We start from the raw sequence: 72,089 nt of genomic DNA on the forward strand, positions 1-72,089 counted from the left end.
CCCTCAGAGCTACCCATTGTTGTTCTACTGTATTTCTTTCCCCCATTCCTGTCAATTGTTCCCTTATGCTCTCCCTGAAACTCAGTACAACCTCTGGTTTAGTCAGTTTATCCATGTCCCATGTCCTTAAATTCACACCTTTTTGCAGTTTCTTCAGTTTTAATCTGCAGTTCATAACCAACAGATTGTGGTCAGAGGCCACATCTGCCCCTGGAAATGTCTTACAGTTTAAAACCTGGTTCCTAAATCTCTGTCTTACCATTATGTAAATCTGATACCTTCTAGTATCTCCAGGAGTCTTCCATGTATACAACCTCCTTTTATAATTCTTGAACTAAGTGTTAGCTATGATTAAGTTATGCTCTGTGCAAAATTCTACCAGGCAGGTTCCTCTCATTTCTTAGCCCTAATCCATATTCACCTACTATGCTTCCTTCTCTTCCTTTTCCTACTGTTGAATTCCAGTCACCCATGACTATTAAATTTTTGTCTCCTTTCACTACCTGAATAATTTCTTTTATCTCATCATACATTTCATCAGTTTCTTCATCATCTGCAGAGCTAGTTGGCATATAAACTTGTACTACTGTAGTAGTTGTGGGCTTCGTATCTATCTTGGCCACATTAATGAGTTCACTATGCTGTTTGTAGTAGCTTACCCACATTCCTACTTTCTTGTTCACTGTGAAACCTACTCCTGCATTACCCCTATTTGATTTTGTATTTATAACCCTGTATTCACTGTGACCAGAAGTCTTGTTCCTCCTGCCACTGAACTTCACTAATTCCCATTATATCTAACTTTCACCTATCCATTTCCCTTTTTAAATTTTCTAACCTACCTGCCTGATTAAGGGATCTGACATTCCATGCTCTGATCCATAGAATGCCAGTTTTCTTTCTGCTGATAACGTCGTCCTGAATACTCCCCGCCCGGAGATCCGATGGGGGGCTATTTTACCTCCGGAATATTTTAACCAAGAGGACGCCATCATCATTTAACCATACAGTAAAGCTGCACGCCCTCGGGAAAAATTACGGCTGTAGTTTACCCCTGCTTTCAGCCGTTCGCTGTACCAGCACAGCAAGGCCATTTTGGTTAGTGTTACAAGGCCAGATCAGTCCATCATCCAGACTATTGCTCCTGAAACTACTGAAAAGGCTGCTGCCCCTCTTCAGGAACCACACATTTGTCTGGCCTCTCAACAGGTACCCCTCCGTTGTGGTTGCACCTCCGATACGGCCATCCGTATCGCTGAGGCATGCAAGCCTCCCCACTAACGGCAAGGTCCATGGTTCATGGATGTATGAAGGAATAATATGACTTACTACTGCACGTGTTATATATTGTTTCAAGAAAGTGTATAGCTTTTCGCGAAGTACTGAGAATACAACTATGACCAGTGAATCTGCTGCTCAGATGTTACGTTGCCTTCGTTTCTTCAGCAACTTGTACACCAGTAATCTCTAGGTTTTTAGATAAAGATTGGTTGTATGAGGGAACTTTGAATGGTTAGTTATACATTTTATGGCAGGACAGGTAATTTTCCCTGAATACTGCATTACACTTTAAAGTGACACAGATACATGGCACTATTTTTCAGCAGTCCCAATGTGTCCCATTTGAGAACCACCATGTTATTGTCATTGGAAGATTGTTTTACCCAAGACGAATTTCCAGCTTGCTGAAAACGTGGAACTCTTATTATGCAAGATCTGGATTTCCAATCACCATTACCCCATTAAGCAGCCTTCATTAAATTGTTATTCTATTAAAAAGTGTTTCACTACGGTTGGACACAGCATTGCATTAGGTCCATATACTGCCACACTTTCGTGATATGTGTGCAATCTATGTTTTGCACACAAGAACCATACCACCCCACGTTCAACTTTGGAGTGTGTATACACAGTTGCCACACCATGACAATTGAAAATGGTGGTCTATTATCTGTACTGCAGCATAACTGCCTCTGCTGGAAACCTTGAGAATATGTCTTCTGACAATGTATCACTTTTTTGCACAATTGTCCACTGTGGGACAATATGGGTAATATACTTCTTGCAAACAAAATTAGTTTGACAGATAAATGACTGATGAGTAGTAGAACAGACACTCCAATATTTTAATATTTTATTTGGTTTTAGCTGTGATACTTCTCTGGCAAGAAAATTAGTAGCAAGAAACATGCTTGAAGATTACAAAAGATATATGACAAAAATTTGCAGGGATGGGGATTCAAAGACAGTTACTAGAGAGATCTCTGTATATAGATTCAAACAGAAACAGATTTGTTGTTCAGTGAATTTGGAAAAGTTAAGTATGGCGATGACAAGCTTTACATGTTACATCTCAACACGGTGACTGCCATGAGGCCACCAGTGTACATAGCAACATACTGCACTGTGTTTAATGTGTAGTGCAGTACTGGGCATTACTCTGTATTTTTTTATTCAGCTGATGTCTGTGTACAGGAAATCAGCTACAGTATCTTGATTAACATTATGAACTTTTTGTGCAACACTACAGACCATCCAAAGATACACTGTACTGTACTACACAGAATGGAACATGCAGTTGCAAATGGACACAGTGTCAGTTGTGAACTTCGTGTTCACCAGCAGCTTCAGACCAGTCAATGTGTTAATATTTATTTTATTCCTTTTACATTCCCATTTTCATTCTTTTGAAACTAAAAAATGAATGACAACTTTTCAAATAATTCAGAAGGCAAATGAAATTTTCTGATGTACGAGTATTGTGACAATGTCGATTAGTACTACATTTACATCGTAATTCTAGCAATTGTCTGCTATAACAATACGAAATGTAATCAGTTTATCCTCACTTGTGGGTCTATTACATTTCAGGTATAGCCGTCACTGCATTAGTGGTGTCTGAACTGCACCTTGCATGTCACATTCACAAGGGTTTTACTACTTTAAATAATAATAATAATAATTAAGAAATTAAAAATGCAAGTCCTCTTATGAGTTACCTTGACACATCATTGCATAATAATGAGATGAAATAGGTAGCAGTTATTTTCTGGTATATATTAACAATATATATTGTCCTATCATCAGATTTTTCTGCCCAGAACAGAAAAATGAAGCAGTAAGATTTCTTAAATTAAGGAAAAAACTAATCGCTTTGTATTGACAGTTACACAAGTTATATGAAAACTAGAATGAAAACTACAATTAATACTTCAATTGCCACCAGCCACAGGAGAACTGCGTGATTGATGCCGTGTGGCCACTGGTGCCTACAGCAGAACCTCACACCTAAAGCCTTGGGCCAAGCCTGTCTGAGGAAACAACCACCACTAAGCATTTGGCAATAAACATGTTAAAGAGTTATTAGATAGTTTCTCACTATCAATTTAACTTACATGTGGTATGAACAGAGTATCGCATAAATGAAGCATTTAAGGTTCAAATAATTTTGGCAAATTAGTTGGTTAAAAGCCATATGAAGTAAGTGTGAATAAGTGAGGGAATCAGTTTTTCGTAGCTCAGATCAAAAATAACACTGAATGCCCTGTACAAGAGTTTAATGTTAAATGCACAGAAGAAGCACATTAATGTCAGTTGGAATATACATGAAAGCAATGAACACGTTCATAAAACATTAATGAAAGACTGCATAACAAAAGTGAGTTAATATTTAAGCCATTTCAACTGAATGGCTACGTCTGATGCACACGGAAAACCCCTGTGAACCACAATTACTATTTTCCGTTGCGCTTAGCTCTCTGTGACACATCGGTCAAAATTGTAGTTAATCAACTGACATTGACACCACCTAACACCTAGAAGAGCAGTAAAAACCAAAAGTTTACCGACAATTTGCTGAACGAATTACAAGATACCAATTTTGACTTCAGAGACAATGAAGTGGAGGAATCTTGAGAAATAGGAAGTTTTCATTGTGATGATAGTGTGGAAACAGAACTTCCTAATATGTTTCTTGACAATGCAAAATCATGTCACCAAACATGCAGTGTCATTTGTTTGCAACACAAGAACATTTACTTACTCATCCTATTAGCAATACACTTAAATTTCTTCAGTCTACTAGTTACTGATGACATACTTCAGTTTGCAGATTATGAAACTGAAGACAGTGCTGTTAACACAGTTCTGATCATAAATAGAAAGAACTGGTCCAGAAATTTTAACTGGAAACCTTTTTGTTGCTAAAAATCTACCCACAGAACACCCAGAAACAGATGACTGCTTTTACAAAAAGCAACTTAAACTAAAATACTTTAACAACAGAATGTGTAAAGTGCATTAGCCAATAAGAGCAAATAAATGTTTAGAAAATATGACAAACTTTGAAGGTAAGAGATGAGGTACTGGCTGAAATAAACTGAGGACAGGTCATAAGTTGTGCTTGGATAGCTCAGTCAGTACACCACTTGCCCACAACAGGCAAAGGTTCCAGGTTAGTGTCCCAGTCTGGTGCACAGTTCATCTGCCGGCAGGTTTCAAAAGACATAAAAATGAACAAGCTGAACAATCCAGACTGTTTAGCAAATAACCATGCTGTGTTTAAGGATGGGCTTCACAATATGGGTTCAAAATATCTCAATGAAAAGGTTTTGCATTTTTTGGAACAGAAGCTGGATTTTGACCAACATGTTTGCGTGGGTGATTATATAACAGGAGGAATAAGTCATGAAGCTGTATCAGCAAAACTGGAAAAAGGAAATATGATTTCAAATTAACAAAGTGTGATGATTAGAAAAATGGACAGCTACACAAAGAGGTCAATTACCTTTTCCACGTAAGTGCGAAATTCATGCCAGCAAATACTCTCAAAACTTTCAAGTGACAAACAATACATGTATGTTGGATTGACAGATAGGACTAATTGCTGTTGAATTTTGAAAGACCATCTGCTGTCCTAATAAATTCTCTCTCTTGATAATTTACACACTACCTTTCAATTTGCATTACCTCTACAATTAATGCTTGGTGAGTGAAAGAGTGCTATATGAATACAGAATAAGAATTATGAAGTCACTACTTTCTCCAACAAATTCCAAGACGTACAAGAGACACTATAGGGAAGCACATGCAAAGATAGAAACAAACTGGGAAAAAAGAACCAGGTCATTAGCAACAGGAACATACTGACACTATATGAGTGCAGGTCTGCCAAACAATCCTGTATTCTGCTTGAACTGCTGTGTTAATATTCATGTTTACTGAGCACCCACCAAAATATCTACAGTGTGGGCAAGTTACGATGTGCAGTTTCAGAGGTAGGTAGCAAAAAAGGAGATCAGTAAGTTCCATTTACCATGGCACTGTGGAAGGGAGTGGTGTAATAGCAGTCATCAGTGCCATGTCAAACTAGGAAATCACACTGTTGTAAGCACTTGCAGCCAAATAATTTTTAATGGGACAGACTTGAGATTTTTTAGATGACAGATGCGAAAGAACAGTAAAAAACTGCAACAACAGTTAACAAGAATCAGATGTGTGTGTGTACATGTATTACTGTACATTATTCAAAAATATAAAGTATGACAGTTGTGGCAGTGATATCCATACAAAAGTTTGCTATTATTTGTAGCTGTCATTTGTTTTTCCTAAGTTACACCATTTCTGCTGAACCAGCACTTGGATGCAACTGGACAGAATTTTGCTTGTCACTCTGGGATCTCTCAGCATACCACAGCTCATTAACTTATCTGCATTCGGTGAAGTAATATGCATATTACAATCAGTTATTTTATTCAGGCTTACTGTACAGGGTACAGTACCATAATGATTGTATTTCTGATTATCTTTAGAGCGGCATGTTTGGAGGAAGAGCAATATGATCGCTGAAAACTATGAACTTCGAGTCTAATGGAGGAAAATAGTAATAGAAAGCAAGTGGATACTGCCAAGAAATTAGGAATCAAATTATATCGTAGCGGAGACAAAGGAAACTAAAGACAGTGCAAGTGTTCAGGATTTCTGCTAATAAGCAGACATGCATTCAGGGTGGAAAATATGAAGACTGATTATTGCAGTGGTTCAGCCAACAGAGCAGAAGGCATTCGTATTAATGACCAATTGCTTTGTGAAGAAGCAACTGAATTGGCAGTCCTTAGCATAGGAAATTTTAATGCATCAGGTTGGCTGCATCAATTTAAGGTTAGATATGGTTAGTTGTCAGAATGTGTGTGGCAAAAGCGCAAGTGTCGAATCGATGACAGTTAATTGGAAAAAAAACCACCTGAAAAAAACTCTCTCATTGTGGATGAGAAAGGCCTCTTTTACAATGTAATGCCTGACTGCACAATGGCATTCAAAGGTGAGAACTGCCAAGGAGGAGAAAGTAAATAATGCCAACAGTTCTGTTATACAGTAACAGTGAAGGTAGTGAAAAACTCCCAATTAAGGTCAGAAAATTTGCCAAGCAGCATTTTAAAAATTTCATGTTTCCCCACAAAGTATGCTAATAAGAAATTGTGTTGTGAAAATTGGTGCAGCAGGCCCGAACATTTTGTTCTTTGTAGATTGGTGTGCAGTACACCCTCCCCTGCTTCCTATTTGAGAAAAGTGACACTATAATTCTTTCCAAGAAATTGTATGAATGAGCTCCAGCCAATTTATCTTTGAGTAATATGTAATTTTAAGATGCATTATTGTAAAATGCTTGTACAGCATGCCATCAAGTGTGTGAACAATGAAATAAATAAATGAAAATAAGCATTTTATGGGTAAAATTTTTACTTGTCATTATCGTACTATAGGGGCCAAAGAACACCTTCGAGAAATAATTATTGAATTTGTTTCGTCTGAAAGACAATGCACAACACAGCTTGATGGCTCAGAGTTTCATATGTTACTCTTTGCAACCGTTTCTGAAAAGCTGGATTTGGAAATTAAGTACACAATCATAATGGAAATGTTACTGATTGTACTTCACCTAATGACGAAGACTGAAACCGACTTTACGAGCATGCTCTGTTAGAGGATTACATCAATGTTGACAAAAACCTCATCACTACAGAGGTCATGGCTACTTCAGGGAGTTCAGGGTGCATTGCAGGACTGAAAGAAGATACTAGCGATAAAGTCAACATAACACCCCCATCATTCCACCATGATGAAGCATATTTGTTAGAATTAAACAATTTGTGACACCAATGTTTCTGACGATGTAATGACGGGTACCCATTTTTGCGGTACAGTGTACTCTAGTCATGGCAAAGATAAAACAAACAAAAATTACACGCTTTATGAAATGTTTTACTTACACACACACACACACACACACACACACACACACACACACACACACACACACACACAGTTTTTTAATGTCTAAACGAAAAAGTAAGTTTTACTGTACTTGTCCCTTACAGGTCAAAATTGAAAAAGTTTAGGATCCCTGCAGAAAACTCAACATCCCTTTCACACTTTTCTATTACCTGAAACTTGTTCACAACAACCTTTATTGACTCCTAGAGAGCAGTAGAAGAGAGGTTACCAAACTTACCAAACACTGGTGTCAGTGAAGAAACAAATTTAAAGAAATTTGCTTCAAGTAGAACCGTAAGAAGCCACAAATGCTACAAAGTCTGAAATGGTAAAACATTTCCAAGCCAACACTGTATATAGGAGGTTACATTAATAGACAATGTTTCATCAAGGCACATGCGACTACTATACAAGTGCCATCCAATGATTTAACATACTAAACAAGTTCAGCTTGTGGCCGCAAGTGGGCTCATGGCATCAGGTGAGACTGTTGTGTCCATCAGAGGACTCACAGCAGTCAGTGTGTTAACCGACCCAAATTGGACTGTGAATCCATCACAAATTGATAAGAGACCAATGCTGGAAAACTAGGTACACCATCAGATTAACACTCCAGGTAATATGGTTTATTGTACAATTGAGTGTATTTCAAACTTTTTTCTAGTACAAGTGTTCCCTTCTTGTTCTGTAACTGTAAAACTTCACAACTGAGTACTTTGTACGGCAAAAGTTTCTTATATAGTGCAATGAAAGAACTGGATTTCACTAGGTTAAGTATGTACTCTGCCTAGGCTGAAAAATAGTTAAGGAACTTTACTATTTTAGTTTTCCTGGTACCAAATGTGGATGTATGTTTCACATTTCTAGAGTGGAAAATTTAGCACTATTCAAATTTTCATCTGATGTATTACATAGTTTATTTGCGTCTCCCACTTTAAAATTTAACTGAACCATTTCAGACTGCATTTCACTATGGCCATAATCCTGGTGAACAAAATTCATATAAATTTGAAATATCTGTCAATGAAATCTTTTCCGGTAATCTGCCTTACAGCCCTTTACAAAGCTTTTTTATGGCGATGTTTCCTCAAAATATCCATTATTGGCTATCATCCCAAAATTTGGTATCACAGCGATTTTCAGTATGAGTAAATCAAGGTGACATTAATGCGATATAATGAAAAACCCCACTTTTACAGCTTTCAATGGACTAGAAAAAATGGTGTAAAATACAGGAAATAATGTTTTAAGCATTACAAGTTACGTATATGACCTCCCTTGCAGTTTCACACTATGGATATATGTGTAACAGGCATCAAAATACTTGTCAGGGTATTTATTATTATCAAATAAAAACTATTAATGTAATGAACAGTAAGCTGTCTGGGAAGAAAATGTGACTTAATTGCATACATCATAATTACATTTCTGGAAAGCCTGCAACTGTCATTCATTACATAAAAATTGCACCAGTTACACATTTTTTCCATGTTTAGCATAACGTGTTTCGAGATTTTACTCTTTTTTTAAAAGTGAAAATACTTAAGTATTTTGGTGTCTGTATGTGTTGTTCAGCATCTCTTTCACTGCAGTCATCTTTTGAGGTTATTAGGTACTGCACCTCCTCAATTAGTATAGGAAAAAATGTATTCAACTTTTCAAAAAGTACTGAGTGCAGATCATATTTTAAGTAGCCTGCGACAGCCATTTAATAAACAAAATAAAATTATATATGATTTAATTGATAATACTTAGGTTTATTTAAAATGTTATAATTTTTAAAACAATTAAGAAAACAAAATAAAATTGAGTCTGCAGGTACGATCAAACCCAAATTAGTCTTACGACATTCTAGCATGCTACTGACTGAGCTATATCACTTGTACGCTGGAATACTACTACTGACCATATATGAACTGCATATATGCTACACTTAATACTCTAGAGGCCTTTTTCTCAGAATTTTCTGAAGAGCACAAAGTCTCCGCCCAAACTGAATTTCCAAGGCTGGAAGGTCCCTTGCTAGTCAAAAAACTGTTCTGGATTGGAAGACACTGAATGCTTTATTGGTTTAATGTATTTTTTGTTCAGAAGGCAATCCCAATGAGAATGTGAAAATCAACTGCATAAAGAAAAGAAAACTTCACTTAAGACTGTCATACATCAGACAAACTGTCATGTCACTAATAAATATGCACAATGCAGGAAAGCATGAAAAAAAAAAAATTAAATGACATTCAACAAAATGCTCACAGAAGCAAAGAGAAAGGAGAACAAACAAACTGACAATGTTATGAAAGCATAAATATTACAACTGCAGCAGAAAAATTCTATCGTGGTTTTTGTTTGTTCTTAGTACAACAGAACTGATAGTTGGTATTTTCACTGGGGCAACAGCGTAGTGGGTGAAAAATAGCTGGGGGATATGTAACAACAACTGGCAAGCACAGCAGCTCACCACTTGGCATCACAGTACACTGATATTAGTAGGACAGGAATTCAAGCCCACAGTTCATAAAATACAGAATTCAAGTTCACAGCATTGGCTGGCATGCATTTTAACTGTTCACACATGGTCAATAGTCATCTCTCAACTTGACCCATAGTAAGAAAAGAAAATTCTAACAAAGTTCTTTGTAGCACAAAAGAATAGTTGGGCTGTTAGAAATAATTTGAAGCTTTAATCACTGACTCAATTGAAATAATACAAATGAATCAACTATGGCAAAGTGACAAAGGTCACTGAACAGGTTCAAATTAGGTTGACCTTTTTTATATTTTTGTAACCCCAGATCTTTCCTATAAACAAATCTACTTCCACATTTGGTAAAATTAGTAGCAAAACTTTGTAGGTGTCATGGTCTGTATTTAAACAGAATTACTGAAATAAAGGCATTAGCATGAATAGTATGTCCACAATGTGAATGCTGCAAGTATTTTATCTTCATAGATGGGTAAATACAGCAGGTAAAGTATGCAACATGAATATTACGGGAATTTATCAGCAAAGTGTTTCACATTGAAACTAATGTATTCCTCATCTTACACAGCAATACTGACATCACTTCCACGTATTATTTCCCACCCTTTTGACTTTAAGGTAGATAACTACAAACACTTAGTAAAACAACCTTGCTTAAGACAATTTTTATTGTCATTTTACATCGTTGACAAAGACAACTACGCAGATACAACTATTATTCACAATATTACAAAATTGCAGGCTTTGACACTTTCTCCCCTCAATGTATTTTTGAAAATTTTACTTCACAATACTCTATAGTACATAATACATTTCTCATAAGTACAAGATCACTGGAACTGCCCTAAAATTTACTTACGAGACTGCTAATTTAAAAAATTATACTTTATAAAGAGTAAAATTCCTGTACTGCAGTTACAAAACTTATCACTTCAATACTCTTCTAGTGTTACAGCAATACTGTGGTAAAAGGAACATTGTTTCAAAATAATACAAAGTGGTCACTGTACATTAAAACATTTGACAGTGTCCAGAACAGTGCAGGAGATATTCACAGAGGCAGGACAAGTAGAAAACTGACAACTTTCACGTATCTGCTGTTGCTGTAATATGAACTGCAACAGCTAACTCAGTCCTATTACTATTATAAGAAGGAATATATTAATAAAAAAGTTTAGGAAGTACAGATTAACTTTACAGTAGTACATTGATATAAAAATATAATCTCCATGTGAAAACATTAAAATGTTATCTTCTAAGGTAGTTGTAAAAGTGAACACTTATGGCAGCTTTCGGAATGTAGCAGAATTGAGCACAACTAGTCCATGTACTCGAAATTTCAGGAATGGACCTTATTACATTATGTATGATATATTTACAACATGTGAATTCTTATTAGCAACATGGTTTACCAAATGGCAAAGCCAGACACTGTAAAATATGGGACATAAGGAACATCAAACAGCCTGACTTGCCTGGAAGTACACGTGGTACCCTTCATTTGCTAGCAATTGTTGGGAAAGTGTTATATAGTGAAACTGTTTAAAGCTCCATATTTTGGCACTTAAGACTGAAAGTATATTTTTCATCTGTATTTTAAACTGTATCAGTCTCACTGGTACATTGCTTACATTAACAACCATATATTATGTTAGTTTCAATAATTTTATTTATGCAAGCATGGTCTAAGTGCTAACAACATTGTCAGCCACTTTATTAGTACTCTCCACTGCTACTTTAAGCTTCTCACTAGTGTTCTCAGTCTTTTCTGTACTCTCACCATTTTCAACACAACTATTAACATTCTTTTTCCCTTCCTTTAATTCATTTTCAGTTTCTTTTACATTATCTGCAACGTTCTGACCTTGAGCCTCACTTATTTTATTTTCATTATTTGATGATTCAGTCTTAGTTTCAAGTATATCATCTTTTGCAGTTGACACTGCATCAAGCTTCCCTGTGCCGGCAGGGTCATTTTCCTCCTTAATAGCTATATCTTTGTTCACAGAGTTACAGTTAGCATTGTCAACCACAGGGGTGGAATCTATGGGAGCATCTTTTGTACATTTACTGCTTTCCTCATCAGCTGCTCTCTCTCTTTCAGCCTGTGTTGCTTTAGGTTTGTCATTACCATCATCTTTTACTGTACTGTTCACAGCTTCATCCTTATTTGTAGCCATGGGTTCATCATCTGTAACCATTGGTTCAGGATCTTCCGTCACCATATGTTCAGCATCACTTGATGAATTTTTTGCTCCTTCAGTGTCGGGCTTTGCTTCATCTGTTGCTACAGATTCAGCTTCATCTGTGACCATTGGTTCAGACTCATCTTTGATCACAGGTTCGGCTTTCTCAGTTGACATTCGTTCAGTGTCATCTGTGACCATTGGTTCAACATCTTCCATGGGCACATCAGTTTTGTTATCAGCTTTAATTTCAGTCACAGGTGCAACACTATTAGCCTTGACATCTGAAATAACTTTTGTAGCATTGCCACCATTCACCTCAGCCTTATCACCAGTTGGGTCCGCCTCTGTCACAGAATCTGTATTACAACTATTTGGGGCTGCCTCCATCATATTGTCCTCAGGGGTCACCTCCACTGCAGTCTCTGCCTTACCATCATCTGGGGTTGCATCCACAGCAGCCTCAACCTTAGCACTACCTGGGGTCGCCTCCGCCGCAACCTCGACATTACCAGCGTCTGGGGTTGCCTCTGCCGCAGCCTCGGCCTTACCAGCATCTGGGGTTGCCTCTGCCGCAGCCTCGGCCTTACCAGCATCTGGGGTTGCCTCTGCCGCAGCCTCGGCCTTACCAGCATCTGGGGTTGCCTCTGCCGCAGCCTCGGCCTTACCAGCATCTGGGGTTGCCTCTGCCGCAGCCTCGGCCTTACCAGCATCTGGGGTTGCCTCTGCCGCAGCCTCGGCCTTACCAGCATCTGGGGTTGCCTCTGCCGCAGCCTCGGCCTTACCAGCATCTGGGGTTGCCTCTGCCGCAGCCTCGGCCTTACCAGCATCTGGGGTTGCCTCTGCCGCAGCCTCGGCCTTACCAGCATCTGGCGTCACCTCCACCGCAGCCTTACCATCTGACGTTGCCTCTGCCGTATCCTTGGCCTTACCACCATCTGGCGTGACTTCTGCTGCAGCCTCGGCCTTAATACAATCTGGTATCACTTCTGCAGCAACCTCATCCTTACTACCAACGGGCATCACTTCTGCAGCAGCCTCATCCTTACCATCATCTGACATTGTCTTCACTGCAGTGTCAGCCTTACCACCATCTGGGATCACCTGCGTCGCAACCTCGGCCTTACCACCGGAGGATGCCTTCACTGCAGCCTTGGCATTGCCATCATCTGAGGATGCCTTCACTGCAGCCTCAGAACCATCCGAGATTGCCTGCACTGTAGGCTCAGCTTTACCACTACATGGTGTTGCCTCTGCTGTAACCTCAGCCTTACCATCATGTGGAATTGCCTCCCTTACATCCTCGGCCTTACTGTCATCTATGGCTGCTTCCATCATAGTCTCAGTTGCCTCCAAAGCAACCTCAATCTTACCTCCATCTACGGCTGCTGGAGCCTTGGTCTCAATTGAGGGCACAACTGCTTTACCTTTAACCCCATCTGTTGCTGGAGAAATATCAGTTCCTACCCCACTGACTGGTGCACTCTCCTGTGCAACTTCTTTATCTTTTTGTTCTGATTCATCCTTACTTTTGAGGTCTCCTGTGCGTGCAGGTGTCAGATCTTCTGTTTCCATTGGTTCAGTCTTATTTACTTCGGATTCAGTCTTTTTAGTGACAGGTTCAGCTTCAACAGGTTTTAGGGATTCAGTCTTACTAACTGGAGCAGATTCAGAGTTATCAGTAGTGACACATTCAGTCTTCGCACAAATGTTTTCAGTCTTTTCTGTATGTGTACATTCAGTCTTATTTGGCAGCTCAGCTGTGTTAAGTAATGTGGATTCAGTCTTTTCAGTCAGAGATTCTACCTTTGTCTTACTGTCAGTAGCATCAGATGAGAGAGATTCTGTACCATCCTTACCAGATGGATGAGGTGAGTCATCACAAATATTGCTGTCATGTTCTCCCATTTCAGTCTTATCACAAAGCTTGGCCTTATCACTGCCAGCCAATTTAATATCAGTCTTACCATCAGGAACTACAGTGTCATTACCAGTGATTGGCAAGTTCTTAGCTTCAGGACTAGGACACTTTTCCGAAGATGAACTGCTATTCTTTTTTTCATTTAATATTGCATCTTTCGAATTTGTAGAGTTATCACTATTTGTTTTTATTGGAGTATCAATATTATTAGCATCAGATTTAGAGAGACTGTCTTTAGGACATTTGGGCCCATTGGTTTCTACCTGGTTATCAATATTCACATCCAACTTATCTGCACCATTTATTTCCAATGTATCTGTATTTGTTTCATTTGACTTTTTTTGCTCCGTAATTGCAACAGTACCCTTATCAGCAAGTACCTCACTACCAGTTTTCTTAGTACTGCTAAGATCATTGTTCACATTATCTTTGTCTTTGCAGCTGGTCTGATTTGCTTCTTCAATGCTGTCACACTGTTCCACAGCTGTTTGCTTCATGGAATCTGGCTGTACTACAGCCTCAACCATCTCAGTACTACTTACCCCTTCAGCTGCTTTTGATGTTTGAGTTTTATCAGCAATTGGCTCTTCTTGCATTTCCACATCCTGCATACTAGATACATCAACTACAGCAGAATTTTCCTTTCCCTGTTCTAATGTTTCCTCTTCAGATTTCTTTCTTCTCTTCACAGATGTTTCAAATACAATGTCATCAAATGACTTTATTACTGGAAACTCAAGTTTATCTTCATCTGTAATAGGAAGGTTTCCTTCTCTGACCACAATGACAGCCTGTAAGCCTGCTGATTTTGCTGCTCTTGCTTCTGTAATGGAATGAAAGACTAATTAAAATTCTGCCCCAACAGTAGGCCCAGTACACTTCACAGTAGCAAACATACCAATTTTTATTTTTAATGTTTGTCACTGGCAGAACTTCAGGAACAAACATAACAAGTTAGAGATAAGAATGAATTTACCTTAGACCGCAATTAATGATCTTCAGTTTTTTATTGTAACACGATTGATTTTCAAGCTAATAATCTCTTCAGACATATCTGAACAGTTCCATACCCTGGAGAAGCATGTATACACTTAAGCTTTCCATCATTGATGGAAAATGCTTCAAAATTGATCATGTTACAATAAACTGTATATCATTTAATTACTTAATTGTAGTATGAACCAAATTAACTAAAATTTACCCACTGTATCTGCAAAAGCAATACATGTAATGAGCAAATACAACTTGTTACAAAATTACAAAACATGTCATCTTAACATCTAATCTGACTGACTCCTCATTAAGCCTTGAGTAAGCATGCTTTTTCTGTACACATGTTAAGAATAGCAGTCTTTACTGTCTTTACAGTACTGAGTTAAACACTGAGCAGACTTAGTTTAATTTTAGTTGAAGTAAAGAATGATAAAATAAACTTACATAATATGAGCTAACACAATAATGAAACGAACTTTGATTATATTGCTTTGTTGCCACAGATAGATCTTACCCCACAGTAATGACCCACTCAATGCAGCACAGTAGCATCAGATATCGGCCAACCATTTATTCAATTACTAATTATTTCTTTGACAACTTCCTCACTGTGGGAGTGTGCTGCTAGCTCATGGTCTGGATAATTTTCTTGCAGTAATTTTAAATTTCTCACCCAGCTCGCTGTTTATTTTATATTACTGCTGCTAAGATATGGGACAATGTATCACTGTGTTAGTTGAAGCAATAATGAAGGAATAGGTACAGGTTCGCAATTGTGAAACAACGGAATGGTGCAAAACAATTTTAATTGTGGCTGGTGCACTGTATACATAGGCACATCCACTAGTGGGTTATGAGTGCAATATGAATTCCACTGTTAACTGCAGACAGAGCAAGTAGGTGACAAAAGTACCCAAGTACACTGAAAGCCTCTGCAAGGAGAAGGATCTGTGCAAAGACACAATATGGACACCATTGGGGGTTTAATATTAGAATCAGAGTTTAGCAGGGCTTTGGAAAATTTGCAACCCAGTAACAAGCGAGAAAAATCTGGAAGCTACATGGAAAGATGGGTAATATACAATATGCACATCAACCAACAGGGTATAATAAGAATGGAAGACCAAACATCAAGTGCTCAGGTTAAAAATGGTGTAAAAGGCAGGGGATGCAGCCTTCACCTCTACTGTTCAGTCTATACGTAGAAAAAGCAATAACACAAATTGAAGGTTTGAGAGCACAATTAAAATTCAGGGTGACAGGATATCAATATAAGATATGACGACATTGCCGTCTTTGGTGAAAGTGAAGAAAAATTACAGAATCTGTCGAATGGAATGAACAGAAATGAGTACAAATTATAATTGAGGATAAACTAAAGAAAGACTAAAGTAATGAGGATTAGCAAACTGGCAAACATGAACTATACAAAGTTAAGAAATCTGCAATCTTTGAAGCAAAGCAACACGACAGCTGAAAGGACAACAAAAGCAGTAGTACAAAGATAATTCCTCACCCAAAGAAGTAAACTAGTAACCAACATTTTGGTCTAAATTAGAGGAAGAAATGTACATTTCAAGCACAGCATTAATCACAGACTGAAGAAAACCATGAAAGACAATCTAAGCATTTGAAATGATGTGCTATAGGAGGACACTTAAAATCAAGTGGACTTTTTAATACTAGGGATGAGCAAGTACTCTCCAGAATCGCTGAGGAAAGGAAAATATCGAAGATGGTGATGAGAAGGGATAGGATGCTTTAACATGTGATGAGAGATCAGGGACCAATTTCTACAGTACTGGATATAGCTATAAAGAGGAAACCCTGTGACAGCATATTGGAATGCATCCAACAAATAAGTTAGGACGAAGGGCACAGGTGCTATCTGGAGATGAGGTTGGTAGAAGAGGAACTAAGCTGTGGTGAACGACATCACACAGACAAGGAGCAGATGATGGATGCTGTCCTATCATTTGGAAAATTGATACCTTTCATTTCACTCGTTGCCTGATTTCAAAAAGTCTAAAATATAAATACAATTTGTAGTCATTGAAAATTGGGCTCTGGCTACTAAACACAACAGACAATTGAAAAAAGAAACCGATTTAAAATAATGTTAAAGAATATGTTTGCTTAAATAGTCTTAGCTGCCTTCGAGAGTGTGTCTTAATGATAAAATTTTATATTATATATGTGGCATTTTACTTCCATTCTTGTTTTCTGTGTACTGCTTCATTTCACGATCAGTTACAGAAGAAGCAATCCATTTCTGAACATGATACTGCAATTTAAATACTATCACTTATTCACTGTATTTTAATTTCGACTGCCTTTACTAATATTATAGAGTTATGCATGGTATGGATCATAATTAACTGAAATATTTCAGACTGCTTCAGTTACCCTTCAAAATTATTTGAAAGTGAATGCTATTATTGTGATTTACTCAAAGTGTTTACAGTGGAAGAACAACCTATGTTTTCAATGTTTCTAACACCTCAGAAATTTTGAATCTGACCAGAGTAAATCTGTGTGAGCCTACTCTGGCCTCTCTCAATCTGTAATCAACACAACTGAGGCACAGCACACAATCACATATTAGCATTGTTATCTGCAACAGGCAGAACGCACACTTTGTTGGTGCTACACGTTTTTCTAAATTTGACCAAAAACTCACACTGCAATGTCGTTCCTTGTCACACCAGCGTCAAAGTTGGCACAGAAACAGCTAAGTAAAAAATCCGTGCAATTCACATTTATTTATATGTAACAGCTGACTTCGGAATTTGCCTTTTTGCGAGACCATGTTTGCAAGATTCACATGCCGATTTGACGTTCTAGACTCATATTTTACTGTCCGCCTCACTTCTGCATAATCTTTCATTGATTCTATCAATATCTGTTTGTGCTAGGATATATTGAATAGTCATAAGTGCCGCAATATACTCTTATCGTCAATTACAGGTTTAAACTTAACTGTGCTCTTAAAATTTGAGAATAGTAAGCCTATCTTTGTTCAAAAAAGTCTAATTTCATTGTATATGTGAGAAAATCGCCGTTTGACAACTTTCAGACACTTACAAAAATATTTTCATAAGTTTCCAGTACGAGTGTTTTTGGATAATTATTACACAGCAAATCAGTGTGTGATTCAGTTACTGTCAAAGACTGTATCACCCTTAATTTCATTCTATGTTAGTGCAAATAAACATACACTTCTTAGAAATTTCGGAAGTTGTCATTGTCCCATGCACATCATCATCATCATCATCATCATCATCATGTTATCTGCTATATTAGCAGGTCCTTTGCCTCTCCATTTTCTGCAATCCATTGCTTTCTTCTTAAGGCTGCTGTATGTTGCACCGTCCATCATGTCATCCAGTATCTAGAATCTCTTCCTTCCTCGCTTTCTTTTCCCTTCTACATTACCTTCTAAAACTGTTTTTATCAGCCCGTCATTCTTTCTTAATATATGCCCAATCCAATTTCTTTTTCTTCTCTTTATTACATCTAGTAACTGTCTTTTCTCTCCCACTCTTCTCAGTACCTCTTCATTTTTTACTCTGTCCAACTTATTCTTTCCATCTTCCGCCATGTCCAGATCTCAAAAGCCTCCAGCCTTTCTCTGTCTTTTTCCTCATAGTCCATATTTCAGCGCCATATAGAAGAACACTCCGTACAAGACATTTTATGAGTCTCTTTCTGAGTTCTCTGTCCAGACCGCTGCAGAAGATTCTCCTTTTCTTATAAAACGCCTCTTTTGCCATTGCTATCCTTGTTTTAATTTCTGTGGTGCACTTCCAGTCGGTGTCTATCCTGCTTCCAAGATACTTAAAATTTTGCACCTATTCTAGTGTTTCTCCATTCAGCACAATTTTTATTTCCTTATTTCCTCCTATTGCCAATACTTTTATTTGTGTTAATTTTCATTCCATATTTTTTTCCGTTAGTTGCAATGGTGTCCACCAAATCCTGTAATTCTTTTTCCCCTGTGGCTAGAAGGACCATGTCATCAGCAAATCTCATGCACCCTACTTTTCTTCCTCCAACAGACATCCTCCCCGCATTCCGCGATTTTGTCATCACTGCACTGCACAAACTAATTTGTAGTAAATCAGTGTTTGTGATTTATTTACTGTAGCAGATATTCTAACATGTGTTGGATCTAGTCTTCCCTTAAAGAGCAGTATAACCTACATTTACTGTAAATTATCTGCTTCCAAGTTTGCTAACAACTAATTTACCCTCGAAGTTTTAGGAAATTAGTAATTTTTAGCATAGGTTTTATCTGTTACCTTAGCAGAAATCTGTATTTGCTTCAATTCTTACAGAAAATTTGCAGTCTCATAGCCCAAGAGATTAAAAGATAATCAGCAGGCTTAAAGTTATTTGTTCATTACCCTATAATACATTGCACAGCCAAAATGCAGCCTCATTGAGAATGATGGTCTTGAACACAGGATGAACTAGTTGACATTTGTAAGTCACTGGAAATTTCCCTGACCACTGTCAAATGATTGGCAGGTGCTGTAGACCAGTGTGTTGGAAGAGGTGAGGGTCATGCAAGAGGGTGATCCAGAAGTAAGGCTCCCAAGGGAGCTCCAGCCACACAGGAAGGTGCTAGGCGAAATCAGTCAACACCACTGCACATAGCTGTTCCTCACTCTTGATTCCTCCTAGCTGCACTTTGCTGCACTGTGCAGTATTGGGTCAGCAGCCATCTGTAATGGAGTTGTCCATTGTTGATTTTGTTTTTGCACACAAAAGGGATTCCACCTGTGGATATTCATTGTCAGTTGACAAGCATATGGCAACAAGTGTGTGTCCGTTCAACATGTCCGAAAATGGTGGAGAGAGTCTAGCACCAGTCGGAAGGATGTCCACGAACAGATTGGAATACCTTCAGTTTCAGAGCCAGTTACAGAGATGGTCCAACGCGAAGTGCTTCAAAACAGGAGGATCAATATCCATGAACTTGTTACTTGTATTCCTGGGAGTTCTTCCAGAACAGTTGAAAGAGCTTTGATGGCAAAATGGGGGTATCCCAAGTGTTGCACACAATGGGTATGGGAGACGAAACATGAGTGTTTCATTTCACCCCCAAAACCAACTGAAAATCCAAACAATGGCATCACTCAGGGGCACCAGTCACAAAAGTTCAAACAAACTACCACTGCTGGTAAAATCATGGCCACTATGTTTTGGGATCATAAGGGGATAATGGTGACCAATTTCATAACAGCCTGGGACAAAAACTCGTTATTGTGAAACCCAATGAAAGCTCAGGTGGGCTATCCAGAACCACCGGACAGAACTGATGGAAGGGTTAACACTGCTTCACGATAACACTCGAAAACGTGTATCCCGACAAAGCCAGTTGGACTGTCATGCCCTACCCACTGTACAGTCCCGACATCGTACCTAGTGATTATCATTTGTTTTCCAAGTTAAGGGAACACTTGGGTGGCCAACAAAGTTTCTTCTTTCCAACAATGTGAGTTTCTACGAGTAAACCAATGCTGTCCACTTGTAAAAATGAAGGGAACCTTACTTCGGGATCAAACCTCATACCTGTGGTAACAGTATTAAAGGTACCTTAAGTACTATTCTCTCCTGTGTAACCCTGCTTCCTCTGCAGGAAGTACATCTCTCATTACTCCCCACTTGACTGCAAGTGGCGTTTCAATGGTATACCTAAGTGTCCTGAATGGAGAGAATGGGGATCACAGGTGACTCGGGGGTGTTATAACATTCCCCTAATCAACAAGATCAAGGTGCTGTATTCCATTGCAACTGAGCCAGTGGACCTCACTTTACCTATTTCGGAAAAATCTGTTTTGCCCTGTGTCAAGAGCAGGCAAACAAAGCAGTAGGTTCTATAGTTCCATTCTTTTATCTTGGCGGCTTGCGCATGCCTGCCCAGACGCGGGAGACTGCTGCGTTGCCAGCTTGCAAACAATGTATGCGCCAAGAGAAGCAGCACCATAGTATAGTATAGTTCGCAAACTTACGTTTAGAGGGGAGCACGCAGTTTATAGAGTAAAGCCACTATGGCCGCATTAACCCTTTCGCTGCTACCGACATCCTCCCCGCATTCCGCGCAGTGCGCGATTTTGTCATCACTGCACTGCTTGCCTGTGCTGACACGGTGTTCCGAGCGCTTTGACACATTTATCATTCGATTTCACAAACACTGTCCCAAAAATTTGATTTTTAGACATCATCTTGACTGATATCTTCCCCCCATAAATGACTTAATTTTGTTTCGATGTTCAATGCAGTTATTATGCAGCATTAAATGTAGTAAACCATCGCACGAAATTTTGAAGAGTTTGCAGAGGTAAAAGTCCATAGCGTATACTTTCCGTATGGTCTATTTTAGTTGCCACAATGTTGAGAATGAAATGTGGACAAGATACCTAAATTTCATATAAAATTTACTGAATAACAATATCCCATTTAATTTAAGTACCAGATAGGTGTCATGTAATATTGAGAAATATTCCGTCTTTCGCGACTGTAACAAAAGTTTTATTTATACCAGAGTCATTTCGCTTTTTTCTAAAAAGTTCTGATTAAAACAAAATTGGTGATGTACACAAAACTGGAATTGTGGGCGTAATAAAACATAGAAACTAAAATGTATTGTCGGTGAGGCGCAGTGCGCAAACAATTTGTGTTTGTCACAACGGACACCAAATACTTGACAAAACATAGATCAGTCGACGAAAACATTGAATATGATATCGCCAAAGCAGCGAAGCAAAGAATTGCATCAGAGAATCAAGTAGCTCGGCAACGTACGAGCCGAAATTCTGCTCTAAATAATACTTTTAATACTGTTGCAAAGAATATATCTCAATATGAATAGTAAAACAGCGACTGCAGAAGAGAAGATATGCAAACAAAACAGATAACATGAATATTTTGTGTGTGCCTTTTCATTGTTTTTAACTGCTGTGAAAAGAAATATTGGAGGACAAAATTAGAAAAACCGAAAACTTATATTATAATGAAGAGATAAAGCACTAGAAATTTCAAAAAATTACATTCAAATGAATAAAATTCATGAAGTAAGACACTTTGATATTGTTTTTAAATAAAGAAAATATTACGTACCGAACAAGGTTTGAACACAGAACCTTTTGCTTAACAGCCAAACACCCTGACTACTACGCTAACACAGCTCGTCATTCAACTGAATTCATGGAGGACTCTAAAATATCTCAAAAAATACCAACAAACACTGTTGGTATACTATGAATTATTCATGTTTCATTGAAGTACAATAGTAAATAAACAATTACCGCTCTTCTTTATTGCAGAAAAGCAGTTCGTGAGAATGATACAAATACCTTTCCTTGCTATTGCCTGTATTAGGAGGCTTATTGCTCGTTTGATTTAATTAATAGAATATGAAGCAATCGGTATAAAGAATGCTTTTTCCAAACTTACTATGAAAGAAAGTCTGCTACCAAGACCTTGCTTTTGTTTAATTACTTTATTTATGACTGAACGTTTCTAAAACTGAAGCTACTCATCCATGCTCTGCACTGCAGTTGAGCTCTGGCAACGTCGTTCTGTTCATTGGCTGACTGTTTTGTGACGTCAGATGCGCAGAACGAACCTAAACTCTACTGCCGTCATAAATGACATGCACTTTAGTAATAATCAGTAGTTCAAATACATTACAAATTATGGTATCCTTAGGGAAACAGTTTCAAGGGACAAGAAAGGACACCAGGTGCAACCAATGTGTATGCCTGGGGGCTTCAACATGTTATGCCACAGAGGGAAAAGGGTGCAAGCAACTGCAGATTGTGGCACATCCTGGAACTAATGATGCCTGTCATCTGGGCTCCAAGGTCCTACTTTGATCATTCCTGTAACTTGCAGAGATGATTGAGAAGACCAGCTTTACACATGGAGTTTCAATGAAGCTCACAATTTATAGCATTGTCCCCCTTGGTTCTGAATCCAATGGAATGACTAAACTAGATACTTTGAAGGTTCTGGGACAAGCTACACTGTGACTTTCTGGACTTGCACCATTAAGGTTGAGAGCTGTATGGTCCCCCTAAATGGGTCAGATGTGCACCAGACCTCACAGTCTGCTACCCAGGTAGCCGACAGTGTGTGGTGTGCACTTTTAGAGCAGGCTACTCTCCATCCAATCCAGATAACAGCAGTAAGAAATCCACAAGTATCAGTCTAAGACCAAAGGAAATGCCTGTCACAGGTGAGTATTAAAATTCTTGTTAACTGCCAAAACATTAGCACTATGCCAGCCAGCAACACGGTAGTGGTGTCTGCATAGTATCGCTCTGTGGCCAGCAACAGCAGAGCACGTTAGTATCTTTTGCATTCTGTTGGTGTTTTGTTTAGCCGACTGGGAAGAAGACATTGGATATCTGGTGTGACGTCATATGCGCATGAGATCGGTCTCTAAGTTTTATATATTTTAGGTTTCAGATACATATTTTAAGGGTTTTTGTGATAATATTTATTATATAAGTGACTTATTATTAGTTTCTTCATTCACCTCTGCCTTTCTTGTGTTGTGGCCTGATATTTGTGAGTGTTTCACACCGAGCAACTTAACCTCTTACCTGTGTTTACATTCCATGCTGACCAGTTGCAGCTGTAGAGGCACATCGAAAGCTAAGTACTAATTAATTGTTTGTGTATAGTGGTTTATTTAGAAACTTTAGTAGTCTTCAACCGGTGTTCTTTGTGTTTTCTGGTGAAAATTTCAGAAGTAGTTTTTGGGAAGTGTTTTCAGTTTCATTACTGTGTCATTAGACGTTTGATTTTCTTTCTGTGTTAGTCTTGGATTATATTCTCGTTTGTTGTTGTTTAATACTATTAATAATAGTAGTTACTTCCCTTGTAGAGTAAGTTTGTGATTACTGTAGTCAGTTTAACAACATCTTTTTGTAGTAGCAGAACTTAGATAAAAAAGTTTTCTTGTTTCAATAACTAAAATTTTACCATGAGTGAGAAGTGTGGGCTTTGCCATAGGTTCGCGAGTAGTGAATTGCGGTGTGAGACTTGTTCGAAGTATTTTCACTGGGGGGAATGCAATGGGGAAGCCAGTGGGCCTTCTGGTGAGATCCTCTCCTGGAACTGCAGGTTATGTAGCAAGAGTAAGTTGATAGAGGAGCAGGAGTGTAAGATCTGTGCCCTTCAGGTGCAGTTGAAAAACTGCACAGGAGGATCTAGATAGGATGAGGAGGGAGAAGGAAGTTGGGGAATGGGAGCTGGCTGTTGGCAAGAGATCTGCTAGGAGGAGATTTTCAGATAGTTTTACTATTGGTGTTTGCAATAGATATGACTAACTGTCAGAGTCTAGTGAAGAGGAATCTCTAGTAGCTGTAGATGTAGGAAGTATGCAGCAGACCTCAGCAGTTACGGTGGCTAGGACAGTTGCAAAGTCGAAGAGAAAGAAGAAGGTTCTGCTGTTAGGTAGTTCTCATGGCAGATGTGTAGGCCAGCAGTTGCAGGAAGTTTTGGGGAGTGAGTACCAGGTCACCAGCATTGTGAAGCCTAATGCAGGATTGGCTTAGGTGACTTAACATAGGGGGGTTATGTAGGTATTTTACTAAAGAGGATCAGGTAGTGATTGTGGGTGGGGCTGGTAATAGTATTGATATGGATGGGGAGTATGACAGATGGTGACATGGAAAAGATAGCCACTCAGACTGGCAACACGAATGAGCTTTTCGTGGAACTGTTTCAGCATCACAATCGGCCTCATCTTAATACAACCGTCAGGCGTAATAACATGAGACTTGGGGGTGCGCTGATGACAGAAGGCATGGGTCACATTTCAGTGGTGTCGGTGGAGTCTATCAGCAGGACGGGTTTCACTAGACATGGCCTGCACCTCAACAGGTATGGGAAGGGGAGGTTGGCAAAGCTTTTAAGTGACAGCACAGGTGGGGGTGGTGGGATCACTCATTCCTGTAGTAATGGGTGCTAGAGCTGCACCTTTTTTTAGATTGAAGTAGCTGATAGGTATTCCTGAATAAGGGAAGTCTCTCTAACAAAGAAACCACTTTCAACAAAGCTTAGGTATCCAAGTAATGAGGGAATTAGTATCTTTCATCAAAATATACAAGGTTTTATCTCTAAAGTTAGTGAACTGCTTATAGATGTTGACTCAAATTATTGGTATATCTGAACACTTCTTAAATAAAGAGAATTCAGAGGCTTCCTTTACCAGGATACAGGTTGGCTGGCAGCTTTTCTAGGAGCTCTTTGCAGTGTGGAGGGAGTAGTCATGAATGTGAAAAACGGTATCCCATTTGAGTCAATTGATGTTTGAAAGTCCTGCACTGAAAAGGTGTTTGAATGTCGTGCAGGTGTGGTTAAATTTAGTGGAGTTAAACTTCTAACTGTTGCTATTAATAGATCCCCAGACTCAGATTTCACAATATTTTTGCTAAAGCTAGAGGAGGTTCTTGGTTCACTTTATAGGAAATACAAGAAGTTTGTTATATGTGGAGACTTCAATATTAATTGTATAAATGATTGTGCAAGGAAAAGGATGCTGGTAGACCTCTTAGACAAAAGTGTTCTGAGACTGTTATCCAAAATGCTCCTCCATGATACTGACAAGAGGGAGATTGAGTTAATAATTAAATCACTAAAGACCAAGAACTCATGGATATGATGGGGTATCTAGCAGAATACTTAAGTATTTTTCTATGTATGTTAGCCCAGTACTTAGCCATATCTGTAACTTTTCCTTTAGGAGTGGTCGGTTTCCTGACCAATTGAAGTACTCAGTAGTGAAGCCACTTCATAAAAAGGGAGACAGGGATAATGTTGACAATTTCAGACCTATTTCTATGCCATCGGTGTTTGCTAAAGTTACTGAGAAGGTTGTATATACAAGGTTACTGCAGCATTTAAATTCACATAATTTGCTGTGAAATGTACAGTTTGGTTTTAGAAATGGTTTAACAACTGAAAATGCTGTGTTCTCTTTTCTCTGTGAGGTTTTGGATGGATTAAAAGGTTGTGAACGCTAGGTGTTTTCTTTGATTTAACGAAGAAGGCTTACGACTGTGCTGATCACAAAATATTACTACAGAAGTTGGACCATTAGGGAGTAAGGGGAGTAGCTTACAACTGGTTCACCTCTTACTTTAAGAACGGAAAGCAGAAGGTAATTCTCCGCAATACTGAAAGTGGTAGTGATGTTCAGTCCCAATGGGGCACTGTTAAGTGGGGCGTTCCCAAAGGGTTGGTGCTGGGGCCACTGCTGTTTCTTATTTATATAAATGATATGCCTTCTAGTATTACAGGTAATTCAAAAATATTTGTTTGGTGACACCAGCTTGGTAGTGAAGGATCTTGTGTGTAATATTGAAACAGTATCAAATAATGTAGTTCATGAAATAAGTCCGTGGCTTGTGGGAAATAATTTGATGCTAAATCACAGTAAGACTCAGTTTTTATAGTTTCTAACTCACAATTCAACAAGAACCGACATTATGATCAGACAGAATGGGCATATTATAAGTGAGACAGAACAGTTCAAGTTCCTAGGCATTCGGATAGATAGTAAGCTGTTGTGGAAAGCCCACGTTCAGGATCTTGTTCAGAAACTAAATGCTGCTTTATTTACCATTAGAACAGTATCTGAAATAAGTGATAGTTCAACATGAAAAGTAGTCTACTTCGCATATTTTCATATGCTTATGTCTTATGGTATTATTTTTTGGAGTAATCCTGATTCGAAAAGGGTATTTGGCTCGAAAATGGGATGTCTGAGCTATATGTGGTGTAAGTTAGAGAACCTCTTGTCGACCCCTATTCAATAGTCTGGGAATTCTGACACTGCCCTCACAGTATATATTTTCTTTAATGTTGTTTGTTGTTAGCAATACTAGCTTATTCCCAATAGTTGGCAGTTTCACTCATTTAATACTAGGCAGAAATCAAATCCGCAAGTGGAATGCAGTTCATTCACCCGTGTGCAGAAAGGAGTGCAGTATTCTGCTGCATCCATTTTTAATAAGCTGCCACAAGAACTCAAAAATCTTAGCAGTAGCCCAAACACTTTTAAGTCTAAACTAAAGAGTTTCCTCATGGCTAACTCCTATTCTGTCAAGGAGCTCCTGGAAGAGCTGAAAAATTAGCAAATTCCAGTGTTACATTGTTGATTTTCTTTATTTAAACTTATGACTTGTCACCTGAATATGTTTCTTACGTTTCATTTTATCTGTTTCTACTATCGTGTTATAATTTCATGTATTGACTCGTTCCATGACCATGGAAACTTCTCCTTAATTTGGTCCCACAGAACAATAAATAAAGTAGGAGGAAAAACAGTAGTGATAGCAGCCCTGTAGGAGCTCTACATGTTGTACAATTCAATTCATGTGTTTAGTGCATGGCACACACACTCTAATAGGGAGAGAGGGGAGAGGTGTAGGGGAAGAATTGGAAGCTTGTGAGGACAATTTTGTTTCCTGGAGGCAGAGAACAGACACTGTGATTGTAAGAGCAGCCGTAAATCCTCTAATTGAAGGCCACAAACTTTCCATTGAAGGAGAGCCATAACAAGGAAGGGGAGGAGGGAAAAATGAAGAGTGTGTCACCTCAGCTGCTGCCCAGTGCCAGCCTTCAAAGACACTGCTACAGGGCACAGAGGCTGGAGGATCCCACTCCACGAGATCTACAGAGGCATCAACTTTCTCCCCCTGTCGATGTGCGGAGCCCAGGGAAGGAAAACAGTTGGTGGTGCACACCAGTGACATGGAGGTCATATGGATTGCATGATGACACCATCAAAGACGATCTCTTAGTCAGTGAAGGAGAAGTCCGTTTGCCTTTATTTAACTTCTCAGAGCCTTTCCAGTTGGGAGAGGAAGACTCCTCTGTTGGCCAGAGGGATGTAGGAAGTCTTCACAGCAGTATTCCTTCTGACCTGCCAGTTGTGTAGCAAGTGACTTTGCCCCAGGACACAAAGGTTTGGTGGCTGCTTGTACAGCTGAATGAGGAGATTGCGATGCTACCATGACACTTGGCAATTTCACAACCTCAGGCTGAATTTGAGGCTGCATGTCTGCATGGCCATGTCCTTCATGGAGCGAGATGTAGCAAAAACAGTACTTTAAGTGCCAGGTGGTAGAATGCTGGGTTTGCAACTTGCCAATAACTTGAGCGACTGGGTACAGCAATTTTACTTTTGAAATTTCCTGGCAGATTAAAAGTGTGTGCCAGACAGACTCTTACTTGGGACCTTTGCCTTTCATGGGGAAGAGCACTTGCCCATGAATGGCAAAGGTCCCGAGTTCACGTCTCGGTCCGGCCAGGAAGTTTCATAACAGCACACTCCATCATGGAGTAAAAAATCTCATTCTGCAAACTTTTTCCTTTACCTGAATGTCCTGGACAGCCTGCTCATCGAGATACAGGGGACAATCTAGAGATGAGGCAGCATGGCCACATGTGTGTGTACCGCAGGTTACACATCTGGCCGAAGTCAACAAGACATCCCGGTGTGGTATGTATGACACTAGTAGCAGCACATCGGGTTTGGAATTTACGGTCAGACTGATGACTTCATAGCCTGCTTTGATCTTGGACAAAAGCACCACTATCAAACAGTGCATGGGCACTAAGGAGGCATCTACCTTTTTCGTCACCTGATGGACGGCAATGACATCCTGATCACAGAGGTACGTTTAAAGTTCTGCCTCAATCAGACCATTGAACAGAGTAATATAAATAACACCACGGGAAGAATTCCGAGTTCTATCAGCCTTGAGAAACAGGATAGCTGTGGAGAAGCGAAGCAGCAAGCAATAATTGTGTTTGAGAACCAGAAGTAATCTCCAAAAGCAAAGTGCCATCACATAAATGAGAGCAGAATTTAACAGGGCTGGCAACTGCATTAATGCCTTTCTGAATAAGAAACAGACTAATTGTTGCAAAGGACTGATCATCTTCAGTATGTTATACCATAAGGAACTGTGGTGCAGCTGGGAGGGTCTTTGAATCAGGAGCTTCATTCTGTTTACATTTGGTAGACATCGACTGCAATGATTGGCTCCTAGCAATAAAATCTCTCATGACTACCAATGGGGAGGGGAGGTCCATCCACCTTAATTGATTGTTCACACCTAAGGTTACACCTCCCGAACATCTGACAGAGGGACCAATCGGCAATTGGGGAAGGTAGCAGCTCAGCTCAGGCAAGCAACCCTCCCCAGGCCTGGCTTGTACCAGGGATATGTGTGAACCCTACCTGTCAACCTGAGCCTGGGAATTACATGTTACCCCGTCACCTGTTATGCATCAGACGCATGGGTCTGTCTTCAGGCGTGCACAGGGAGGACGAAGTAAAAGAGGAGCCTCAAATGCCAAAGCAGAGAAAGGATGGAAGAAGGTAAACAAAGAAAGGAAAAAATAAGTGAGAAACAGAGGTGAAACTATCTCAGCAACTGAAAATGCTCAACACATTCCCTAAAACATCCCAGACATATTCCCCAAGGGAGGGGGAAAAGCAATACCAAGAATAATGACACGTAGCACGGAACGGAAAACATGATGCAAAGGCTGGGGAGGTTGTAGGGATATGAAATGGAATGAGTGCATAGGCTCAATCATGTGTTAAGCAGGAGTATACTTCGACTGACTGGTAGAATACTGGGAATGTGCACTTAGTCTACAAATGAAATTGCTTACAAACCACTCATGTGACCAGATCTAGAATATTTTTGAAGTGTGGAGGCCCCGTAACATAGGATTAGAGGACTGTACAAATGGTCATAGGCTTGTAAGACCAATGGGAGGGTGTTACAGTGATGCTGAAGAAACTTGACTTGTTGACTAAGATAGACAAACTACCCTGAGAATGTTTCAAAAACCAGCTTTAAATCATGACATTATACTACAACCCCTTATGTATCACTCACATGGGGATCTTGAGGACAATATTAAACAATTACAGCACAAGCAGATGCCTTCAATCATTCTTCTTGCACTCCATAAATGAATGGAATGGGAAGAAAGTCTAATAATTGGTATAAAGGAATGCACCCTCTGGATGCACTTTGCAGTTGTCTGCTGAATATGGATGTAGAAGTACACATCTGTTCAACTACATCTGCTATTTCTGAAGGAATCCATGACAAGCTCTAAGTGGTAAATATGATTTGTTCCACAATGGTTACTAAATTTCTGCTCACAAAGTGGATGGTCAAAATGAAAGCATTTTTTTCAGTGGTTCCATATCACACATATCATGATTGCTTACGCAAAGAGTTTCATTGGTACACACAACCAAAAGCAAAGTATTTTAAGCTGACTTACATTTTCAAGAAAGCAAGATTTTACATCACTTCTGCAAAATTTTCACTCATATCTGAATATCAACAGATTCAGATAATTGCAAGTAGTTGCGAAAAAGACCTGGCAAAAGTTGGCCACTAAAATGATTAAATGGGAACACATTTTTCAAGCAAAACACGAAACTAGAAAATTAAAACATGCCCTCTTGCTGAATACTCACTACGTACAATTTTTTTACAAATTATGAAAGATTTGGATGAATGAAAATTTATTAAATGAAATTGGCTTGATACCACTTCAAGTAAGTTTGTTTTCATTCGGTATATTGCTTTTAAGCACTTAAAAGCCCATTTCACAATTTAGGTAGGCAGGTAAACACATCAACAAAACAAATGATTTGTATTGCTCTCAAACACTTTCACAATTGCAACAAAATATTCAATGGACATTTAAAAAATGCGAACAGCAAGCAATGCACACCATTGTGTCAGTATTAAACAGTGAATTACACTAACCTAACCTAGGCCGGAGACCAGTCAAATGGTGAAAACAGCTTTTATTCTTACATAACCTCATTCAGAATCACATCGATTTCATTTCCTCACATTGGACAATCTTCAAAGCTATTGTAATGTAAACTGCTGGATTAATAAAATTATGAAACCAGCAACATTAAATCACTTTTCCTACATAAACCATTTCCAACATGATCAAAACAGTATTACTGTGGAATGTACTAAATATAGTGTACTACTATATTCAGTACATTCCACTATACATGTGAGCTGCACAACAATGAAACTGCCATACCCATTGCTAAACATTTGAAAGGTGTATTTAAACTAACCTTTTGGAACATCTGTGAAGAATATAATTTCTTCACTTCTGCACTTCAAGGACTTAACAATGTTGGAATAGCTGCTCTCTTCCACTTTTGGCCCCACTGCTGTATCGAAGTAACCCGAAAAAAGCTGCAATTCACAATAGCATTAAGACATTTGTAATATGAAAGTCTGAGGGTAATTATCCCTCAGCATGGCAAAATATACACTAAATAGTATGGCACACTAATAGCATATTCTGTACACAAGCAGAGTTTCTCATGTCTTCACAGATACAGAATTTGCCCAAATTTTAACCATGGAAACTCAGAAGTGTTAATAATCAGATTTCAGTTAAGTGTTTCTTCAAAGTCTATAAATGCGCAATTGTTCAAAATTTAGAGTTTTGTAGCTATAAAGCAAGTTGTCAGTTCACGAAAAGTTAAAAGGAAAATTACTGTTTTGATGAATTACAGCATAAGGAAAAAAGATAGCCAGCAGTACCTCCACGCACCACAACATTTCAAGCAATATCAGGGATCCACAGAGACTCAAAAGGAACAAGATATTAAGAAAAAAGAACAATAAACAGGTCACACAAATTATGTGCAAAAAAGTTCTATGCACTAATGAAGGAGGAACATCCAAATGTGGCTAAAGTATGTTCTGATAGTAACAAATTGAGCCACTGCCAATGCCATCTGTACATGAAATTCTTTTAAGACAGGTTTGGCTACACAATTTGTGCATTTTGATTCATTACAGAGCATTGATAAAGGAAAGGACTGCTTTTTAAACTTAGCTTAAAACAAGAGCAAAAGGACACAACCAAGTAGCCTCAGTTCTACATGAAATATATTCACTATTGCAAATATGGACAACCAGCTGTATAATGGAATAACAATGAAAATTTGTGCCAGACCAGAAATCTAACCTGGATTTCCTGCTTTATGCGAAAAGCTGCTAACCACTTTAGCTACCTGTGCGCAACTCATGGCCAGACCAAAACTTTCAAATCTCGTTCATGCACCACAACCCGCACACACTCACTACTTCCTGAAAAGTGGGACATTTTAATTGATGTCAATGTTCAAAGCAGCACAGCATCATACCTCTTAACACAGGCATCAAAATACTGTATTTACCCACCTATACCTGGTTGTTGTTTTCAGTTCAGACACTGGTTTGATGGAGCTCTCACTGTTAATCTATCCTGTGCAAGCCTCTTCATCTCTGAATAACTACTGCAACCTACATCCTTCTGAATCTGCTAAGTGTATTCATCTCTTGGTCTCCCTCTACAATTTTTACACCCCCCCCCCCCCTCCAATATTAAATTGGTGATCCCTTCTTTTAGTCAAGTTGTGCTACAAATTCCTCTTCTCTCCAACTCTATTCATTACCACCTCAATAGTTACATGATATACCCATCTAATCTTTAGCATTCTTCTGTAGCACCATATTTCAAAAGCTTCTATTCTCTCCTTGTCTACACCGTTTATCGTCCACGTTTCACTTCCATACCTGGCTACACACACACACACACACACACACACACACACACACACACACACACACACACACACACACACACTTCCAGAAAAGACTTCCCGACACTTAAATCTATACTCTATGTTAAATTTCTCTTGTTCAGAAATGCTTTCTTTGACCTATCCCTTGGGCTGGGGTAATGGTTGTGTATGATGTGGCAACGAAGTTAAACTACCACTATACACTAATGGTTGGATGCCCAAGCCGTCACAGAATGTGTGGCTTGAAGACTTTGCTACTCAGTAAAGTAGGACAGTGATCTGCGGCATCTCTATTGTAAAAGCAGAATGCTGGGGCATGCACAAGTAGTCCAGAACACACCATTCATTGTACATTGCTGAACATTGAGCACCGCAGCACGCCACCCCTACATGTTCACCCCCCCCCCCCCCCCCCAACATTATCAACTACGATTGCAGTAGGCACAGGACTATCACGATTTGATCATTCATTGATGGACACATGCCAGCTCTTCAGGTGAGTAACATTTTTTGCTACACTAGGTCGATGGTCGTGTCCACAAATGCTGTCTAGGCGAATAGCAGCTCGAAACTTGCAGCACTCCACAAATGCAGTCTGTCATCTTTCAGCAGTATAATTGTACGCGACTTGGAGCCAGAATCTTGCTACTGTGGTATGATGAGCATTATAGTGAACTCATAATGTCTCAGCGAAACTCGCCTGACGTAAATCTTATGGAACATACTTGCATCCCTATCAGGCATCATCACCACATACACAAATCAGTGGCCTGTTATTTACAAAAATTACGTTACCTGTGCATAGACATCTAATACCACATACCTCCACAAACCTACCTTCAGATTGATATCCTATAAGCAGAATCAGTGATATTTAGTTCCGAAGACCAACACACAAACTATTACATGGGTGGTCATAATATACTGACTTACCAGTGTACTTCATGATGGCTGTAATCATCACAGAACCTGTTCCTTCGTATGTGCATGCACATCCAAAGGAACACTATCGTTCTGCTTAACAATGGCAGTGCAATATCATTGCCTCTGTTCTATTGGATTTTCTCAAACATTGAAGCTTCCCAACCAGAAAATTGTTCAAATGAAATTTTCAGACTCTTGTACCATTCGAAATAAATATTCAGTAATGATGTGCACACTAATGGGCAGCATGGAAGAAAGCAGAAAATCTAAGAAGCTGGTCCATAATTTTCCCATTTGTGATGATAGATATAAAACAGACTGTTTGGTAGAGTGGATGAAGACTACTGGAAAAAGGAAGATATTCTTTCACCGACAATAATATACAGTGCTCGAACAACATGGCAATGTCTTGATACTAAATGAAGACTGGCAAACAAAGGATCGGAAATCCCATGCACTGGAAGCCCTACAATCCAAGATGCCTGTCAAAATAACAGCTCAGCAATTGATGGCTTGTAGGAAGCCCAGGAAGGTGATCTTGTCAGTATCTGACACCATATACTTGAAACCAAGCTCCAATTTTTTATTTTCAGGATCCAAAAAACTGCTTGAAGTTTAGAAACGAACACCGAGCAAACTGAAGCTCTGAAAAATAGCACTACAAGCTACTGCAAGTAACCTTTGCCGTCAAATGTGAGCAGCACTATATGGGCACATTTTGCAGGCACAAAGATAAATACTGGCACCAAAACTCCTCCCTTAGCAAAAGTACGAAAAAGGAAGGAGGTGAGTCTAGCACTCACCCATTAAAGACACCAACCATTTCCTTAATTGAAATCTGTGCCACTCCCACCACACACCTTCCTTGTCACCACTTCAGCCCATGATTTTGTTTAGATACATTGATGACATCTTTGCCATATGGACTCATTGTGGAGCAACCTGGTATCTCTTAATACCTCCTAACTAATTTTAACAGGTTCCTATTCTGAATCCCATGCCACTTTCCTTGCTGATCTCATCCTCACTGAAGGGCCAACTACACACTTTTGTCCACAAACCTATTAAAGCGTACTTACATTTTGACAGTTGCCATTATTTCCGTATCAAACATTACCTCCCATATAGCCTTGGCATTCGAGGCAGACATTTGTCGGGATGCAAACTTTACAGCAGTACACAATCATTCTCACTTCAGCCTTGTCCTGCCACTACCCTTCCCAACCCTCCTACAGTGGTATTCTGCTGTCCACCGAACCTACACAATATACTCATCCACCCTTACACAACCCCTGCTCCCAATCCCTTACCTCATGGCTCATACCGCTGTAATAGACCTAGATGCAAGACCTGACCCATACATCCTCCCACCACCACCTACTCCAGTCCAGTCACTATCACCACCTATCCTGTCAAAGGCAGGGCACCTGTGAAACCAGTCATGTGGTCTACCAACCTAAGCTGCAACCACTGCGCTGCATTATATGCAGGCATGACATCCAACAAGCTTCCAGAATGAGATTTTCACTCTGCAGCAGAGTGTGCACTAATATGAAACTTCCCGAAAGTTTAAAACTGTGTGCCAGACCAAGACTCAAACTCGGGACCTTTGCCTCTCACAGGCAAATGCTCTACCAACTGAGCTACCGAAGCACGACTCACACCCCATCCTCACAGCTTTACTTCTGCCAGTACCTCGTCTCCTACTTTCCAAACTTTACAGAAGCTCTCCTGCGGAAGCTGAGCTCTCCTGTAAAGATAGGAAGTAGGTGCACGAGGACATGGCTGAGCCACAGCCTGCGGGATGTTCCAGAATGAGAGTTTGCACTCCGCTAGCGGAGTGGTAGAGCACTTGCCTGTGAGAGGCAAAGGTCCTGTGTTCGAGTCTCCATCTGACAAGTTTTAATCTGCCAGGAAGTTGCAACCAACAAGCTGTCTGTCCACATGAATGGCCACCGACAAATTGTGGCCAATAAACAAGTGGACAATTCTGTTGCTGAACACGCTGCCAAACACGATACCCTTCATTTCAATGACTCCTTCACAGCCTGTGCCATATGGATCCCTCCCACCAACACCAGCTTTTCTGAATTGCAGAGGTGGGAACTTTTCCTGCAATATATGTTTCCATAACCCTCCTGGCCTCAACCTTTGTTAGTCACTGTCCTCATCCATACACATCTTTCCCTGCTCCTATTCCAGCACTACACAGCTATCATTCCCCCACCACACCCAGTTCCACCCCCCCCCCCCCTCTGCCCACCACCCACCTGGCAGCACTTCACTGTCCACCATCCCCACCATACTATCCCTCCTCCTTTCCCCCACCCAGTTGGCACTCCCATCATGCACAGGTGCTGCTGCTTGCAGTGTGGTTTCAGATGCCTGAGACTGCAGCCGTGTGTTTTCCCCCTGCCACCACTTTGTGAGATTTTTATTTACCCAATTACATTATATTGTCAAAAATTGCTTCTGTTGTAATTAGTATTTCAGCATGCTTTTTCTCAAGAATTTACTTTTTTATGTTTATCAAGTTCTGGGAAAATGCTCCTCAATGATTATTTCTTCCAACCACCCATTTCAGAGGGCTATCCCTGCATCAGGTGGATTTATGCCTAAGGCAAGGCTATTGTGTGTATTCTGGCAGATTCAACCAAATCTCAAAGAACAATAGCAAGGGAAACCTGATGTGGACCAACTCATCCATCAACAAACAGTAAATTACCAAGTGGGAAAAGAAAAGCAAAAATGGACAAGTGAAGACAGCTTCACAAATAGTACTATGAATAATCCAGAGAGAGAGAGAGAGAGAGAGAGACATACAAAAAGCAGACCAAGAATCAATAGTGAGTTATAATAATGAGACACTAGCAAAGCTATTAAATCAATGAACCCCATGTTGCTGTGTGGCAAAGCCACAGTCCTTATTGACCAACATGATGGTATTATATTGTGGTCTTCAGCCCTGAGGACTGGTTTGATGCTACTCTATCCTGCCCAAGTCTTCATCTCTTAATACCTATTGCAACTTACATTCTTACCGTATTCATCTCTTGGGCCCTCTGCAATTTTCACCCCCCCCCCCCTTACACTTCCCTCCAATACTAAATTGGTGATCCTTTGACCTCTCAGTGTCTTATCAACCAATCCCTTCTCAAAATCAAGTTGGGCCACAAATTCCTTTTCCCTCTAATTCTACTCAGTACCACCTCATTAGTTATGTGATCAGCCCACCTAATCTTTAGCATTCTTCTGTAGTATCACAATTCAAAGCTTTTCTCCTCTTATCTGAACTGTTTATGCTCCATACAAGTATTTTGACAAAGACCCAACATTTCAACCTATGTTCAATGGTAAATTTCTCTTTCAGAAACTCTTTTCTTGCCATTGCCAGTCTATGTTTTGTATCCTCTACTTCGGTCACCACATATTGCTGCCCGAATAACTGGTCCTCTACTGCTTGAAGTAGTGTTTCCTAATCTAATTACCTCAGCATTGCCTAATTTGAAAACACTCCATTAGTCTTGTTTTGCTTTTGTTGATATCCATTTTCCATCCACCTTTCAAGATGATGTCCATTCAATTCAACTGCTCTTCAAAGTCCTCTCTCCGACAGAATTACAAAGTCATCGCCAAACCTCAAAGTTTTTATATCTTCTTCCTGAACTTTGATACATATTCCAAATTTTTGTTTCCTTTACTGCTTGGTCAATACGCAAAGCAAATAACATGAGGGATAGGCTAAAAACCTGTCTCACTCCCTTTTAACCACTGCTTCCTTTTATGCCCCTAGACTCAACAGCTGTCTTGTTTATGCACAAACTGTAAATAACCTTTCACTTCCTGTATTTTACCTCTGCTGCCTTCAGCATGTCTAAGAGTATTCAGGATAACATTGTCAAAAGCTTTCTCTAAGTCTACAAATGCTATAACGTAGGTCTGCTTTTCCTTACCCCATCTCCAAGGTAAGTCAAAGGGTTAATATTCTCTTGTTCCTAGATTTCTCCAGCACCCAAACAGATCTTCCCTGAGGTCGGCTTCTACAATTTTTTCCACCACCACCACCACCACCACCACCACCACCACCTAAGACTGATTATGCCTTTCAGTGCTCAGTCTGGAGCATAGCCCCCTTATAAAATTCCTCCATGACCCCCTATTCAGTGCTAACATTGGTGCCTCTTCTGATGTTAAACCTATTACTTCAAAATCATTCTTAACCAAATCCAGGTACCTTCTCCTTGGTCTGCCACGACTCCTCCTACCCCTCTACTGCCGAACCCATGAGTCTCTTGGGTAACCTTGCTTCTCCCATGTGTGTAACATGACCCCACCATCTAAGCCTGTTCGCCCTGACTGCTACATCTAGAGTTCATTCCCAGTTTTTCTTTGATTTCCTCATTGTGGACAGCCTCCTGCCATTGTTCCCATCTATTAGCATCAGCAATCATCCTAGCTACTTTCATATCCGTAACCTCAACCTTGTTGATAAGGTAACCTGAATCCACCCAGCTTTCACTCTCATACAACGAAGTTGGTCGAAAGATTGAACGGTGCACAGATAACTTAGTCTTGGTACTGACTTCCTTCTTGCAGAAGAGAGTAGATCGTAGCTGAGCACTCACTGCATTAGCTTTGCAACACCTCACTTCCAGTTCTTTCACTATGTTGCCATCCTGTGAGAATATGCATCCTAAGTACTTGAAACCGTCCACCTGTTCTAAGTTTATTCCTCCTATTTGGCAGTCAATCCGTTTATATTTCTTTCCCACTGACATTACTCTCATTTTATTCTTCTATAAATAATTGTGTTCATATTTTGCAACCTGCTATTACATTCCTGAAATTAACATTCTTCCCAGTGTGTACCATATTAATCACTCCCATCAAATTTCCTATGTTCACAATGTTAATTCACACACTATTTTGCATTAACATACTTACAATCTTAGTAAGATTCACACTTTGTAAAAAAATTATTAGTGGAGAAAAAAACTGACATTGATGCAAAATGATGCTGGTGTGACATTGGCTGTCAAGTAGTGTTCACAAACATTTTTCCATGGTTAAGTTTCTCGACAGCAAGGCAATCTACTCAGCAAATCTGAACTGGCAAACAGGTCAAAGTCTGAACAGTTTGTACTTTTATCTCCTTACACTTGTACTCAGAATGGTGGCAGATGGGAGTAAATAGGCTCAATCAAATACAGCTGTCATGATCAATCACAACCATTTCCACACTGTCTATTGTGCTTGCACAGCTTTGTGATTGTTGTGAAGTTTGTGATCTTGACATCTTTGTTGAACTATATTTGGCAGTTTTGTTGTTTGGCCACTTCTAGCACTTGTTGACACACTGCTCAAATATTTTTGGTTCAAACAGAGCACCAGTTACATATTTTCTCATGCTTAGCAAGACGTGTTTCAAGAATCTATTCTTTGCCGAACACAATGCAATGTTTACATAAGAATTTTTTTGTGATGTTTCACAAACTGTGTGTGTGTGTGTGTGTGTGTGTGTGTGTGTGTGTGTGTGTGTGTGTCATCTTACTATGAAGTGTGAAAATGCAATGAGAGTCATATGTAATTTACCACTAAAACATTATTTCCCACATCTTACACCATTTCATTTCATAAAATGTCCCTTGAAAAGTGTAGAAGTGGGGATTCACACCTATCAGCTCCTATTTTATTTGGAATTGGAATTATTACAAGTTTCTTTAGGCCTGAGGGTTATTTCACCTGTCTCATACATCTTACACACCAGATCAAAGGGTTTTGTTCAGTCTGGCTCTCCCAAGGCTATCTGTAATTACTATGTCACCATTAGGTCTTTCAGTTGTCCGAAATTTTTCTCACTGTATCATATCTCATTATCATCTTCCTTCTATATAATATTCCCTTGAGGTTTATCTTCCATGTCTAGACACTACATACACCCACTTTTCACCTTTCCTTCTTTGCTTAGGAATTTTTCCACCTGGGCTAATCATATTCAAACAGCTTTTTCTGCAAAGGCATCTAATTTTCCTGTAGGCAGTATCTTTCATCTAGTGAAATAGGATTCAAAATTCTTCAGATTTGTCTCCTAACCATTCCTGCTTAGCCATTTTGCACTTCCTATCAATCTCCTTTTTTAGATGCTTGTACCCCCCTTTCACCTACTTCATTTTATATTTCCTCCTTTCATAAATTGAATTCAGGATCTTCTGTGTTATCCAATGATAATGATATAATTTTTAAATTAAACATTCCACTTTAACCTGTTAAAATGTTATTTACTGTGATCGTGATTTTGACATTTTCAAGCATTCTGAAAGCTTTCAGACATCAAATGTTGAAGATGAAAATTTTGAAGCTACTTACATGGGGATTATGTAACCCATTCAATAATATAAAGCTGTGACATGCTGTGAGAGTTAAGCTGCATGTGGTGGTACGATTTTATTTGTTGTTCCATATGCAATATACATTATTAAGCCAGTGGAATAATGATAAATATTATGTGGCATGTGTGAAATGGATCACAAGTGGCAAAAATGTAAATATACAACGATTATGAGCTATGGAAAGCAAAGATGCTAAGATACAGAGCAGATATCAAGAGGTTTGTGAAATGCATGAAGAAAATTGACAAATGTGTTAAATAACAATGGAATCTAAAAATGATACTGAGAATATAGATAATAATGTCCACAAAATACAATTGCAGAAAAGGGTCTAAAATCTCAGAAAGGCATGAAAGTTGCAACCAACATACATAAAGTGCAAGTAATATAAAAAACCACATGACTCCACACATCAGCATCTTTGCACTCTATAGCTCAGGCTTTCTACATTTACATATTTGGTGCTTTTGTGATCCATTACCATGGCTGGTACATGAAGTTTAGACTTAAAATGTTAATGGCACTGTCACCAGCTTTCTAATGTGTATGGTACACAGAACAGCATTAAATTCACACCACCACATTCAACTACTCTTGCACAGCACATCAGAACTTTACATTATTGAATGCCATTCAAGTGTCCTAAGAATTCTCCCAGTTTTTCAGATCCGTCAGACCAGATGATAAACGCAATGATAAATGCAACCAGCCTTATTTGGTGCCATGTCCAAAGCAATGTCTACAAATTTCTTCTCAGAAAGGTTGGCTATGGATGGAGATAACTGAATTCCCATCACCATGCTGTCAAACTGGTCAAGATACTGGCTGCCATAAGAAAGACGGTGATGTCAACATGTGCTTAACAATCCCACAATTGTACTATCAATTGGGAGGGGAGATCTATGCAATCTTTGACAGGGACACATGTAAATATGGAGACCACATCTAAACAGAGCATTATAATCACCTTGCCCAAAATGCAGATGTTTAATTTGTTCCGTAAAACTGGCGTTCTTCAATTCAATCAACTTTACGCACTCCACAACCACCTCATTGTGGTATTGTCAGTTGACAAGGGCTATGCATCCAAATTCTGAATAAACTGTATGACAGTAAAATCCAGCTGAGTCTCTAGGAGAATCCCTACTGGAAAGGGCCACATGACCAGATGCCAAGAATAATGAAGACACCACAGCCCCTGTAACAGTCATAATTGGAAGAGGCTATTATTAATAATCTCCTCCCTCATGCACCAAGGCCACCTACCAATTGTGAGCAACTGAAGATCCACAAAAATGTGTTCTCTTCACCCCATTGTGAACACTATTGGGTCACCACCTTAGACACTGGCAAAATATCTGGCCAGCCTCCTTAGAACAAATGTGGATCACTGAGTGCATCACTTAAAGGACAATGATTTTATCAACCGATTCAAACATCTGTCTTTTGGCCAAGGTGATTTGTCAGTTTTGGTGTGGTCTCCCTACTTATGCGAATTCTTATCGAAGACTGTATCGATCTCCTCTCCCATTTATTCAATAGCACAAGCACATGTTGAGGGTGTATTTACTAAATGGCGGCCAGTACTTTGCCCAGTTGGACTGTGTGCCAACAGAAAGTCTGCTAGCTCCATCCCTTGTAAAACTTTATAGAGAAATCTGAAGGCATCACTTTGGACACAGTTCCAGATACACCAAGTTCGTCTGATCATTACGTCTATGGCATTTATCTGGCCTGTGAAAAAACTGCGAGAATACTTTGAACACCAGAATGGCATTCATGACCACATTACACTTACAATGTAAGCACAGAGAGAGGGTGCTTTGCTCTTCCCTGATATCCTTGTTCACTGAAAAACCAATGGACGCCTGAGCCACACTGTATACAGGAAACCTACACACAGATCAGTATCTACACACACACACACACACACACACACACACACACACACACACACACACACCATCAGGCACAAAAATGTGGTGTTTTGAGCACCATCAGTCATGCTAAAGTCATCTCTGTTCAATAATCTACAGTTAGTCAAACAGTAGTTACTACTATTCAAGCCAAGGGTGTGCATTTAGAAGAGATATTCAACATGCTGAACTGTCCACAGCAAATATTTTGAATTTTCCTTTCTTACTCTGCCTGTAAGTGCCCATAAACTTTTAAACATCACAAACTACAAGACATCTCCAAGAATTGGTATGAGATCAACTATTATTTGCATTCATTACAAACATGGCTGATAACTTCCTTAACCTACCATTACAGATAAAAAATATTTTGAACTCCAGCAGTGTAGAAGACACACAGTCATATTTAGATGTTAAAAACAACAACAATTTCCTTATAACTTTTGTACAAAACCAGCATTCTTTTGTAATGTCACTACATTGTAAACTGACAATTATAACTTAACCGGATTTCAACATGCAAATTTTCACCTGTCAAAGTTGATCCTACTTCACAGCAATATACAGTGAAACAATGCTTTTTACACTTTGTAGGGACTTTTAAAAAATCATGTAGAATGCAGGAAACAACATTTTAAGTGGTAAAATGTTTTATACAGAAACCCCCTTGCATTTCTGTAGTTTATGTATTGTTTACCAGGCACCAAAATACTAATCAGTGACATGTCTAACACTTTTTTTTACTACAATTAGCTGCTGACAAACTTAACTGTCTGGGATGTAGAAACATTTGAATCCATTTCATTCACCACTGTTTTCAAAAAGTCTGCATCCATGTCATTCATTACTTAAGTAACGTAACATTGCAACAGTTAATTTTTCGTGCTTTGCAGAATGTGTTTTGATATTTTATTCTAGTTTTGGAGCACAAGTATTTACACAAGTACTTTGTGTGATGTTTGCACATATGTATTGTTCTGTGTCTCTTGCACTGTAGTCTTCAATTTGGGTTATAAGGTAATGTGCCTCCTCCTTAACTCAGAAGTTTACAACAGAAACAAAGGGCTGATCTGTCTGTGTCTACCTAACAAGCCTTTATCTGCTTGTAGCATTTGGAAACAAACACGGAAACCAGAGTTCCTCAACCTCAGTTATTATCCTTTGGCAATGATCTATTAAATAGTGATATGATCTCTAATACGATTTTTTTAGCAGAGGTCGAAAAAATCAGAATCAATAGGAGAATATTCTGGATTCTTGTAGAAGTCAACCACTTCTGACAGAAAAGCAGCAAGCAGTGGATCAAGTAAGTTTTCTTTTATTTGCGCATTTAATTTTTTGATTATGTATCTTGAAACTGAGGAAGTCCAAATTTTCCAATGTTTGTTCAATTTCTATGTTTATTACTGGAAATAGGAATAAACAAATCAGTTATTTCATAAAACAGCCATTTTAAGTGGTTCTAGTAGTCCAGTTAAACTCTTGTAGAAAAAACTGATACAACCAAAAATAAGTTAATGATAACAGCCATCTCGACTGCCTAATACAGTGCTAAGATTAATTCCTGTCAGTACAACTGATGGTTAACATTTTATCAAGGAGAGTTACAAGCAAGACAATTCACACAGGAATCAACATATGCACAAGGCAAACAGTAATGTATGTTATATTTACAATCTTTCAGTCACACAGTAAAAACACATTAGTCCATTAAAGTTTACAATACGAAGTGGGTGGAATTAATAGTGAGCGACTGCTAATAACCTATTCAAAATATACACCCATAACCAATACACAAAGACACATCAGCAAGCTTATCCCACACCAAAGCCCATACACCTAAACTGTAGACCTATGCACTAGCACCCCATGTGTACGTATCTGTAACTACAGACTGGTTCACGTAGACCTATTACACCATCCACATGGGATGAATCTGGCATGCACATGCGGTAGACAGTGATAACGCGCAAAACGCAAACAGAACTGGTTCAAAAATGGCTCTGAGCACTATGGGACTCAACATCTATGGCCGTCAGTCCCCTAGAACTTAGAACTACTTAAACCGAACTAACCTAAGGACATCACACAACACCCAGTCATCACGAGGCAGAGAAAATCCCTGACCCCGCCGGGAATCGAACCCGGGAACGGGAAGCGAGAACGCTACCGCACGACCACGAGCTGCGGACGCAAACAGAACTTTCGGATCTCTTGTAAAGTTGTTCTACCGCAATCCTTTTACAGTCAGTCGGTATAAGAGAGTGTAATGAAAAAACTTTCTTTACTGCATTTATGAAACCTGCTTACTGAGGGGGGGGGGGGGGGGCAAAAAAAAAAAAAAAAAAAAAAAAAAAAAAAAAAAAAAAACCTCTGAAGAGACCCTACACGAAAAATCCCTAACATGAATATCTGAAACTAGCCACTAGCCGCCTAGTAATAACCAACAGTAGTACACCCTTCAGAGCATGTGTGGATTGGCAGCAATTTAGAACTGCTCTATTCTGGCACACAGATAATGTGTCTGCTAATTTTCGTAGTTTCACCTGTTCTACCACTAAATGGCTGTCACGCTAGACCAGTGTTGTTTGCAGTGGATCGTCGTGTAATACCCACTTAAGTACGAGTATCTGAGGGTTCCTCCATGCAAAGAACACTTCACTTAGCTGCCTTTCAATTCTTTTTATATCTTATATACTGAGAAGCTTGCGAAACTTCTATGTCAAGGTATATATGTACCAACACAAAGCTAATAACACCAAAGCATAAAAGAAAGCATTACATATTTAGTAGTCAATTAACCATAGGAACATGGCAATATTTATGGAAAAAAACTTTTCTGGAAATGTCTAAGTATAACAAACCGTGCAACGAACACAATTATAAATTTTCAGCTAGAAGCACAACACACACACACAGCTTAAGTAATGAGAACTGGTTATCTGACAAATTTGCCCATGGAATCCACATACCTCAAGTAAATCACCATCCTGTGTGTGACCAAACAGTAACTTCTGTGCTTCAACACTTCCAGATGAATATACATAAATATCTTTCCCACTCAGCTTCCAAGACTTCAGTGCTGGGGCAACATCTGGATACACACTGTTGGAAATACAATTTCCTTTGGTCATTTACTAATTATTCATTTTTAACAAACAAAAATTAATGGAGTTCTTTTGGATGTCTTGATGTAGACTGGCAAGAATATTATTAGAATGGTTTAGCTATAACAACATTTGCTGCTGCTAGTCACGTTTCCCTATATTTTCAACATTATGCGATTCAGGAAAATTCCTGATATCATGTGTTTCTGCCCATGACATTTTTAGGTGTGACGTTCGCAATGTGTGGACTGTTGCATTATTCTGGTGCCTTTATAATCTCCTATTCTTTCATCTAGATACATTATGCACCAATTGGAGTACAGTTCATAGTATATGATAAAAATGATTGCATTGTTTTTCATTGCGTTAAAGTGACATGAGCAAAGAAAATGTCAATTTGTACTTATCTGTGAAATGCATGGAGGTCGTGCACCTACACTGAATTATAGTTCCTGTTTTCCGACACATAATTCCAAAACTTTGCACTCATATATCCGTTCATGCATTTTGCAAATTTGAAAACAGAACACTAATTACTGATGATCAACATAACCTGAAGAAACTGTAGCATTCATACACAGTTAGAAAGTGGAGCCAATTACACCAGCAATTGTTAGCTGTTTCAACAGGTGCTATGACCCAGATAGTTTCTGATGTATGCAGTAAAGTACATAAAGTACTTCAAGGATTTTACTGAAGTATGCAGAATGAAGATATGCCAATAAAATATGATTTATGATATTTAAATATATGCATGACCTGCCACAAATTACTTCATAAAATGTGGTACATAATTTGTTATAGAGCAGATAGCGCATACCCAGGGAAGCCATTTCATTTATCAAGAAAAATCTACAAAAGTGACATTAACCATGTAATTACATCTACCATGAACCTACACAATGAGGATGTTCAGGTATCCCACATATTTTTAATTTTAAATGGCTTAATATATACAAAATTGCACATTTATCTTTAAGCAAATACATTTCCATTTTAATAGAAAATACACAAGCTTGTGCTAATTCACTGCTCCCACTTCATAGAAGCACCAACTGAATTCCTTGCCTTTCTCACTCCCAACTGGACATATATGCTTAAACAATTTTCTACTCATCTTATTTCTTTTACTTTGGCATTTGTGCTGTGGACCTCTTTGGTCCCAGGAGCATAATACCTATATTTTTGTATCAGCAACATTACACTCACTTCAGACCATTCCATCACAATGCAATTAGCACTCATTTACTTCAGACCATCCCATCACAATGCAGTTAGCACATATGTATAATCAATATTTGATCTCTCAATTTGATATTTCAAAATGATTTCTTCATTTGACTACACCAAGTCAAATTTTCAGAATTATTATACAATTTCAGTATCAATTTTGTTCATAGCTTACACACCAATGCTATAGTGATTGTAGCGCTGATGTGGGACAAATTCAAAGCACATTAGATAGACAACAAAACTGGATTCCATATTGAATGAGACCTGCATGTCAAAAATCATAGCTACTAAAAAAAATCACTACACCTGGTATCAAAGAGAGACAAAGCACACATACTGATATTTGTTAACACATATTTTGGTGGATCCTAAAGTGACAATTTCAGCACCAATTTCCCTATTCTTAGAGATCTACTTAGCAAAGAACTGAATTACAGATCACAATTTTTTATGCATCTAGCATGTAGGCCACCAAGTTGATATAAATAATAAAAAGTAGAACAACTCAAAAAATCTCAACACTTTTCATTCTGTGCTTTAAATTTGCAATTTAAAAAAAAAATTTTGTACGGGAAACAGTAAAGACCTCAGCTTGTGCACTGTACCTCTTTAGCTCTGTAAGTATAAATAATAACAAAAACATTTACATTACATTAATACTTGTTCCATAGATCATGAATACATTTTATTACGATGTGAAGTGCACCTGTTTAACACAAGTTTTCATTACCCAATTTTTTTCCAGCTACTATTTCATATCTAAAAATCCATCTATTGAGTAGGAGTAGTTGCCATTCAGAAATTCTTTTAATTTGTTTTTTAAATGTTAGCTATCTGTCAGACACTTTATACTATTTGGTAAATGACCAAAGATTTTTTGTACACCAGAAATTTTGCATATTCTTCCTTAGGAAGAGATGTGGTCAAAGTCTATATTTATCAATGGTGTTATGCAATTTACTGTACAGAATTGTATATACTGTGTTCTCTCAAAATTTAGTGAGAGTTCATTTGCAAAGAACCACTTAATTTTCTGGAAGACATTTACAATCTCCTCAGCTAATTCTTGGTTGTTGGGAGTGGTTACTATGCTCGTTCAGCAGCAAAAAGAACTAGTTTTACATTTTCTTGAATATATAGTGGCAAGCCATTAATATAGAGGGGCTGGCCAGTACTTACCTCAGCTCAGTACAGCCGATAGATACACATAAAACAGAACTGAAAATTTACATTCCTAGCTTTCGGAACTTTGTTCCTTCATCAGGGAGGAGAGAGGGGAAAAAAGGGAAGAAGGGAAAGTGGATTCAGTTACTCACAACCCAGGTTATGAAGCAACAGGGAAAGGTAATTTTGCTTCATAACCTGGGTTGTGAGTAACTGAATCCACTTTCCCTTCTTCCCTTTTTTCCCCTCTCTCCTCCCTGATGAGAGAACAAAGTTCCGAAAGCTAGGAATGTAAATTTTCAGTTCTGTTTTATGTGTATCTATCGGCTGTACTGAGCTGAGGTAAGTACTGGCCAGCCCCTCTATCTCTTTGTTAGTATTTGTTTCACATCTTATATGAGATTTTCCATTAATCATTTAAGCCATTAATATATTCTCTTAAGAACAATTAGGGGGCCCAAGACTCAACCCTATGGGACACCATGCTTGATACCTTCCCACTTAGAGGACTGCTGATACTTGCCAACTATCTGTACTGTTAATTGTGTTCTTCCAGATAAATATGAATTAAACCATTTGTGGACTGTCCCACTCATACCACAATACTTAAGCTTGTCTAGAAGTATTTCATGATTCACATGGTCAAAAGCCTTTGGTGATAAAATATCCCAATGGGTGGTGTTTGGTTATTCAAAGCATAATATTTCAACAGTGAAAGCTTATATAGCATTTACTGTTGAAAAGCCTTGCTAAAAACCTGACATTTTGTTAGTACATTTTTATCAGATGTGAAGCTACTCTTGTATACATTACTTTTTCAAGAATTTTGGATGAAGCTGTCAGAAGTGAGATTGGTAATAAGTTAGCCTCAGACCTATCCTCTTACACAATGATTTAACACTAGCACAGTGAAGTCTATCTGGAAAGATGCCCTGTTTCACTGAGCTATTACATATGTGGGTGAGAATCCTACTTATCTGTTGGTAACAAGCTTTTAGTACTCTGTTGGAAATACCATGGATTCCATTCAAGCTTGTAATTTTGACTGAATATATTATTTTCCTAATTTCAGTAGGAGAGGTGGGTAGAATTTCAGTTTTATCAAACTGCACAGGTCTTACCTCTTCCATATACAGCCTCGCATTTCCTAAAGAACAGCTGGATTCTATTTCCTCTAAAACACTTAAAAACAATTATTGAAGTATTAACTACTCCTGAATTTTTGTTAAACTTTTCATTGAGCCTGATAGAAATACAGTCTTCCTGTGCTCTCAATTGCCTGTTTCCCATTTAACAATGTTCCAAAGTGTTTTAATTTTAATACAATTTTGTAATATAATGGCATGATTGAGACCGTGACTGTTTGAAGACAAATGTTGATGGTGTTAGGACAGCAACCAGCCACAAGTTTACTTTCCGTTCCTTTATTCAAAGGGCACCATTACCGGTTTCGAACCATCTGTGGATGAATCACAACGATTCGAAAACGGTAACAGTGCCCTTTGAATAAAGGAACAAAGCAAACTTGTGGCTGGTTGCTGTCCTAACACCAACATTTTAGTTTTATTATCATCAGAGTTGCTAATCTGACATAATGCACATACTTCTGGACTTTACTTTTCTTAATACAGTGAAGCAGTTTGTTGAATTGTTAATTGAATGGACTATTTTGAAGGGCTGTTTTGCATTACTATATGGAGCTATGTCAAATACTGTAACTAGCTGTGCATCATGATTGGACAGGCCATTGGAAACATCAAATTTGACTACCTTCAAAGCCTTGGGGGTGGGGGGAATTACAAAGACAATCTCAACTTGTTTTTTATACAAATCTGGTAGCAATTTCACATGCGAAGACAAATGTCTTAACTCCCTTTATTAACTGGTGAAGATTAAAATAAGTATGCCACTTTTACTGACCACATTCAACACAACAGGTAAATGTAAATAAAAACCCATGTTTTCTTGAAAACTTGTGCCAAATATATTTGTTGTTGACCTGTGGGTCAAAACTAAAATGAGAGCTCAAAACAGTCAAATTATTTTTGGTGTATACCTGTCCTTTTTTCCCCCTAAGGTAAGTCTTTCCGCTCCCGGGATTGGAATGACTCCTTACCCTCTCCCTTAAAACCCACTTCCTTTCGTCTTCCCCTCTCCTTCCCTCTTTCCTGATGAGGCAACAGTTTGTTGCGAAAGCTTGAATTTTGTGTGTATGTTTGTGTGTCTATCGACCTGCCAGCGCTTTTGTTCGGTAAGTCACCTCATCTTTGTTTTCATATATAAATTATTTTTCTTGATTTATATGTTGTATTTTACTATAAATGTCTCTGCATTGAAAATTAGGAGAGAGAGAGTGCACTAATGTGGTTATATTCTGTTACTGTAAATTAGAAAGGCTGTTTCAGTGAAATGCAAAGATGCGAGCAATGAGAATTTTTTACATATATACCAGTATACAGACCAAAATTTGCCTTTTTAATTATGAGACTTAGATGCAAATGGGACCACTCTCAATGGCAGCTTGTGAAAATGCTTTGTTGGAACAGCTGCAAGTTGGGCAGTGTGTGGCTTTCAAGTCTGACAAACTTTCCCAGTCATCACCTTAATTTAAAGACATTGAGATTAACTGTATGTCTCCTGCTGAATCAACTCCTCCCATTGCCAATCAGGAAAGATGCTATTTGGATCCCCTTTTCAGTGTTGTATGTACATTGTATGACCCATTATTAGAGAGTCACAGTGCATGGTTGTAAGAACTTTAAAATCAATGTCAAAAAGATTGTATCTTTCACCTTCAAGAGAACTTATTCCATTTTTGGATCAGGATGTCAAGGAAAACAATCTTATAAGCAAGGTAGAAGATCTTTTTGTTTTTTATATATGAATGTTTATTAAACTGTTTTTCACAATATTTATAGAGACATCTACACAAATATGCAGAACAATTATGAATGTATCATTGCTTGCTCTTTTCGTTTATTGCACTGAAGCTGTCTTTATTTTACAGTAACAGAATAGGGATGGTCACATCTGTGTACCCAAGCTGTCAATTCTTAAGAGTGAAGATATTTAATAGTGAAATCAACATATACATTAATAAAAATGACTTAACTTTACAGCTCTCGTCTGATACAGTTCCAACCTACAAGTCAACCAAAAATATATTTGGAGCAAATTTTCAAGTAGCACACAATGTTTTTATTTACCAATTCCCTGTAGTGTTGAGTGTGGTCAATGTAACTGGCATATTCACTTTAACCTTTGCCATTTAGTAAAGTGGATTACAATATTCTTTGCACCTAAGAGTGCTACCAAATACAAAAACATTTCAGCAAAAAAGTTCAGATTCAATTGCCTATGTAACCCCCTCTCCCCCCCCCCCCCCCAGTTCAGGTACAACTGTATGTAACTGGGCCCCCTCCTCTGGGCTCTGAAGATAGTCAAATTTGACTTCCTGAAATCCAGTTATCTGTAAGTGGAGGCAACAACTGTTAACTGCAATACCAAATGTTTGTCATACTAGGACTTAAGAGGAACAGCACACAAGCTAAGGTCTGTTCTGTTTTCCTGTGTACAAAGTTGTTGATCAACTCAAAGCACAGAACAGAAAAGGTGTCAACATTTTTCACTGAAACTCTGAATTGTGTATTTACTTTTATACCTTATATCAACTCAGTGGCCAACATACTAGATGCATAAAAACCGAGATCTACTAGTCAACTCAACTTTGTAGCAGATCTCTGAAAACAGGGAAACTGATGCATGACTAATGACAATGTACACACCCTCAGGTCTTCCACCTGAATTTATCAAATGCTTTTGAGTAAGGACAGAGCTATTTTGCAGTCTTCCTATTAAGATATGTAGGTATCCATGTACCAAATATGACAATTTTGAAATGGTCACCTTAGCACCCTCTGAGATTGCACAGAATGACCCACAAAGCAACATTCATTCTGAACTCAGTGCAACCTAACAGCACATTTCAACTTAAGAGTAAACAAGAAGTTTATAAGTGTTACACTGTGTCACCTGACACAGAATGAACACAATAAGATATTGTCAAAGACAATCAGCAGCATGTTGTACTCTTGGGATCTTGTCTATACTAGTATAGTAAGGTAAGTTACTTCACATTCTTATCAAAAATCACAAGTTAGTGATCAGCTTCAAATTTTTTATACAATTCTCAAATAACCTGACAGATGTAGACTATACAGTTGTTATACATAATTTTCACATCGTACTCTAACATCCAGACAGACATAAGCTAAATTTTTTTTAAAATTACAATGTATAGGTTCTGTATCAAAACAGAACTGGAAGAAAGGAAATACTATGCTGTGATGCACTGCACTAATGTGCAATTTTGTTTTGTTTGTCACAGACAGTTTCAAGTACAACAAGACATTTAAAGCATCAGGCAACTCTCCTCCCATTTATGCTTTGTCCATAATTGTACACAAGGACTGTATACAATACCCTGCTTTGTCTTCTACCTCTATGTCAGTTGTAACAGGAAACAAAGTTGTGTTTACAGTTAACTTTGTAAACCAATCTGTTTACAGATGAATACTATGCAAAATACTGTCATTGAAGCAGGCAGTAGGCTTAAGTTTATTGATAGAATACTGGAGAAATGCAATTTACAAAGGAGACTGCTTACAAATCACTCATGCAACCCATTCTAGAATACTGCTGAAGTGCATGGGACTCATACCAGATAGGACAAACGGATATTTAACATATACAGATTAGGGCAGCATGAATGGTGAGAGGTTGTTTAATCTGTGGGAGAGCATCAGATACTGAATTTGAAGACCCTTGACAATAGACAAATTATCCCGAGAAGGTCTATTAAAGCTATAAGAACTGACTATCAGCCATGCACCTCACTGGTTTTCTGAGTATAGATGTAGAATCCATCATCCTCAGATACAGTATCTGGAGAGGTTCTCTTTCATACCCCATACAACAAAATCCAAAGCACTGTAGCCATTCACTTTCTGTAACTTCAGTTTCCAATTCTGGTTTTATTAACAATAAACAAGGCTTATGGTCAGACGGATGGAGGATATGTACAGACCATGCACTACCTCAAATGATTACTCTGAAGGCCAGTAAAGTTTTCAGTCTTTTTTATCATCCTGTCCGTAACAACACATCTTATCTGGTGAGTTACTACCTTTACACAACTTATTTGACCAGAACTTTTGATTACCCTATTTGTTCCAAATTCACATAGAAGTGTTTTCTTGACTTATGTAAGTACAACTTCAGTCAATACTTTCTATTCTCATTGTAAGCACAATTAACCTTTGAGATACTTACATTGGCCAAAAGAAAGTCCATTATGGACTGCACAATTTTCAGTTTATTTTCTTTTAACTAAGCTTTACATACATTTTAGTTTATGGAAAATATGTACTTACTGAGCTTTAACCTCTCCTTTCTTATAAGCATCTCGCCATATGTGTCCCTGCAGCTGCTTCAGTGCTTTAGTTTTACGATCCAAGTCCATCTGCCATAAAACATTTTTTTTCACATCCTCAGAAATATCTTCTGAGACACCCTCTGGTATTTTAACAAAGCCTTCTGTACCATCTGCTTCGTCCTGTTTAGACTAATGATGAATTGCATTAAAATAAAGAGGAATGTGACCTTTTTAAAGTGAAATTACTTTCTGTACTGAATCAGTTTTCTAGTGTCAATGAAATAATAGGATTTCACCAAGTATACATTAAATACCAAAACAGCATTTCCCTGATAGCTATTTCATTACCTGCTCTCGGAGCAATTTTAGGTCTTCTTTGAATTCAGCATCATTCCACTTGCTTTTCAAATACACGTCTAAATTTTTCCTCACGTATGGGAAAAGGGTGTTCTGGAAATTTAATTTATGATTACAAACATCTGTATTCACTGTGTGCATTCAGAAGTGTTGTGGAACATTCTAAAGAATAAAATGAGGTTTAACATTTTGTAAACTAGGCCTATTTAGAAAATGAAATCAGTTTAGGCTACCGACTACCTTGCTAACTATTTACATGGAGCATTAAACAATGCTGAAGTCTGGTAAGCTCAATTAATGAAACTGCAGTGAATGGTTAATGGTTAACAGCAACTATTCTAAAAACTATACGAAACCATAGCCATTCTAATATCTTAGCTCATTTGGTTAAAATGGCAATCAATATCATTCATTTAATAACAATTACGGCTGGTAATAGCAATAGTTTTGAAAGTACAGCTAAATGGTAACATATTAAAATTATTTCAATCTTAACACTTTCAGTGCCAAGGCCATTTCAAAATTAGCTACTTCCAGTACCTAAAATCTTGTGATAAGTTTCAGAAACTTTCAGGTTAGTTTTACTGATTTTTGAATATATTTACATTGGCAATTAAGATTAAAAAGAATTTTCAATGGAATTTTTATGCTGAAACATTTTCACTTTACACACACAAATGATTAAGATACATAAATAATTATGTCTAACTATTCAGTGGTCAGCAGAAGGTAAGACTTAGAAACTGATGTACCAGATACAATGCCTCACAGAAAAGTGGATTTCATAGGCCCATTTCATATAAACAAATGTAACAGTGCATCACTGCCGCAACTAAGAACTCCAGTGTGGTTCTCGTTTATACATGTATTGCTAAGGAAAGGGAGGGAGGTTGTTCACATCTGTCCTGCAAAGTTCTGTGGAAGCTAACTTCAATTCTTTTTCCCCACACACATTTAACAACATTCGAATCCGACTGTTAGCTCGACTATACTGAGCTGAATTATTGAAATACTGTTACAATTTCATTTTCTATTCTCATATTGCATTCGTTTCTGAGTATTCTTTATAGTGTGGAATAGTTGCTACTAAAACTTTCCTCTGATTCATCATACATAGTTATGGCCCATAATTCTTTAATAAGACAGGCCCTAAAAGAAATGGTAAATGGAGATAAATACGTCTCTATGTAAATTCTGTCTTATATTTTGAACTGTCACACAGGTATTCATTACAATCACAATTGGAAAATAAACGGTTTTATTTTATGGTTAATTCTAACGGACAAGTTAGGGCTAAGGAAAAGCACGGGGTCAAGTTCTCTTTTGAAACTTCAGTTTTTCCCCAAAATCTGGACAGAAACCTGAAACGCACTGCACCAGTGTACAAAATGACGGTAGAGTAAGCAAAAAAAAAAAAAAAAGTTTAAAAATGTCGTCAGTTTCCCGTTACTTCAGGTCTTACGTTTATAGAGCAAATTACACTCACCTTAACAAAATCAATCGAAGTGGTGGTACCTTCAATATCAACTAAAACTACATTTGCCTTATAATATACATCATCAGTCTCATTAGCTCTTTTTTCAGATGTCGTAGTCATCTTCGCTCGAGCGACAGCACCTAACCGACAGCCTTCCCGCCGGTGAGCTGACGACAAAGATAAGGTTTGAGAAAACTAAGTCAAGGGACGCACCATGAGCGGCAGCACCATCGCGATACATTCTTATCCGGCATTCGATAGTTATAAAAGGTAGAAGTCTAGAAACAAATTTCACAAGGCAGGTCGTACAACTAGTAAATTGATAAGCAATACAAATATCATGTTTCGTGATTACAAGTTCATAGCGCCTTTTGCTATTGTATTAAAAACCATTTTCCAAAATGTAACAAAAAAGTTTTTAATTGTCAAATAATGTATTTCAAAAAAGTTCTACAAGTTCCTGTTTCTTTCCATAGGTATCTGATGTAATTGTACGTTTAGGAATTCTTTTTTACTTATATCGGTGCAGTACTGAGACTGAAGTGACTGGGTATGGTAAGATGACAAGACATTTTATGCAATAAAGGCCGATACGCCAACGGATCGAAATGGAATGTCAGGCGACGTTCCTACTAAATGGTGGCTTGTTCACCCTGGATGGGATGTCAACACAATGTAAATTGGCTTAGGCCAGTATGGAATGCTGAAAGTGAGAATATGAGGTACTATCCGTGATACAAAAAGACAGTGTGAGTTGTTAATATTAGATATTTAAATAATTAATGTCACTGTATTACTTATCACAATTATTACGACCACTGTATAAACATGAAGAAAAGATGTAGAATGAAGAAGGAGAGGCAGAGAAAAGCACATACAAGAAAAGAGAAAATAAGTTAAAACATAATTATTAAATTTGTCATTACTTCAACACTCCACACACCCTCCCACCAACCACCCCCCACCCCGACGATTTAATAATTTCATTAGGTATCTGAAAATTTCTCTATCCCCAGCTTTGGATACAATCTATTAAATTGTACACTTGTAGTTCTTTTGCTAAAATATCTACCACTTTTTCCTTGGGCCTAATATATTGAATTTTCAGATTCCTTTGTTAATAGCTAATGTATGAAACTGTTTTCAATACACACAAGTTTCAGCTGTCTGTGTTTCCACTTCTGACTGATTATTCCCAGCTTCAGATACAGTCTATTAAACTGTACACTTATAGTTCTTTTGCTAAAATATCTACCACTTGTTCCTTGAACCTAATGGATCGAATTTTCAGATGTCCTTCGTTAATAGCTGATGTATAAAACTGTATTTAATATTCACAATCTTGAGCTGCCTATGTTTCCACTTCTGACTGATTATCTTCATAAATTGTCGGAGTTTTCTTATATATTTTAAATTTGTCAAGAAGATTCTTCATCCACAGGGTGTCTGTTGTAGCTGTAGCCAAAGCAATATACTATGCTTCTGCTGAAGATAGTGAAACATATGTATGTCTCATTGTAGCCCAACAAGCAGTACTTCCAAAAACTTAGAGATGTATCCTTTTGCAGGTCTCCCATCTTCTTCACTTGCTCAGTCAGAACCAACATAGCAGAGGAGAGCAATTGACTTCCCTTTTTGTAACACAGACCAACATCAAATGTTACTTTAATGTACTGAAGAATTCGTTTCAAACTTTTCCAGTAGAATTCTATTGGTTTATATTGATGTCTACTCAAATAGTTATTTGATTCAATTATGTCTTGTCTTGTAGCTGTCATTACCTACATCAAACAACCTATTAATTCTGTGTATGAATTATTTTGAATCATGTCACCAAAAGTATCTTCACTGGATTTGACTTCCACCCGTATTTTACAGGGTTTACAGTCTCCCCTGTTGAATCTTTTCAATAAATTTTCAAGATAAACACATCGACTAAGGAACATTTTGCCTTTGGTCTTCTGTATATTTATTCTAAAGGATGATTTTGATTCTACAGTTTCTTATGTTCGAAATTTTAATATCAATTTCTTCTTGATATCGGTAGTTTCGGTTTTACAGTTTCCAGCAATTAGAATATCATTTACATACTGTAGCAAATATGTATTATAATCATCAGTGCTTTCAACGTAGTGACACCTATCAACTTTGGATTGTGGAAACCTTATTTCGTTCATAAAGTAGTGAAATACAGAATTCCAAGTTCTCGATGCCTGCACCAGTCCACATAAAGCTTATTGTGTTTGCATACAAATCATTTCTTAATCTTTACCCATAGAGGAAGTGTCATAAATTTCTTCAGTCAGTCCTCCAGGAAAGCATTTTGTACATCTAGCAGTTCTATAAACAAATCAACAACACAGAAAAGTTCTCAATGTTGTGAGGCATGCGAGTGGAGAATATGTCTCCCCATAGTCGTATCCTTTTAATAATTAAACACACCCTATATGTTTCAGTATTTCCAGATGTATTTCTTTTTACTTTGAACACCTACTTAGTGTCAATGGCTCGTTTAACTGCTAGAAGTGGAATCTAAGTCTAACTTCCATTAGCTAACTCCTCCTTTATTGCTCTTCTCGATTCTTCTATATCATGACAACCTTTCACATGTTTAAAATTCTGAGGTAAGTTTTTCAAAAGTGCTTCTGCCTTCAAGGTTAACACTCAACAATCCTCCAAGTATTTCAGTGTTCTTTTTATTCTATTTCTTTTCCACAGAGATTCTGCTTCCTTAACTTCTCCCTAAGTCACAGGGGTCTGTGGTATCTTTAACAGTTTGTTCAGTTGACTCAGAGTTAGTTTTATTCTGATGTTCTTGAGTTCCTGGTACTTTCTGCGTTGTGTTATCTATCTGAACAGTCTCCTTCAAGATCCAGTCATTACTACTTTCACCTTCAAATAGAATCTTACTTTCTCAAAAATTATGTCTCTTCCAAACATAATTTTGTGTTATATGGCGTAGAAAAATTTTTCTACACCCTGTAACACGAAATTTATATTTCTAAACCCTATAAAGGAATAGTCACAGAGTTCAACAGCCTCCTCTGTGGATAAAATTCATTTAATTTTGTGTTGTTTGTGACACCATAATCTGCAACCATTGGGAAAATGTCCAGTCACTAAACATTTTAATGACCTGGTGTCAAACTTTCTTGTCAATTGCTAGTTTGGAATGTGCGAGTATGCAATACACCAAAACACGTAAGTTTCTTCAAATTTGGCTTCCATCTATACTACCCCATTGCCAGAGTTTCTCCATCTGAAGCTGAAGTAGGACTACGATTCATGATAAAAACAGCTGCCAATACCGCTTCTGATCGAAATTGCTTTCCAAGTGTGTGTACAACAACCATATAAGGAGCCTTTACAATGATAGTACGATTTAGTTGTTATCCCACTCCATTTTGCTAAGGAGTGTACCTTATGATAAATTCGAACTGTGCCCCATTTTCTTCAAAGAATTTTATCATTTCATTTGAAATGCATTCATAATCAATATCACATCTAAATCTGCCAATTTTCGTGTTAAAATTAGCGATAGTCAGTCCACAGTGTACTTTAAAATAATGAAACACTTCAAAAACTGATTGAAGAGTGTAATTCGCTGTGAAGTGAATATAATTATCAGTGAAAGTAACTATATGTCTCTTTCTGTAAAAAGAAACAGGCATTATTAGTCCAAGTACATTGCTACATATCAGTTCAAGTGGTTATTTGGTTCTACCATGAGACTGAATATTTAGTAACCGTGTTTGTTTATCCTCTCTGCAGGTCAAACATTTATTTACAGGTTCAGAAAACTATACTTTGTCCAGTCCCTCTGGTGGTAATGATGTTTCTTCATATTTTAAGGCTCAAATGTCCTCTACAATTATGCCGAAGGTCTACATCACTATCTGAAATATAAACAATAAACATAGAACTCTTACCGAGTTTGATTTAAAGGCTATACATGCCTGAATCTTTCCTGTGGGCTACAGCTTTAACTTTATCACCCTTTCGAATTTAACCCACTGAATTTTCAAAAATAATGCAGTATCCACCCATTTTTAGTCTACACAATGACATTAAATTATTTAGTAAACCTCATACTAAAAGAACATATTTCATTTTTATTTGAAATTTCTTTCCACAGACAATGCTTTCAATATCAACTTCTCCAATCTTTCTGGGAACAAATATGTGTTTGTTTTGGCAAGAAAGAAGAATTACTTTCAAAATCATCTATTGCTTGCACAGTTTCCGCCATATATATGCAGATTATAACTTTTATGTTTTTGTGGCGATGTAACTTTGCATTGTGTCCTAATATGATATGGTTTTCCATATCTATAACAAATATGTTTGGACTAAGCTTTGGTTGTTTCATATATACCTGGAAACGTGGTTATCACTCGATACTTCCCTTCACCTTACTGTGAGACAAACTCTGTTGATGAAGACAATTCATTTAATGATCTTTTGTCACCTTTAGAATTATTACATTTTGCTTCTTCATCTAATAGTCTACCCTTTACAAAACTCAACTGCTCACTTGAATGGCCTCCAGAGCAGTAACAACCACTTCATATTCTGGGGGATTGTTTGTACCTGATACTTTAAAATCATATGTTAACTTATCAAATTTCAAAAAATGATTTTCAAGAGTATCATCATTTGCATTAACCTTCATAGTCATCAGAGACTTTCTTAATAAAAGTTAATTAGCCTTACATTTTATCTCAGAAGTTCGAGTTACCAAATTCCGCAAATCATAGGCAGTTTCCTTGTCCTTAGCATACTCCAAGAAACTGTCTGTAATTCTTTGAATTATTTGTGACTTTCACTTCTTATCGTTTTGCTAAGTTTTCTCAGAAGAGTTTTCTTCTGTTGCACTGTTCGTTTGTGTCATCCTAAGCAGACTCTTATCACTTCCATGTAGGACTTTTCCACAAAACTCAATAATTCCAGATCAGTTAAAAGCGTTTCAATCCTAAATTTCCAGTTGTTAAAAAACATGCTATCGAACAATGATACCCTGTACTTATCCATCTCCTGAGCCATGACTGTGAATTAAGTACTGAACTAATTAATTAATTTTCCCAGCTTTATTTGTTGTATGGTAAAATCTGTCAACTTGGCCCATAACCTGTTGTTAATGCTTAAAACTAACAGGTATTTAGATAAATGACATGACACCATTCACGAGACTTTAATGGGCTCATACAGTGAGGGGTAGATGGTAGGTGCCCTCTGCTCCAGGCAACCCCCCCCCCCCCCCAACTTAGTGGAGTTCTAACAAAGACCCTTCGAACATAGTTAGCAAATAGTGTTTGGTAATGTGGCGTGTTTTCGACAGCTGCATGGGCTGTTCATAAATAAGTCCAGACTTAGAGGCAGGATTTAGGTCCGTCATGAAAGAGATAAGCGACCGCCCACCCCTTCACCCACGTAAACGGTGGCCGGAAAATGTTTGTCCTCCGGGTATTGAAACATTCGAGGTACTATTGAGTCTGGTTGCACTCAGAGATAGCAGGCAATGATTTGCTGCAGGAAGCGCCAGACATCTTGCGAAGAGGCGCATGTCAGACAATGATCATCAGTCTCCAGTTTCTGGCAAAGGAGACAAAGAGGGGAATCTGACAAGCCTATGTTGTGCAGTCACTGTTTTGTGGAAAATTTCCTATTGACGATGTGATACTACAGTGCCCGGACGTCCATAGGGAGGAAGGGGTGGTGGATCCTAGTCCACACTATGGGTTACTGGATGGAGGGATGTTTGGTCTACATAACATTCTGGGGAACACGGCGCAATAGTAAGATGTAAAAATCCTTTGTCCCGGGTGGGCGCGTATGTGGGAGACTGATGTGTGTGTAACTCTAGTCAACGAAAAAAGGTCGAAACGTGAGACAAATGAAGTACAATGTGGCGGACGGTGGTGGGGTGGAAGCAGGCAGGAGGACCTCAAGCAAGCTGTGTGTTAGAGATGTGTCCCGTCCGGTCCACTGTCTTCTCATGGTACTCATATACAAGGCCACAGGTCGCATACAGACATTGACGAGCCCGAGGCCACCATCCTGTGAGGCCAGGGTAAGTGTCTCATAACGGACTTTGAACATGGAACCCACTGTGACATAATAGCCAAAGGCTGCCTGAAGGCTGGGCCCAACCGCCGTCGGCAGAGGGAGAGCTTGCCCAATGTGGACTAATTTTGATGCCACATAATGATTAAGAAACTCAATGCGTTAAAGTGTGCCCTGGTGGCGCAGGAGGTTCTGGTGGACGTCGTTGCGGATGACGTGTAATAGACGACGGAAATTCGTTGCCACTGTGTGTGAGCCATGGGGGTAAAGGCAATGCCTAATTACCGGAAAATCCGCACAAGTGGCAGGGGTGCCACTTCACCTCCCTGGAGGCCTCGTCCAACGTGCACTGCAGAAGATTTGGCGACATTCATGGCACTGCCAGTGGCAACACCGTAACGTGTGATTCTTTCAAGGACCATTCGAATCTCAGAGCCGGAGCGAATGAGGAGGAGGAGGTCATCAGCATATGGCTGACAGCGAAAAGCATGCTGGCGAAGTTTGAGTCCAGAGAGCATGGTTTTCAAGCCCTCAATGAGGGGTCAAGGGCAATGGCATACAGGAGGGTAAGAGGGGGCACCCTTGCCATATGGAATGGCAAATGGGTACCGGCCCTGCTAAACATCCATTGACTTGGACACATGAACTGGCACTGTTGTAAAGACGCTGGAGTACTTCGAGGAACGGAGAGGGGATGTCCATTCGGTCCACCGCCAAAAACAGGAAACGATAGCGCACTTTATCGAAGGCGATATTGAAATCTATAGCGACGGCCACTGCACGGAGTCTGCTGGCCGCCACCATCGCAATTAAGTCTTGGCATTCCCCTGTGGCAGTCTGTGTGGTAACCTGTCCCCCAGGCATCGTTTTCCCTCAGGAGGGGATATGAGGGAGTATTGTTCAGAGACGCATTGCCAGTAAGCGAGGGAAAAATTTTGTAATTGGTATTGATTAGGGTGAGCGATCTGTAACTCGTTACCATTAACCATGGGCTGGTTTGTGGACTGGTGTGATGACGCCCTCAACAAAGGCGGATGGGATTGCTTGGTCAGATGTCATCAGTTCTCAATACATAATCGTCCACCACAGTGCCATGAGGTCCTTGAAGGCACGGTAAAACACAATCAGTAAGACGCCAATGCCGGGTGATCTGTTGACTGCACCCTTGTCGATTGCATTGTCGATTTTGTCTCGCGTGACCACCACTGTCAAAGCATCCACCTCTGTGTGGCGGAGGGTAAGCGTGACGTAATGGAAAATGGAGTCGTCTCCTTCAATATCAGCATCTTCTTCACTATAAGTACGACGGTAGTGTTCGACGAATGCGTGTACGATGTCATTCTGATTGGTCACCTGCATGCTATGAGGCGTGGTCAGAGTGTTGATGATCTGCCTACGACGTCATCGTTCATCGGACACTATAAGATGCATGGATGGAGCTTCAAAACCCGCAAGATCGTGGCGACGCGTACGTATCACCAGCCATTGCAATTTCCGGCGTGCCAGCGCAATTATCCTCGCCTTAGTTCTTCGCCGTTCCAGTTGGTTGTCTGGGAATGGCGGTTGAGCGTCCAGATCACGGAGAATCGCATAATAGAAGTCAGCAGTGTTGCGATGCCAGTCGGCCAAGTCCTTCCCGTCTCTCATTAGTGTCCTCTAGATCGCTGGTTTGGTGTAGTCTATCCACTATGCCAAAGTCGGGCAGTAGCGGGGAAGGCGTCGTTTGCAGGCTGTCCACGTCTCAGTGACTTGTTGGCGACAACTCAGGTAATGCAGATGAGAAGTATTTAGTTTCCATGGCCCACGGCTGCGCCATACAGATTGCGGCGGAAGGAGAACCGTACAGATGTAAGCGCAATGGTTGGAGAAGGCCAATGGCCAGCGTTTGGCGTCCCGTATCGCAAATTTAAGAGTTTGTGAGGCATATATCCTATCTACTCGGCTTGCAGAATGACTGGTAAGAACGGTACGGCCAGAAAGGTCGCCGTGTTTAACTTCCCAGGTATCGTGAAGCAGGAGCTCCCGCACCACTATACGTAGTTCCTGGCATGTAGTATAGTGTGGAATCTGATCTTCAAGGTGCAGACCACAGTTAAAATCACCTCCTAGTAGGCGGTGGTCATATTGCCCTAAAGACAGGGTGGCGGTTTTGCTCTGAATAAAACTGGGCCCATTCATGTCGTTGGTCAGTGCCTGAAGGAGCGTAGATATTAATGATGCGTGTCCCAATGGCAGTGAGTGCCATGCCCTGAGCTGATGGAAGGAAAGTGACATCAGTGACAGAAATCCCGTGGCAGACATAGATGGCCACTCCACAGCCCATAGGATCACCTGTGGGCGGTGTAGCCATTGATATCCAGGAGACTGGCCAAGTGAACTTCCTGCAGAAGGACGAAATCAATATCAGCAGCCCAGAACATCTCCTGCATAAGGCGGATTTTCACCCCAGAACGGATGTTGTTGGCGTTGATGGTTGATACCCGGTAGGCCTGGTGGTGGACAGCTGGAGGCTGGAATAGTCTGGCTTCGGTGCAAGGGCTTGGGCGTCACAGTGGAATGTTATCTCGCTTGTCCTCAGATGATCCTGGGGAGAGTATGATTAGTGGATCGGCTCCGACGGCACAGGGCCCATAACACGTCCTGCTCCTTGACCACCTCTTCAAGCCATGCCTTGGTGGTGGGCACCAGTGCATCGTCCATTATGTCTGCAGAAGATGATTTAATGGTTCGTGGTGTAGCTGGCTGTGCTATGTCCATGAAGTATTTCAGCGTCTGCATCGGGCGTTGGGGAGACGGGTGTAGGCACACCAGTGGATGTCTCCATGCTCATAACGTCTTCGTCGGCAGTAGAGGATTTGGGGGCGTCGTGCTGGTCGACGGTTGCGTCATTCTCGACTTCCACTGTCTCCTCTTGGCTGGAAACGGTGCGATGCCTTCTCTTGCGACGTTTCGGAAATCGTTGTTTTCTTATGCGACCCTCTGTGTCCGACGACAGAAGGGAGTTGCTTTGCTCTGGCAGGAAGGCCGCTATGAGCGAGTCGATCTCCATCGTGTTGACGAGGGAAGGGTCAGCGGGCTGTCGCGTCGGCATCGTCGGAGCGGCGTCGACGGCCGGTCGAGGCGGTTGGCCGTCCAATGCGCTCTCCGTTGGTGTCTGGTTAGGTTCGTTTGTGGAGGGCGGCGTTGGGAAGCAGTAGGAGAAGCTAGAGCAGGGGCATAGATCACCGGTAGCACCCTAGGTTGCGACGTGGGTGGTCGTTAGGCAGCTGGAGTTGTTTAATACACCGTTGTAGGTATTCGGATCGTAGGTGCCATTCTTTGTCGCACCCGGATCAGATCGGAGGATAGCCGTCGTATATAATTATTGCACAGCATCCGCCAATCTGTAAGTAGGACGGGACATGGCTTCAGAGATCAATGGTGACCTGTCAGAAGCCGTTTAGGACAGTATATGTCTGAAACTAAGTCCACTTCTCCACAAAATGGTTGTGGACTATGCCATATGGTAGGAGTGCCGCGTTGACTTCCTCAGCAGGAAGTTTGAATGGCGATTTGAAAATGCGTTTCGTACGCTTACCTAAGCCCACGTGGTTGATGGTTACTGCCCCCACACTGCTATCAGCATGACAAAAACGGAGCCCCTGTTTGGTCTCACGTAGGATGCATTCGCACGCCACGTCGTTAATGATTTTAACATAGACCGTGCTGCTCACGATCGACAAATGTATGCCGATAATATTGTTCGTTGGGATCTTCACTTCCTCTCTCAGAAAACGCTCTACCTTGAGTGCTTTGTGGCGGGCATAATCGTTACAGAAAGTAAATCGGATTGTAGATTTACGGTAACTCTTCGCCATGTATCGTATACGGTAAGCTGGCAAAAAGTAAACAAGGCGAGCTCACGCTCCGCACACGGTAAACACAGACGCATCTGCTCTGTTGCCCTGCCAAAGGCAGACTATCGATCCAAATTCTCACAGCAGCCACAGTCTACTTTAAATTCCCCTTCACATGCGAATGGTTTTGCCAAGGCTTTCTATGTTTTCAGTTTCAGGCTGGATCCCTCATTTACATTCGATGCAGGGGTGATGGGGTGATATTCCAGAACACTGAGAGCCTTAGTTAGCAATTCTGCTCCGCCGGCCTCAGTGGCCAAGCGGTTCTAGGCGCTACAGTCTGGAATCGCGCGACCTCTACGGTCGCAGGTTCGAATCCTGCCTCGGGCATGGATGTGTGTGATGTCCTTAGGTTAGTTAGGTTTAAGTAGTTCTAAGTTCTAGGAGACTGATGACCTCAGAAGTTAAGTCCCATAGTGCTCAGAGCCATTTGAACCATTTTTTGAATTCTGTTCCTGTGCAAGGGCGAATTGAAAGTAGACTGGGGCGACAGTGAGAATTTGGATCAAGGAGGGAGGTGAGTCAAGGTAATCCATGCAGTTGTGTGAAATGCTGTGGCAAGGTGGCTTAGTAGCTACCGCACCTGCCTAGTAAGTAGGAGACCTGGTTCGATTCCCGGCCTTGGTACAAATTTTCACTCGCTGCTTCGGTCTATATACATAAAATCGTACCTGTACAAGACCAGTAAAGTTTCTGAAATTGTGTCATTTCATTTGTTCAAGTACCTACACCTGCACGTTCGATGCTGGGGTGCTATTCCAATTACATTTGCAGTTACAACCACAGTACAACCATGAAGGCAAGATACAGAATGAGTAAGAAAACACAGAGAAAACACATATTAAAAACATAGGAAAAATAAGTCAAAGAACAATATTGAACTGTCACTACTTCAACAGGATGTTTTATCAGAATCTAGGAAAGAGAAATGGTGAAGTTTATTAATGGCCAAAGCACACTTCATAATGGATTTCTCGTTGAGTTTTGTATGATAAACTGTGAAACTCGGAAAAATATCGGTGTTTCGTGCTGTTTGTGACGAAACGTCGATTTAATAAACTTTTGAAAACGTTCGGTAGCTGTGTTTTTTAGAGTTTTGTGTGCATTGAAGTCGTTTAGTATATTCTGTGCTTTAATTTTCAGCTCATGCTTCTTATTGTTTCTAGAAAAATATTTCAGTAAAGTTTTCATTCACTGTTTTAACTTCGTTGAGTGTTCCAGTGGCCGCTTGAATTTTTGGCTTTAGATAATAACTTTGTGAAGTTTTGTTGCTGTTGGTATTATGTAGTTGCGGTTTAGTAGTATTAATAAAAGTAGTTGCTTTCTTAGTAGAGAGGGAATTTCGAGATGGCTATTGTTAGCTCTATAAATAGTTCTACTGGTGTATCTAAACATAGGTAATGTCGAGATCTAGTTCTTTTTTCAAAAAATGTAAAATTTTACAATGAGTGACAAGAGTAGGCTCTATCGTAGGTTTGTGTGAGATTTGTTGAAAGTATTTTCACTGGGGGGAATGCAGGGGGAAGCCAGTGGGCACTCTAGCGAGATCATCTCCAGGCAATGCAGAGTCTGTAGTAAAAATAAATTGATGGACGATCAGGAGCGTAAGATCTGTGCCTTTCAGGGGAAGTAACAACACGCAAAGAAGGAACTAGATAGGTTGAGGAGGGTGAAGGGTGCTGGCAGTTGACAAGACGGCTGCTAAGAGGAGGAGGTATTCAGACAGTTATACTTTGCATATGTGCAATAGATTTGTCAACTGTCAAAGTTAAGTGGAGAGGAGCCTCTTGTATCTGTAGGTGTAGGGAACACGCAGCAGCCCTCAGCAGTTAGGAGGCCTGGGTCAGTTGCAAAGTCTAGCTGGTAGAAGAAGTTTCTGCTGCTAGGCAGTTCGCACGGTAGAGGTATGGGCCAGTAGCTGCAGGAAGTGTTGGGAAGCGAGTACCAGATCACCAGCAGTGTGAAGCCTAGTGCAGGGTTGGCTGAGGTGACTGACAGCATAGGGGAGCTATGTAGGAATTTTACAAAGGAGGATCAGGTAGTGATAGTGGGTGCTGCAGGGAATAGTCTTGATAGGAATGGGGATTATGATGTAGGTGGTGACCTGGTAAAGATAGCTGCTCAAACTGGTGGCACTAATGTGCATTTTGTCCAACTGTTTCAGTGTCATGATCGATCTCATCTTAATGTGGCTGTTAGATGCGTTAACATGGGGCTGGAGAAGGAACATGGCAAAGGGCATGAGTCACACTGCATCGTTGCCAGTTGAGTCTATCAGTAGACAGGTTTAACTAGGCATGGCATGTACCTCAATGGGTCTGGGAAGGGGAGGCTGGAAAAGTTTATAGGTGACTGTAGTGGGTGGTGGTGGGATCACTCATGGAAAAATTCCTCTAGTAGTTGGTGTTAGAGCTGCACCTTCTTTAGATTGAAGTCAGCTGTTAGGTATATCTGCTTAAAGGAATTACCTTCAGAGGAGGTCAGGAATCCAAGTAGAGAAGGAATTAGCATATTTCATCAAAATATAAGAGATATTGGAGACAAAGTTAGTGAACTGCTTATAGATGTTGGCTCTAAAGTTATGGGTATATCAGAGCACCACTTAAATAATTTGACAATTCAGAGGCTTCCTTTACCAGGATACAGATTACCTGGCTGTTTTTCATCCTTGCGGATGGGGGAGTGGCCATTTATGTGAAGAACAGTATTCCATTTGAGTCCATAGACGTATCACGGCACTGCACTGAACATTTATTTGAATGTTTGTGCAGGGGCAATTGAATTTAGTGGAACTAAACTTCTAATTGTTGTTGTTTATAGGTCTCCTAACTTTGACTTCAGAACATTTCTGCTCAAGCTAGAGAAAGTTCTCGGTTCACTTTATAGGAAGTACTAGAAATTAGTTATATGTGGTGACTTCAATATTAATTTTGTATATGATGGTGCAAGAAAAAGGATGTTGGTAGGTCTCCTAAATTAATATGATCAGATGCAGGCTGTATTTTTTCCAACAGGGGAACAGTAGCACAGATATAGACAATATTTTTATTCACTCTTCATCACTAGATAGGCATTATGTTAGTAAAAGCGTGAATGGCCTTTTGGACCATGATACATAAATTTTAACACTAAAAGGCATTTGCACTCATGCAAATGTCACATATAATTACAAACTATGTAGGTACGTTAATCCAACAGCAATAGAGAGTTTTTTAAACCTCGTCAGGGAACAAGAATGACAGGATGTTTATAGTGCCAATAACACAGATGACAAATATAATGCTTTCCTTAACACATTCCTCATGCTCTTCGAGAGTTGCTTTGCATTACAACTTTCTAAATGGGGCACTAGCAGTAACATGCAGGCTGGGTGGATGACTAGTGGGATAAGGATGTCATGTAGAACAAAGCGAGAATTATATCAAAATGTTAGAAGTAGTCCCAATCGAGCTACCATAACCTATCATAAATAGTACTGTAATGTGCTTAAAAACGTTAGTAGGAAGGCAAAGACTATGTGGTACACAAATAGAATAGCTAATTCACAGGATAAAATTAAAACCATATGGTCAGTTGAGATGGAAGTGTCTGGTCAGCAGCAGAAGGTTGTTGATATAAAGTCAATTCATAGTAAAAATATTTCTGTTACTGATAAATCAGATATATGTACAGTATTTAACAATCATTTTCTGAGTATTGCTGGTGAATTAAATAAAAATTTAGTTTCTACAAGGCATCATCTTTCAAATGCCTTTCTGAGATTGATGTCTGAAATACTCCTCTTTGACACAGACAGGGGGGAGATGGTGTCTATAATTAAATCACTGAAGACTAAGGACTCTCATGGATATTATGGTTGCCTAGCAGAATATTAAAGTACTGTGCTGCACATGTTAGCCCTGTTTGTAGTTTTTCCTTTAGGAATGGTCAGTTTCCTGAATGATTAAAGTACTCAGTAGTAAAGCTACTCCATAATGAGGGAGAAAGGGATAATGTAGACAGTTTTAGACCTATTTCTGTGCCACCAGTGTTTGCTACAGTTATTGCAAAGGCTGTGCATGTAAGGATAATTGATCATTTCATATCACACAATTTGCTATCACATATACAGTTCGGCTTCAGATGTCATTTAACAAATGAAAATGCTATATTCTTTGTTGTCTGTGAGGTACTGAATGGGTTAAACCAAAGGTTTCGAGAGTTAGGCATATTTTTTGATTTAACTAAGGCATTTGATTATGTTGATCACAAAATATTGCTCCAGAAGTAGGACCATCATGGAACACAGGGAGTAGCTCACCATTGGTACACCCCTTACTGTACAACAGATAGCAAACTGTCATTATTCACTGTGTTGAGAATGGCTGTGATGTGCGGTCTGAGTGTGGTACGGTCAAATGGGGTGTACCCCAGGGATCACTGTTGGGGCTGCTCCTGTTCCTTATTTATATAAATGATATGCCCTCTAGCATTACGGGCAACCCTAAAATATTTCTACTCGCTAATGACACTAGCTTGGTAGTAAAGGATGTTGTGTGTAACATTGGGTTGGTTTCAAACAGTGCAGTTCATGTTATATTAGTTCATGGCTTGTAGAAAATAAACAAGCGTTCAATCACAGTAAGAGTCAGTTTTTACCGTTTCTAACACACAATTCAACAAAACCTGACGTTTTACTTTCACAGAATGGGCATATGATAAGTGAAACTGACCAGTTTAAATTTCTAGGTGTTCATATAGACAGTAAACTGTCATAGAAAGCCCATGTTCAGGATCTTGTTCAAAGACTTAAAGCTCCCATTTATACTATTCGAGCAGTATCTGAAGTGAGTGATCGTTTGACACGAAAAATAGCCCACTTTGTTTATTTTGATTCGCTTATGCTGTATGGTATTATATTCTGGGGTAACTCTTCCCATTCTAAAAGGATAGTTTTGGCTCAGAAGTGGTCGGTTTGGGCAATAAGTGGTGTAAGTTCATGAACCACTTGTCGACCCCTGTTCATGAGTCTGGGTATTTTGACATTGGATTCTCAATGTATATATTCCTTACTGTTTTCTTGTTAACAATAGTAGCTTATTCCAAAGAATAAGCAGCTCTCACTTCCTTCATACTCAATACAAATTAAAACTGCATTTGGATCGGACTTCCTTATTCTTGTGCAGAAAGGTGTGCAGCATACTGCTACATCCAGTTTCAATAAGCTACCACAAGAATTCAAAAATCTCAGCAGTAATCTAAGTGCTTTCAAATCGAAACTGAAGAGTTTCCTCAGGGGTCACTCCTATTCTGTCGAGGATTTCCTTGAAAAATTAAACTGATTCTTGTTGTATTCTTGATTGCATTTACTTAAACTTACGGCTTGGATTTTTTAGGGTTGATAAAAATTTTATTTTTATCTGCTATTACTTTTATGTTGTAATTTCTTATACTTACACATTTTGTTACCTTGGAGATTTGGCCCTTAGTTTGGTCCTGCGGAACTTGACGTGTACATATACAATAAATAAAAACATAGACATTTATTTGCTAGCAAACATATACATACAAAAACACCAAATAGGGAAACACCAAAGAGAATACAGTGAACCTGTTTACTTTACCTGTCACGTCTCTTCTCTGTGTAACATATTACATGAAGCGCTAACTTCTTCATGTAAAAAATTATTATTTTAAAAAAATCTGCTTCATCAATTTATGTTCTTATTTATTCCCAGTGTAGGAGTCAGTTCGGTACAGTTATTGCAAATCTTCAATCAGTTTTCGCCTTCAGATATCTGGCCTCTCTTGCAGACGAATACTTAATATAAAAGATATCCAAGACGTCAAGGAACATTTGCAATGCGCCACGAAAACAAAGCAAGAACATAAAATAAATACTTAGAAGAAGCAAAAGCACAAACTTCTACTGCAACTTGCGTAATCACTGCGTATAAAGGTTAACTTTCGAAGTTAGCAGCAGACGACACGCCCCCCCCCCTTCTTTCCCCGCTAACGCTAGCACAAAACGTTTTTCCCAAGAACATTGACTTTGAAGTTCCATCCTGCCTCATTCCGTTGAGCTAAAGGCCTGTTTGAGTGCTGCTATTTGCTTTTGAAATGAATTATGGAATGGTCTGACATTCTATTCTATCCAGTTCTATTCTGCCAAGTGAGAGTCGACGTTTTAAGGAACGTTTATATGAACCATAATAGCTCAATATGTCGGTAATATATCTCGACAATGTTGTGAGGCAATACTGTGGCCACACGAATTGCATCTACATGTCAGGTCACTACTGCCCAGCAGTGTTTGTGGCAATACCTTTCAGGGACAGTCACACTGTTGCCACAGAAGGAGAAAGTGAGCCAGTGGAAGTGAATGAGGCTCTAATGCTTTTGCTTCACAGAATAAATCAAACAGGATACTATTATGTGTTTTTGACTTGTTTCTCCTGTTTTTTGCTTTGTTTACCAAATATCTGACCACAGATGGTGCTGTTTGATGTGCTGGTCAAGTGTAGAGCGTGTCTGATATGTTTGATAGAAATTTCGATTGACAGAAAATTTAACAAGAATGCAGACATTGTGTGATTAGCTGTTTTGCTATCTATGCTTAGTGAAAAATAGCTTTATTACAATTTGACTCACTCTGTCGTGAGCTTCCACAACTATGGAAACTATAATCAAGGATTAAAATAAAATAGCACTGGCAGTTACTAAAATGGTAGAGGTGTCACACCTTTCCGAACCATATACTGTGCAGGAAGCGGCCAAGGAAAAAAAATTCTAAACCCAATATAGAAGCAATAATGCAATAAAATAAAAAAATCGAAGTTCGCTCTTACCTAGATACAGATTTGTCGAGCAAGCCTGTACTTACACCAAAAGAGTTTGTCAATTTAATCTCACACTTGAAGCATACATTTCGTTTACAGTGTATTTTGTCACTGGTGGGAATGGCTACAAATACACATACAGTATAACTAACTTATCTCTGGCACTGAATATAAAGAAGAAGAAGAGGAAGAAGAACAAGAAAAAAACAAGGTGCTGGTCCAGGGAATGATTTAAAGTGAGAGAGGAATATACACATGAAAGTCTGTTACAGGGAATTTACACTCAGAACCTGATGATTACATCAAGTTTCTGTGGATGGATAGTGAAACTTTTAATAACTTGGTTAGAGTTACATAGCCCTCAGACTGAAAATGAAGTTGCAAGTATATGAAAATTTATTCTCTTCTGTTTGGTCCTCTAAATACAGTGCATGAAAATACCGCAAAGTGGGAAAATGTAGCCAACATCGTCTGTGGAAGAATTGGAGAACTTCGATTTTTTTATTTTATTGCATTATTGCTTCTATAATGGGTTTAGAATTTTTTTTCCTTAGCCGCTTCCTGCACAGTATATGGTTTGGAAAGGTGTGACACCTCTACCATTTTAGTAACTGCCATTGCTATTTTATTTTAATCCTTGATTGTAATTTCCATAGTTGTGGAAGCTCACGACTGAGTGAGTCAAATTGTAATAGATAGCAAAACAGCTTATCACACAATGTCTGCATTCTTGTTAAATTTTCTGTCAATCGAAATTTCTATCAAACATATCAGACACGCTCTACACTT

The 72,089-nt window shown here is 39.1% G+C and overlaps 1 protein-coding gene across 3 annotated transcripts; it reads right to left on the reverse strand.

Moving 5' to 3' along the window:
* Positions 1–10,404: 10,404 nt before the first annotated feature.
* On the reverse strand, positions 10,405–54,690 carry LOC124794724 (enolase-phosphatase E1). 3 transcript variants are annotated; one of them, XM_047258318.1, is made up of 7 exons: positions 54,533–54,690; positions 53,038–53,139; positions 52,688–52,878; positions 44,724–44,856; positions 31,017–31,140; positions 12,799–14,684; positions 10,405–12,759 (listed from the first exon to the last, which is right to left on the reverse strand). In XM_047258318.1, the coding sequence occupies exons 1-7, from the start codon at positions 54,641–54,643 to the stop codon at positions 11,440–11,442; spliced, it is 3,867 nt and encodes a 1,288-aa protein (XP_047114274.1). In that variant the 5' UTR covers positions 54,644–54,690; the 3' UTR covers positions 10,405–11,439. The 3 variants fall into 3 exon arrangements, with proteins under 3 accessions (XP_047114274.1, XP_047114273.1, XP_047114272.1); XM_047258317.1 differs by having other exon boundaries at positions 10,405–12,441; positions 12,481–14,684; XM_047258316.1 differs by having other exon boundaries at positions 10,405–14,684.
* Between the last annotated feature and the right edge of the window lie 17,399 nt (positions 54,691–72,089).

This window comes from Schistocerca piceifrons, chromosome 4 (assembly GCF_021461385.2).
Source record: "Schistocerca piceifrons isolate TAMUIC-IGC-003096 chromosome 4, iqSchPice1.1, whole genome shotgun sequence".
Taxonomy (NCBI): domain Eukaryota; kingdom Metazoa; phylum Arthropoda; class Insecta; order Orthoptera; family Acrididae; genus Schistocerca; species Schistocerca piceifrons.

What these genes read in the sequence shown, in the direction of transcription:
- LOC124794724 (XM_047258316.1), bottom strand. Translation starts at nt 54,643, where the DNA reads ATGACTACGACATCTGAAAAAAGAGCTAATGAGACTGATGATGTATAT. An exon ending in AAAGGAGAGGTTAAAGCTCA is followed by an intron (nt 44,857 to 52,687) that starts GTAAGTACATAT and finishes TATTTCCAACAG; the next exon opens with TGTGTATCCAGATGTTGCCC. An exon ending in CTTCACAGATGTTCCAAAAG is followed by an intron (nt 14,685 to 31,016) that starts GTTAGTTTAAAT and finishes ATTCCATTACAG; the next exon opens with AAGCAAGAGCAGCAAAATCA.